At 35.5% G+C, this 72,089-nt stretch overlaps 2 protein-coding genes and 1 long non-coding RNA gene across 7 annotated transcripts; 2 read left to right on the top strand and 1 right to left on the bottom strand.

Annotated features, from left to right (window-relative positions):
• The first annotated feature begins 19,228 nt into the window (after window positions 1-19,228).
• Window positions 19,229-23,306, top strand: LOC127120781 (cation/H(+) antiporter 18). Of its 4 annotated transcripts, none has more exons than XM_051051323.1 (4): window positions 19,229-19,386; window positions 19,630-19,845; window positions 20,752-21,753; window positions 21,864-23,306. In XM_051051323.1, the coding sequence occupies exons 2-4, from the start codon at window positions 19,645-19,647 to the stop codon at window positions 23,064-23,066; spliced, it is 2,406 nt and encodes an 801-aa protein (XP_050907280.1). In that variant the 5' UTR covers window positions 19,229-19,386; window positions 19,630-19,644; the 3' UTR covers window positions 23,067-23,306. The 4 variants fall into 4 exon arrangements, with proteins under 4 accessions (XP_050907280.1, XP_050907281.1, XP_050907279.1 ...); XM_051051324.1 differs by having other exon boundaries at window positions 19,255-19,416; XM_051051322.1 differs by having other exon boundaries at window positions 19,268-19,489.
• Window positions 23,307-41,276: 17,970 nt separating this feature from the next.
• Window positions 41,277-46,453, bottom strand: LOC127120780 (protein PAM71, chloroplastic). Its single transcript, XM_051051320.1, has 11 exons — window positions 46,125-46,453; window positions 45,818-46,063; window positions 44,965-45,018; window positions 44,701-44,762; window positions 44,224-44,292; window positions 43,693-43,744; window positions 43,405-43,479; window positions 43,147-43,276; window positions 42,730-42,800; window positions 42,075-42,122; window positions 41,277-41,571 (listed from the first exon to the last, which is right to left on the bottom strand). Exons 1-11 carry the CDS (start codon window positions 46,311-46,313, stop codon window positions 41,500-41,502), a joined length of 1,068 nt encoding a protein of 355 aa, XP_050907277.1. The 5' UTR covers window positions 46,314-46,453; the 3' UTR covers window positions 41,277-41,499.
• An 8,058-nt stretch (window positions 46,454-54,511) lies between these two features.
• On the top strand, window positions 54,512-56,476 carry LOC127120779 (uncharacterized). 2 transcript variants are annotated; one of them, XR_007803255.1, is made up of 4 exons: window positions 54,512-54,962; window positions 55,674-55,717; window positions 55,800-56,001; window positions 56,111-56,476. It is a non-coding gene; the product is annotated as an uncharacterized LOC127120779 (long non-coding RNA). The 2 variants fall into 2 exon arrangements; XR_007803254.1 differs by having other exon boundaries at window positions 54,515-54,962; window positions 55,800-56,476.
• Window positions 56,477-72,089: the final 15,613 nt, after the last annotated feature.

Genomic DNA, 72,089 nt, shown 5'->3' with positions numbered 1-72,089 from the left:
TGGAGTCGAAGGGAACAAAGTAAAAATAAATACATTACTTTATTGTTTGCTGTTGTTTCTTTTCTTTGACTAATTTTATCTTAATCTTTGGCTTTCAGGATGGTGCAAACGCTGCCATCCAAATAGCAGGCAAATCTTCCTCTATACCAGATGTCCTCAATAGTGTCGGTGAACCCACCTATCGGCCATCATCAGAGAAAAGCTCAATGAGCGAAATCAACCAACCCATTGTTGGAGGGCTTGAAACTTCGCCATAAAAAACCACCATTCAACACTCTCACACAAGTGGTTCTGGTCGCGAAGTTGACTTAGGTCAAGAAACCCAAGTCGAAGAGGACAGAGAGGCCAAGGTAGTGGACGAAGAAGTCCAAGATGGTAATGTTTCTGAAGGTAATTCACTTGATGTCAAAGGTGTAGATGATGACCCTCAAGGAGGAAATGACGACCAAGCTGAGGAGGTAGGAGAGGAAGAAAAAGAAGAAGTCGAAGAGCCGCCGGTATTCAAGGATGTTCCTAATGATGATGAGGAGCCTAAGGATCAAGATGACAATGGTGAGGGGGACCAAAACAAAGGACAACCCCAAGGTCAAACTCCTATAACCCCTATGACGGAAGCTATTCCTGAGGGTATCAAAGCTTAGATAAGAACAACTAGGGGTCCTCCCTTAGAGGAATTAGTAGCTCTAAAACAAAGCCAACCCCTTGAATATTTGAAGGCTATGCTAAGTCGAAGAGATAACTCATCTAAAAGAAGTCTTAGCACTTCTACAGCCTATGGGGATCAATCTTTGAGTAGACCCGTGAATGAGGCACTCTCAAAAACTAAAGAGAAAATCTTTAAGGGTGACTTATTCTTACTTTTACTGGTTGATCCTTCTACCCCCTTATCTTTGAAATCTATTCTCAGCCAAGTTAACTTGTTACATGTTTCTCCTAAAGTTGCCAATACCATCTTGGAGTTAGGCACCATGATAGAACAGGTTGTCGAAGACAATAAACTGCTTCCCCAAATTACTAGAGAAAACGAGCAAAAAATAGGTGCTAAGGATGCTACTTGGGATGCAGCTAGTGAACCGACCAACGAGGCGTCATAACTAGAGGATACAAAAAAGAAAAACTAGTCAAAGATCGAAAACCATGATCGTGACATTGCCTCTTGGGAGGCGTAAATAAGGGAACTTCAGGCCAAGATCACTGAAACAAAAATATGCAAAGATGAACTCTTAAAGTTCGATGATGCTTCCATGGCTAAGGAACTAGACTTTGGCTTGGAGTTTATCGAAAAAGCGCACAATCTAGAGGCAGAGCTCACGATTCTTCGGTCGAAATGATCTTTGTGTGAGAAAAGTCTGGAGCTTCATAAGACAAAATACCTCCACATGAAGAATCATCTCCCATTTTAATCTTGGTCTCCTTACCATCATTTATTTTAATGACTTTTGGTTTTACTTGTATTGATTATTATCCCTTTGGGCCCTTGTAACGAATTTCAGCCATATTGGCAATATTTACATCACCATGTTGGCTTTAACTTACTTTAATGCAATTACTCGTTTATTATTCTTATTTCTTGAAGCGTTGGCTTATATTTTTTCAAATATTTTCCATTTACTCTTAATATTCTTTTGTTTTCACTAAGTTCTTCGATCTCATAAGCATCGCTAGAGAAAACTTGCAAAATTTGAAAAGGGCCTTCCCACTTGGGAGACCATTTCCCTAGGGTCATATCCTTTCGATCCATTGGAAGGATAACTTTCCAAACCAAATATTCAGACGAAAATGTCTTAACTTTAACCTTCTTATTATAAGAGCTATTTATTCTCTTCTTCTGCCTTTTCAATAATTCCAAGGCATTTAGTCTCTCTTCATCTAGATCGACTAACTCATCTAGCATCATTGTTTCAATATGGTTCTGATGGAATTTCATGATCCCTCTGAATCCTTGTTGATTGTAGGTAAACTTCTACCAGTAAAACTGCATCATGACCAAAGGTCAGTCGAAATGGGGTCGAATTAGTGGCTTCTTTGGGCGAGGTCCGGCATGCCCACAAAATATGATCCGAAGTTCTGTGCCAATTTCTAGGTTTCTTCCCTACATGTTTCTTGATCAAACCAATTACCACTTTATTTTCTGCTTCGACTTGACCATTAGCTTGAGCGTAATATGGCGTAGATGTTAACAATTTGAAACCCATCTCCTTAGCAAATTCTTGCATCTTTCCACCAGTAAACACTGATCCTTGATCCGTTGTAATGGTCTCTGGGATCCCAAATCTGTAGATGATGTGTTTCTGGATAGATTCAATCACATCTTCTTGGCCTACATTTGGCAAAGGTATAACTTCGATCCATTTTGTAAAATAATCAATGCCAACCAAGATACACCTCTGATTTTTAGATGATGGTGGCCGAATTTCCCCAATCAAATCTAAAACCCTATCTCTAAAAGGCCAAGGTTTAACTATAGAGTGTAGTTCACTCGCAGGGATATGTTGTATGCCTGCATGTACCTGACACTCTTGGCATTCTTTGGCAAATTCGATGCAGTCTTTTAACATGGGGGGCCAATACATCCCTTGGCGAAATAATAATCATTTTATCTTATGGCCAACTTTGTGCGCCCCACATTCCCCACTATGAACGTCGAATGGGCTAAATATGCCTCTGACTCACCAAGACATTTAAGCAAAACTCCCTCAGGAGTCTTTTTGAATAATTCCATCCCCAAAAGAAAATAACTTAAAGCTCGATACCTGGTTTTTCGATTGGTAGACGCCATTGGATTCTGTAAATACTCCACTATTGATTTCCTCCAATCTCCATCTGTCAAGCTATCTATTGCCAATATTTCGGAGCTTTCTTCATCAGTGTATCTCAACTTTGTCTTTTCCAAGTGTGATGGGGCTAATCTAGTGGACACAACTCTTCCTCTGACTTTGATGACTTTTTAAAATTTTTCTTTTGAAATTTTATACCCGGGTGCAATTTGAGTCAAGTCATTAGCCACTTGATTTTCCAATCGAGGTATGTGTCGAATATTAGCCATCTCGAATCTTTTCAGCAATCGATTGGCTATTATGAAGTACATCATGAGATTTTCTTTAACACATATGTACTCTTTTGTGATCTGTTTTATAACTAACTATGAGTCACCCATTATTTCGACTCGAGTTGCCCCCAATTCCAACAATATCTCAAGTTCGGCTATGAGAGCTTCATATTCAGCCTCATTGTTCGAGCAAAGGCCATCCACTTTGTACTTGAGTTTTGTTGGAATTTTATTAGGAGAAATAATTAGAACTCCTATGCCTGTTCCATTTTTATGACTAGACCCGTTGAAGTACAACTTCCAGGGTTCTAATTTAAGGTAGTCCAGTGCATTCTCAGTTATGGAGCGGTTGACTATAAAGTCTGCCACCACTTGTCCCTTAACAGCTTTTAATGACATATATGTTAAGGAATATTCAGTTAAAGCTAGTGCCTATTTCCCAATTCGATTGTGCAAATTTGGCTTAGACAACATATGTTTAATAACATCGAAGTGAGACGAAACATAAACATCAACATGCTTTATATAATGCTTCGACTTCGTACAAGAAAAATACAAGCATAAACATAATTTTTCAACTATGTTATACCTAGTTTCTGCATCATTTAAGACCCTACTGAGGTAGTAAATGGCTCTTTTGACGACATTATCATCCTCCTGTGCCAACATGCTCCCCAAAGTCTTGTCAGATGCAGATATGTACAATCTCATACTCCTATTCCTACAGGGTGGTGTTAAAATTGGTGGGTGACTCAGGCATTCTTTGATTTTGTCAAAATCTTTTTACTAAGCCCACCCCCATTTTCGAATCCTTCCTTGCTAAGTCGAAGCAAAGGCGGGAAAGCTTGGGTTTTTCCGCTAAGGTTCAAAATGAATCTCCTCGGGAAATTTATCTTGCCCAGTAGTGACTGTAATTCCTTCTTCGTTGATAGCGCTTTCGCCTCCATTATGGCCTTGGTCTTATTCTGGTTTATTTCAATTCCTTTTTTGTGGACCACAAAGCCTAATAAATCCCTTCTTGCACACCAAAAAGCACATTTGAGATGGTTCAATTTCAAACCATGTTTCCTCATCCTTTCAAAAGATAGTCGAAGATGGCCTATATGTGTCTTCCCTGAAATATATTTAACAATAATATCATCGATATAAATCTGCATAAAATTTTCTATGAAATCATGAAAGATCGAATTCATTGCTCTTTGGTATGTTGCCTCAACATTCTTTAAGCCAAAAGGCATCACCACCCATTCATAGGTGCCTAAGGCTCCAGGACATCGAAATGATGTTATTGGGACATCCTCTTCAGCAATGAATATCTGATTATATCCAGAATACCCATCGAGCATGCTAAGATACTCATGGCCTGCGGCAGAATCAACCAGCATTTCCGCCACGGGCATTGAATATTCATCTTTTGGGGTTGTAGTGTTTAAATCTCTAAAACCTATACACACCCTAAAAGTACCATTTTTCTTAATGACAGGTACAATATTGGCTATCCATTATGTAGCGGGAAATTCATGATCATCAAGCTATTGACAAGCTAGAGTTCAATTAACAAGAGTCATCACCGCTCTTTTATTATTTCCAAGGGAAAAGGGAAAAAGTACGAACAAAACCCAAATACTAAGAAGTTTTCAAATAAAAACTAATAAAAGTCAGAGATCACAGGTAAGGGGGTTGGTTACACAGAGGGAAGATGTTAGCACACAAAATGTCCTAGGTACTCCTAGGGAGCCCTTTTTGTGTGCATATGTATTTTGTACAAAGTGAGGTTTACAAACAAATAGAATGGGGGGATGAGAAAAGATTTCATTAATTATATTTTTGTGTTTGACAAGACCTTTGGTCTTGTGCCTACGTACCAACATATAAATGAAGGATCAAAACCTCGTAGTTCGTGCTATAAATTTCAAAATAAGTGTGTTGGTTTTAACAAAATTTAAGTTTGAAAGGCACAAGGGCCTAAAAATGATTTGAGTGAGTTAGTTCTTTTTTGGCTTTTTGAAAGTTTAAGTCAAGTATAGTTAAGTCTATTTACAAGTTTGATTTAAGAAATAAAATTGAAAATGCAATGGCATAAGGCCAAGGTTTCTATCTTTTTGCAAAAAAGTGGTCAAAGTTTAGAACAAAAGTAGTTCACACAAAGAAGGTTTTGAAAATGGAGGGAGAGATTTTGAAATTAAAGAATAGGGAGAAGATGAAGAGACTACCCTATGCACAAAAATTTAAAAGTTTAAAGTTGAAAAGATCTGACCAAATGGGAGCAATCCAATAGACAAATATGTCAATAGAAACCCAGAATTCCCTTGGACTTTTAGAATCAAGCAAAACACAAATGCACAATTATATCAATCTTAAAGAGCAAAGGCATCAAAGAAAGATGGCCTCATCCAAGCTTATCCACTTCATGATCTTCTTCAAAATAGCCTATGTAGCAGATGAATCCCACAAGTTACAGGTTCAACATAACATCTTAACAATGATCAATGTTGCAGATGAACTAGAGGGATCTTGAATGATGCATCAGATGAATTTCACATTGCAAGTACTTGGTTCTTCAACAAATTTGCATTGGCCAAGTCCATTAGCAAAGTAATGTTGCCTAAATTCTAAGTCCAATTGGTCCACAAATCAAACCAACAGTCCACTCAAAAGTCTTTTAGGGTTTTTGTTATTATTATGTACATTAATGGTCAAAGACCACACAAACAAACAAAGCAACACAAAAACCAAGTATATCATACAGTATAAACAGTTAGAATGATATGTATAATGTCAAATGAAATAAAGTGCTAACAGTAAATTGCATTAAAGTAAAGACTTGAAGTTAAAAGTTAATAGTTAGTAAGTTAGTAGTTAGTTTTGTTTTGCTTTTTGATTTCAAGACATTCTTTGGAGAACACTCGACCCACTTGCCACAAGCATGAATCCTTGAACCAAAACATCTTCCAAAGGAAGGAAAAAATGCCAAGTTTCCACACAATACCATGGAAGAGGGGAGACTTACAATCTCACTAACTAGAATGCTTATGCCTTTTGTGTCACAAATTTAGCGCTATGTTAAGCAATCGTAATTGGACTTATATAGAAGTCACAACTATTTGAGACTGGGCAATAGACTTTTGGTGTTAATGCATGTTGGAGACATGGTATTATGAACTATGTTCATTAAACATACCACACATAAAAAAATATGCAAAAGGTGTTGCCTAATCTCATCCATACTCATGGTAATCTTTCAATCAACTAGTATTAGGACTTTGAGATGTCATTGGCCAATTGAAAATGAATGGATGAAGAAGGGGAATTAGATGAAGAGGGAAGAGGATGAATGAGATCACAAATTGGTCAAAGGAGGACTTTTACCAAATTAATATCATTCATTCATTTTGGGAGATGGAATGTACATTCCATCAATCCCCTAAATCCAATGATATTAACTTGACAAACTCAAGTCAACCTTGACCAAAGCCCAACAACAAATAAGAAACTCAATTAAGTCAATACAAATGATCAACACAATTAAAATGTCATTTATTCAATTAAAAATAATAAAATAATACATTAAATTCAAATATGTTTTGTCCAAATCCTAAAATCTCATCAAAACACCAAATAAATAGCCATGAGATTTATCATAGGTCAAACAAGGTCAAAGGACCTTGGAGAAAAAATTTCATAATTTTTGGACACTTAAAAATATTTTTAAACAATTAAAAACAAATGAAAAATTAATTAATTCATGAAAAATATTAATAATGATCCAAAAAATAGTTTTAATTCAGAATATGAAAGAGAAAAATATTTGAAATTTTTTGGTGAAAGTCCCATATTTTTTTGGATCAATATTAAATTTATTATGAATTATTGAAGAAAATGGAATTAAAATGAAATTCAGAAATTGCTAAAATACGTGGACCATCAGATCTCCCTCATTAATTGAGGTGGCAGATCTGATGATCCAGAACGCGTGTTCCACATATGTCCAAGTCAACAGCGTTATACACATGGTATTCACAAGGAACAGTTAAGATTAAAACGTGGAAGATGGATCCCATGGTTCAGACTCAAGACACATCATCACCGGAGCCAGAGCTCCGGTTTTCTTCTTCGGAGGAACAAGTTTGATGTTGAACACTTTTTCATTTGGAGCTCGGAACTTGGAGAAATTTGAGGTGGAAGTTTGTAAAAATTTGACATATCAAAATTTTTCTAAGTGTCAAGCCATATGTCTCAATATTCCATCTTGCTTAACTTTTTATGGGAGCTTCAAATGAGAAAAGTGTATTCATCAAAGTTGTAGCTCTCTCAAATACCTTAAAAATGGTAACCAATGTCATATCATTTGGATTTGAAATGATAGAGTTATGCATTTTTGAAGTTTGGAAAAATCACTTGATCAATGGTATAGGTCAAAAGTGACCTATAATGTAGCCTCATATCACATGTTCAAAGAAGTTGAATTAGCTCCCACTCCAAACATAAAAGTTGAAGTAGACACATTGAATTTGATTTTTCAACTTGGAAATCTTTCATCTCATAAAAATTGAGCAAGTTATGGCCTTGGGAACTTGACTTTCAAATTAGGGTTTAGACAAAATGACCTATAATGTTTCAACATAGAAAATGACTTTCCAAGCAAAACTAGCTATAGGTCTCAACATGAAAGTTGTTTATAATATCATTTAGAGTAAGTTTTTTCTTGGAATCATTTTCATATGGTGAAAGTTGTAGGAGATAGGGTCTAGGGAGACCCAATTTTGATCAGATGAATCCATCTGGCCAACCACCATCAACCAACTTACTTATTTCCAATTCTATTGACTTTCTTGGCTCATGGTAGATCATATATGCATAATATGATGAAATTTGAATTTCCCCTTGATAAATTTGATCAATTTGTGAGATAGCTTGTTGGAGAAGTTACTCAAGATACCCAGTCAAACTAGGGTTTCCAAGGCAAATCACCCTCAAACTCTTGAAGCAAACTTGATCATTATAACATGTAGAGAACATTGGGACTCATATATGATGTTTATAACCATTCTTGAATCAATTCTTGGTTATGCTCTTTGTTCATGAGGGTCTCCAACCCTAGATGTGATCTTGATGAATCAATGAGATCATGCCCTACCTACAAAAGAGTTAGATAGATACAAAGACATATTTTTGATATTTTGGTTAGTAAAATGATAATATAAAAGTATGATATAATTACAAAGTGCTTGGTGATCTCTCCCAAAACAAACCCAATGAAAAGGGGTAAGGAGGATGCCAAGGTATGATCCCAATGCTACTGCTTATGATGAAATTGCATGAGGGATCTTAGGGTCAAAATTGGGGTCTTACAGACGTCTCGTGTCAACCATAATCGTGGAATAACTCCATGGAGGTCAAATATGACTCTAGTCACGTTACTATCTTGTGTATGTGCTCAAGCTCGGGTATAGAGCTTCTTTCTCATGTAATCAATAACCCACCCCAATAGAGAGCATGACAAATAATATCCATATAAAGCAACTGAATATAATGATAAAGTGAGTAAAGCGCGAAGATAAACACCTGAACAAGCTAAGAAAGCAAACAAAACTAGGCTCGTCTCCTTTTAGCGACTAGGAAGTAATCCAAGTAGCAAAGTCTCCCCAGCAGAGTCACCAGCTGAAGTTGGCGGAAATATACCTGAACGTATCACACGCTCGAACATACAACAAAGTCGCCATCGAACTTTATTTATCCCCAAAGGGAAGGGAAAACATCGATAAAACCCTGGGGAAAGAGATATGATGGGTAAGGAAGTCGGTTATGGAAGGGGAAGGTATTAGCACCCCAAACATCCATGGTACTCCATGGGAACCATTTTGATTGTTCTCGCTCGAATGGGTGTGATATCTAAAGATTACTCACAAAAGAATGGGAAAAGGAAAAGAAATAGATAAAGTGCTTGGTGAGGATTATGGCCCTCATGCCTATCTATCCTCATAGTGCAATGAGGAATTCAGAGCTTCGGAGTTCAAGGAACTAGAGGCAGGAGGTGGAAAGGAATTGTGATAATGGTATGGTCTGAACCAAAGAATAATGTTTTGAACTCCAACAAGGGTGAAAAGATGAACCCAAGAGTAAGGTGGCTATCACAAGCACATGGGCGAGTAAGACCACCACTGTAGGGTAAAGCCGAAAAGAAATACTGAATTAAGTGTTTGGGCATAGTCCCAAACAACTCTTGGTTCACAAGGTGACGCAAGAAGGAGCACAAAGAGGTAATGCATTTGGCTTAAAGGTAATTGGTATATCACATGGAGTGAAGGAAGGTAGGATATGAATGTATCATGGAAATGAACAAAATGAAGTGACTAAAGTCACATAATTGAGTATTTGGTGATAAGTGACTGAATAAGTATTGTTGAAATCGAAAGGTGAAAGTGTATTGGAATCCATAAGAGAAATGAAATTCATACCATAGAGGGAAATAACTTTAACCGATACGTGGACTAGCAGGCCACCACTATAGGGTGTTTAGCCAAAAAAAGGAAGGAATTAAATGTTTGAGGTTGTAGCCCAAACAACTCTAGGTAGAAAGCGCACTACATTAGGTGTCCTAAAAAGATGTATATGGATATCCAAAGAAAGTGTATTTAGATGTCAAAGGAATAATATGTCACTGGGTGGATGATTTATGATCGAAGGTAGATAATGAATAGTGGAAGATATGAGCGGTGCCCTATGGAGGAAGAAGGAATAATTAGAAGTATGCTCGCCAAGGATTCGCATCCTCGTGCCTACGTATTCTCATTGTGCAATGAGAAAGTCAGAGCAATCATAGTTCGGAACCACGAGAAATAGAGAGAGAGACATACATCGATGAAGAGTGTGACTTGTACCAACAGAATGGTAACAAAAAGGTATTTGTCTAAGCGACAGGGGACTCACAAGACAAACTCAATTTCAGAGATTAACTACCATGAAACAAGGAGAGAGATATTTTTCTAAGCAACATGGGCTCACAAGACAAACATCAATTCGAGGAATGATTGCAATACCGGATGGTACAAGGAATAATATATCACTTGTTGGGGAAACCAATAGTTCGAAATCAAATAAGGACAATATCTTGGATCCAAGAAGAAGATAGACTCTGAATCGGAGAGCAAGGTAGGAATTTACCAATACGTGGACTAGCAGGCCGCCACTATAAGGTAAAGCCAAAAAGAAAGATTGAATTAAGTGTTTGAGGTTGTAGCCCAAACAACTCTCAATTGATAAGGTGGACTGTCGCGAAGACAACCCAAAAGGATAGACAAGGAGTCCAAGGAGAAATATGTCTGATCTTAAAAAGATGGTATATACTGAATGGATGAAGAATGATTGATTGATGAATAGATGAGGTTGATTGATAAATAAGATAGGAATCGATAAGATAGCTCGCGAAGAATCTGAATTCTCCTGCATACGTACCCTTATAGTGCAATAAGGAAATCAGAGCTTTCGTAGTTCAGCCTACTAGGGCTGAAAAGAAGAGGATTTGATAGGATTGCCCAGAGGCAAGATAGATTGCTTAACAAGCAAGGAGGTGGTACTAACCAAAGGTGGTGATCACCCATAAGGACAAACGAGATATAGCCAGAGTTCGAACTCCATGAGGCAAGAATGCCAAGATCTGTATCTTATGGGCAAAGGATAAAGCCAGAGTCTGAACTCCATGGGTTGAAGGGATTTGCCATGATCTGCACCTTGAGGCAAAGGATCAAGCCGAAATTTGTATTCCATGGGCTAGAAGGTTGCCAAGGTCTGCACCTTGAGGTAAAGAAACAAAGTAAGCCATAGTATGAACTGATAGGTAATGCCTGAAGCTATTGATTGAGAAATGGGTATGTGACCCTTGCATACAATCCTAAGAGATGCATGAACTAAATGGGGATTGAATGATTGATCTTTCAAGTAGAATGGAGAGAGAAGAATTGAAATACTTGGCAGCCGATTGTTAAGAATCACATGAGAGTCTAGGAATAAGGGCGAACGCTTTGAATATTTGGGGCATACGCCCCATACACAAAGTCGCTCTAGACGAGGATAGCAGAGACTCTGTCTCATCATTCCTCACTACTTAAGGCTCGTTTCATACAATTTGAATCGTGTTAACCAAGTGTTGGCCTTTGATTTGTCTTGTATAATCCGTTGCTTGGTGTGACTGAGGATGCCTTGATTTGAAGATCTTGATTTGAGGCTTGGAGCTCCGCAACTTAGAATGAAAGTCTTATTAAGTGACCAAGGGTCTTTTGGTCACTCAATTTAGACTGTGGGATTATACAAGTTCAAAGGACTTAATTGATCAAAATTGCTTTTGATCAATTTAATCATGGGTTTGAAGTGATTTGGAATTTTGGTCAAAACCTAATCTAATGGTTAGAATAAATCAAACTAGCATAAGGGAGCATGTTATGGTGGATTACAGTTGATTAAAAACCTATGATAAAATCCTAGGGGAGCATGTACATGTTAATAAAAGTTTTGATCAAAAAGTCTATGTTAATTCTATTTATAAGGGAACATGTTAATATTGAGACTTGGGATTAAGATTCTAGGTTAAATTCTAATCCTAAAGGAGCATGTGATTATATGAGTGAAATGTCCAAAATTACCCCTAAAGGGTAAAATGGTCTCCCAGAAGTATCAAATCATGAACACAAGCTTAATCAAAATCTAATTAGAAAACTATACAAAACTCCAATTAATTATGATTAAAGTCCAAAGCCTAATTAGACCTAATTAAAATGTCAACAAGACAATTAGTAAAATTACCTACACAAAGCAAAACTAGAATTGAAGGTAATTTACATGTTGGGCCAAGGGGAGTGCAAGCCTTGAACAAAGAGTGCAGAATTCAACAATGGAGGCTTTGGGCCTACCAGGATAAGCCCAAATGTAGTTGGATTCAACAATAATGCTTCCAAGCAAAACAGGGGTGCAGAAAGCAGAGTATTAGGCTTAATGGCTAAGCCCAACAGAAATTGCAAAGAGACATGTGGAAAAATCAGTACTCCCTCTCTCATCTCTACACATCGTCTTCCAATTCATGTCAAAACAGAACCACCACCGGAGCTCCGACACCACCGCAGCGGAGGGGGCCAGAAATAAGAAAAAGCATCATTTTCTTACTCCTCTCAACCTCCTCTATCCTAATCACTCATCCGATCTAGCTACAAATTAACTAATTCTGGAAATTGAGCCAATAAGGTCAAGAATCCTAAGTATGAAAATTCAGCCTTGGGGTTTTGATTCTCCCCTACACCAGCTACAATATGGTATGAAAATTCAGCAAACAAGCACAAATGAAAGATGAACATTCACCAACCTACAAGACAAAGGATTGTCTTGGATTTTGTTGCAATTTGGAAGAGATGAATATGAAGAAGAGAAACCCATAGATATGCTACTTTAATCTTCCCCTTCTACTACGAACTCCTCCTCTTCAAGAATCAACTCTGAAAATTCTAAACTGAATTGTTATTGACGTTGATCATATGAATGTAGGGATGATTATTGAATGCGAGAGGTTTAGCTCAATTGATAACAAACTTCAATGCGAAGCTTGCTCCAATGGTGGTTTGAGCTTTGGTGTAGGGTGAAGAAATGGAGAAGATGAATGCAGAAAGTTGAAGATGATGTTTGCAGAAAAAATGGTGAAGTAGTGAAAGTTGAAGTGAATAGGGAGACTTCAAATGATGGTGAAGATGAGAATTTATAGGGATTAGGCTTGGGATTCCTAAGGCTTGGAGTTAGGCTTGGAGTTAGTTAAAAGAGGTTTGGAGTTAGTTGGGATGAACTCAATGAGTTTAGATAGTTAACTCACTAAGTTGGAAGTTAGTTAATTAGTTAATTTAGTGGAAACGTGTTCAAGTGATTGTTTGTGACTGGTTATTGTAGGTGACAATTTGAATGAGATTAGCTTATCATGACTTGCAATTGTAGGTTAACAGTGGTTATGTTGTGTTATGTGATTTTGGATTTAGTTATGATTGTACAAGTTGAAGTGTTTGTAGATTTTACTGCACTTGTTTTGCTGCAGGTTTGATGTGTTCACAATGCATATGGTTTAAGGGTGATGAAGTACCACACGCTGAAGTGTCGTCAGATGCTCACGATTTTTCCGGTGTTCATGCAGGTGTTTACTTGCCTTGGATTGTAAGCCTTAATGATGGAGGATCACGTTTCATCCCAAAAGTCCCCTTCTCATAACAGTGGTGCAAAATCCTGCAGAACAAGCCATGAGTCGACTCAAGCAGGGAGTGAGTCGACTCAAATAGTGATTTCCAGGGTTGAGTCGACCTGGGAGTCGACCTGCGACGAAATGATTGAAAGAAGAAATGGATATGAGTCGATGCAAGTGATGGGTTAGTCGACTCAATCATGAATTTCCAACATTGAGTCGACCGGTAGGTCGACCTGTTCCGACCCGAGGGAACCATGTTAAAAGGAAAGAGGAGCATGAGTCGACACAAAGGGTGAGTGAGTCGACTCACTAATGCTGCCCAGAATTGAGTCGACTGGTGGGTCAACCTGTTCGGACCCGGGGGTTTTGCGTCGAGTCATGAGTCGACTCATAGAGCTAAAAACCTCCAAAAATGAGTTTTTTTGCAATGTTACACCTTTTTTGCACCTTGTTTGTATGTAGTGAATATTTTCGGGATAAAAATGAAAGAAATTGGCCAATTGAATGAAAACGACTTGACTCAATACATGAACACGACCAAAAGACTTGAGCACCAAACACAGGAGGTTAAGTGCGACACACTGGGATCACACGAGATTAGGGTTTTGGAGGCCTCGGTGTTTCGGGGCAAGTCCAAACCAAGCATTTCTAGTTGTTGCACAAACAAACCAAAGCCCTGCAATTCAAGCATTTGAAATCCATGGTACTGGATGGTGCTTATGCATGAGTTAATAATGTATGCAATTGAAACCCTAGTCACACGGTTAGATGGAAATATGAAGAAGAGGGGAGGGAGAATTTTGGGGTACTACACTAGTATATGGAATTCTATTGATATATGCTATGTTGACTTCAGTACTAGGACTTTGAGTCGAACTCGGCTTGAACTAAGGATTAGTTGGTGTTATAATAGGCTTTGAATTTGACATACCAAACTTGTCGAGAATTTTCTTCAGGTATGTCTCTTGAGATAAGAATAATCTCAACTGCTTTTTATCTCTCTGGATGTTAATTCTAAGAATACTATAGGCAACTCTTAGATCCTTCACGTCAAACTCTTTATCAAGTTTAGCCTCCACATTCGTAACATCTTTGACACTGTTGCTTGCTATGAGGATGTCATCCACATAAAGCAATAAAATAACAAGTGAATTTCCAGGACGAAATATGAAGTAAATGTAATGGTCAAGCTGGCTCCTAGTGAAACCTATATGTGCCATGAATTTGTCGAATATCCTATTCCATTGTCGAGGAGATTATTTCAGGCCATATAGTGACCTACTCAACTTGCACACATAATATTCCTTTCCTTTTTCTGCGTACCCTTAAAGTTGCCTCATTAGGATTGTTTCATCTAGATTACCATACAAGAAGGCAATCTTCACATCCATCAGTTCAAGTTCTAGGTCGAACTTCGCCACCATAGAAAGTAACATTCAAATGGATATATGTTTTACAATATGTGAGAACACATCATTGAAGTTTATACCTTCTTTCTGAGTGAACCCCTAGCAACCAACCTTACCTTGAATCGATTCGACATCACTCATTTGTTTCCTTCCTTAACCTTGAAAATCCACTTACAACTGACTAACCTAGCCCATGCAAATTTCTTGATCATCTTCCAAGTGTTGTTATCATGAAGATATTTCATCTCATCATCCATGGCTTTGATCCATTTAGTCTTAGTTCGACTCCTCATAACTTCCTTGTAATCTCTAGGTTCTTCATCAAGGACCTCCCTTGCAAAGATTAAGGCAAATGTTATGAGATCTGCATAACCAAGTCTCTGAGGTGGCTTGATGAATCTTCTCGATCTGTCTCTTTCTAGCATGTAGTCATTGTTAGTCACCTCATCTTCATCAACAACTTGTTCTTCTTCTTCAACTTCATATGAGCTATACAATTCAACATCATTATGTTCCACCTCAACAATAATCTCTTCACGTTCCATCTCCTCTCCATTGATCTTGGTATTTCGACCAACATCATCAACTTTCTTGAAATCCATCTCAACTTTATTGAAGACTACATCTTTACTTGTGATACACCTTCTATGATATGGCTCTAGGCACCACAACTTATAAGCTTTGACTCCTTCAGGGTATCCAAGAAACATACATCTCAAAGCTCTAGGTTCGACATTGTCTTGCCTAATGTGAGCATAGGATAAACAACCAAATACTCTAAGTTTGTAGAGATTAGATGGATGTTTCGACCAGACTTCTTCAGGTGATTTCATCCCCAAGGAAGTCGAGGGACATCTATTTATCAGGTATGTTGCAATCACGGTAGCTTCTGCCCAAAACACCTTCTTTAATCCCACACTAACCAACATGCACCTCACTCTTTCCAGAATGGTTTGATTAAACATTCCAGCCAAGTCGTTTTGTTAGGGAGTTCCCGTCGTAGTTCTGTGTCTTACAATACCAAACATAATATAATAGTTGTTGAAAGCCTTATTGCAAAATTCAAGACCATTTTCAGTCATCAACCTCGTTACCTTCCCGCTAGTTTGATTTTTGACCAGGTCTTTCAACTTTTGAAATTTTCAAAAGTTTCATCTTAGCTTTCTAAATGAATACCCATAACTTTCTAGAATAATCATCAATTATGGATATGAAATACTTTGCACTCGAGTGTGAAGGATTCCTTGTAGGCCTTTAAATATCAACATGAATGTAGTCAAAGGATTCATGTGTTCTTTGTTTACCTTTGTTAAACTTCATTCTACATGATTTACTAAATACACAAAGTTCACAAAACTTCAGTTTTTCGACCTTGTCTCCACATAACAGATTTTATTTTGACAATTCGGCCAGGCCTATTTCACTAACATGGCCAAGTCTCTTGTGCCATAGCTCAGTCTTCGACACAGGTTTTGTGGATGCCACATCTACTGAGCCACTTATAACCTTAGACTCAAGGGTATATAAGCCTTGTTTCTTCACGCCTCTCAAGACTTCCTTCAACCCCTTTATCACCCTTAGGATACTTTGCTCTCCTTTAAAAATATATCCTTTCTTATTGAATTCCCCAAGAGAAATCAAATTTCTCTTAAGATCAGCTACATACTTGACATCGGTCAATAGCCTTATTGACTCATCATGGAGTTTGAATCTTACAAATCCAATACCTGCAATTTTGTAAGCTTTGTTGTTTCCCAGCAACACTGATCAACCATCTTGATCACATAATTCATCAAACACATCTTTGTTTGAAGTCATGTTCCAAGTGCAACTTGAATCCATAATCCACTTTGTTGGTTCTAAGTGTTGGCAACAATTTTGGTAAAACAAAGAGTGTTCACAAGATGTTGCATGTGATGTCTTAACATAAGATATCTTGTACCTGCTGGAGTTTAAAAACATAATTATGCAGGATTGTTTTAGGATGTCATACACGATGTCATGACATCTGATATTATGTACCTGCTGGATATTTAAAATAGAATTATGCAGGATTGTTCCAGGATGTCAGACCCGATGTCATGACATATGTACACAGAACATTCAGTGTGAATGTTATGTGTTATGTGATTGCACTTTTAATGGAAATCTATGTATGATTGAAGATCTGATTTAAAAACGCATTTAATCATTAATTACAACCTGATTTACTTATTTTCCAAAGAGATCTAATCAGCTGTCATGAGAATATTTGAATGGAAAATAGTTTTAGGGTTTCAAGATGTCCAAGCCCAGCTGAAAGCTTCTATAAATAGAACATGGAAAACCTGATTTGATACACAAACAATACAAAGCGAAATATTGAGAGAAAATAAGGGTTTGTGTCTTGTATGGTCGTGTGACTTGTAAGCCATTCAATTCATCCGTAGATGATTGAATTGGTCTGATTTGTGAGTTGTAATTTGTCACTCTAAGCTTTTAAGCACGAGTGTGTGTCTACTTGATTGAAGTTGTTAAGTAAAATCAAGTGTGTGTCTACTTGATTGAACCTGCTAAGTAAGATCAAGTGTGTGTCTTTGAAGAGTGTCTTCTTTTCATAAGTAATTGTTGTTTAAAATCACAGGTGTGATTGAGGGGGAGTGAGTGGGTTCTCATATCTAAGAGTTCTTAGGTAGAAATCATACGGGTAGAGAATAGGTGAAAAAGACTGTAACTTGTGGAGTGTACTGAGAGTCTTTAAACTGATTCTATTTAGTGGATTTCCTTCCTGGCTTGGTAGCCCCCAGACGTAGGTGAGTTGCACCGAACTGTGTTAACAATTGCTTGGGTCTCTTGCATTACTATTCTTTATCTTTATCCTGTTTGCATTATTCAGATATTAGTGTCGTGACATTACCTTCGACATCTCATATCTGATACCAGAATTTCACACTCCTTGCTAGAGTCGTTGCTTGAAACCACCAGGACATCAGATAATTCATAACTATTTTTGACAATGGCTGCATTACCATTACCCTTTCTACCATGATTATTCAGTCGATCAGGGCACATCTTTCTTGTATGACCATCATTCTTACAATAATAACACTTAATAACAGGAGCATTACCATCATAAGAATTCTGTAGAACTTTATCCTTATTCTTCTCAAACCTACCATATTTCTTCAAGAATTTCCCCTTAACAGACAAGCCTTCACCAATTGTCGATGACTTATGCTCCTTTCATTCGTTCAAATCCTTATAGTACAAGGCTAATTGAACATCTTCGAAGATCAAGAAAACTATTACATACAAGAGAGTTTCTTTGAAATGAGCATGAGACTTAGGTAAAGCACACAACAATAACAACACTTGATCTTCATCATCAATCTTGACCCTGATATTCTCAAGATCAAGAATCAACTTGTTAAACGTACCCAACTGCTCAACCAAGACTTTGTCTTCACTAATCTTGAATGAATACAAAACTTGCTTCATGTAGAGACGATTTATCAACGATTTCGTCATTTACATAACTTCGAGTTTCGTCCACACACCAGCTGCAGTTTTCTCTTTCGAAACCTGTCGGAGAACCTTATCACCAAGGCTCAATACAATGGCGATGTGGGCTTTCTCGATCATCGTCACCTTCTCCTTTTCCGATAGGGCAACATCCATCTTCTCCGATCCTTTCAACGCTTCTAACAAACCATGCTGAACCAGTAGGGCTTGCATCTTCAAGCGCCACAAACCAAAATCATTCACACTAGTGAATCTCTCAATCTTATACTTTGTTGACGACATCTTCTCCTCCATGCTCACCGCACCAATTTGTTGTAAATTGATGTCGTCAAGAACAAATCAAAAATATAAGAAAGATTGAGTTTCTTGAACAAACACAAAACCCTATTAGATTTTACGAAAGAGAGAGAAGATAAGAAGGAGAAAAATAAAGATTGGTTATAATTGTTTTACTATTCACTTACTCAATAGAGTTCAAAGATTACAAGTGAATAACAACAACCAAAATTTCTATCAACAACATGAGAGAGTTAATCTATTTATAGACTACCAGACTAACTTAAACAATTGAACTTAAACAAAAGACTCAATTCAACATATTAACAAGTCTATCAATTTCGACTACTACATATTTAAACATATTTTGACTACAGTATGCAGAATCAACATTTTAATAGACTTTGACTACATGTTAAACCTTTATCAAACTAAAAAAACTACCCTTATCGTGACCAAAATTCAATCTAAATTCTCCCATATTTCGTATAAATTTATTGCTAAAACCATTTTATTTAATATATGTATGGAGTTTGTAGGTGATTTTATATAATAAAAGACAAATGAAGTTACTACTTGCGTCACTCTAAACTCCAAAGTCAATATACTATACTCCCTATGTGAAACTATGCATTGACTTTTTAAAAATTCATTAATTCTTTTAATATAAATACAGTATATATTTCCGTTTTCTTAACTTTTACTCTAAGGATACAATTTGAAAAACACGGCCTCCAAGAGTGAGTTATGCCACCTCATCATCTCCAGTGTTATAAGATAGTACAGTACTATCTAGGATACCTAACTCTCCCACTTGAGTTTATTGTGTAGGGTCTTTGTTTTCAATAAAAATAAGTTTTGTCCTTACTAAGGCTTTCTTTCCGGCGTGTGGCCCTCAAACCGACTTAAACAAGTATAACTACCTATCCCTCCCTTCTGTGGTACGAAACATTTCTCTCCTTCCTGCACTGGTATAAATTGAATACAATTCCTCTTCTTTCACCATATACATACTCATTAACAGTAACAGACTAACAAAAATCAGTTAAGTTAGTTTTACTCTATTCCAGATCACTCTTACCTCACCATAATTTGATTTTTTCTCTCGAACTTTTGCAGGTTGAGATTGAGTATTTTATTTTCAGGTCTTGATTTTATCGTTTCTGATGTTGCTATTTCTGCAGAAAAAGTTAGGTGAAATGGTTTCCAATACTACATCTGGAAATGTTTGCTCGGCGCCGATGAAATCTACATCTAACGGTGTATTTCAGGGAGATAATCCTCTTGATTATGCACTTCCGTTGGCTATTTTACAGATATGCATTGTTCTTCTCGTTACAAGGGGACTGGCTTATCTTCTTAAGCCTTTAAGGCAACCGCGAGTTATTGCAGAGATTATTGTAAGTTCTTTTCTTCTTTTTCTTTACATATTTCCACAAATTAATGAAAGTATTGATTATTCGATATTATTAGTAAGAGGTTTTATTGGTACCCCTAATATTAATTTAATATTTTCCATTAGGTTACTAGGCAAGGCAATTGGCATAGAATGCTACAATAAGAGTCTTTAGTTTTCAATTTTTATATAAATTCACAGTTTGCAGTGTTGTTCACTGTGTTTCACTGTCCAAACTCAAAACAAGTCAACTATGAAACATGTCATCAACATGTTAACACTAGTAATAACTTCAAAAAATTAATAAATGTCAGACGCAAGTCACGGCTTTGTTCTGTGCTGTAGTGTCAAGGTTTTAAATATCGGTCACGTAAAGGCTTTCGCGATTTTGGTCGATATAGGTGTTGAACCACTGATTGCAGTCGTTGCGGTGTGAATTAATCATAATTTTCTTTTTATCACAAAAACCCTAAATAACGGTATCGGCATCTTCAGATACCGTTTTGTCGCGGCTGTTTTTGTGGTAATTGACCGTTTTTTAAAACCTTGGTCTGTGCTAGGAACAAGTCAATTATTTAGTCAATTTTTAATGTACAATGGAATATGACAATTCAATGCTCTTAAGTCAGCAATAGATGTTACTTGTTAGAGAAATATACATTAAAAAATTATGCACATGTGCAAGAGAAATTAGAATTGTAGTGTTTGCAAAACCATTTTCTATGCCACAGAATTTAAATACATTTTGCACTTCATTAAATTCACATTTGATTTTACAATCTGCCTTCTAAAAAAGCAGTTTTTTTTTGGCTTTGCAGCTTCTATTAGATTCAATCTTGAATAGGAAAAGGAAGTGTTAGTAGTTATTAAAGCATATATTATGTGTGTTAACATTCCTTATTGATGACAGGGAGGGATACTACTTGGGCCATCAGCACTTGGACGGAATAAAAGCTATCTGCATGCGGTTTTCCCACCAAAGAGTCTTCCAGTATTAGATACTCTAGCAAACCTTGGCCTTATATTTTTTCTATTTTTAGCAGGCATAGAGTTAGATCCTAAATCTCTCCGGAAAACTGGAGGTCGAGTCCTTGCAATTGCTGTGGCCGGAATAAGCTTACCCTTTGCACTAGGAGTTGGTTCATCATTTGTTCTGCGAGCAACAGTTGCCAAAGGTGTAAATACTTCCGCATTTCTCGTATTTATGGGTGTTGCTCTCTCTATAACTGCATTTCCTGTACTAGCTCGTATTTTGGCCGAGTTAAAACTTCTAACCACTAGTGTCGGCAGAATGGCTATGTCGGCTGCAGCAATTAATGACGTAGCAGCCTGGATTCTTCTTGCTCTGGCTGTTGCCTTATCAGGCAGTAGCCAATCTCCATTTGTACCGTTGTGGGTGTTCTTATGTGGGTTTGGTTTTGTTGTCTGTTCCGTCCTCATTGTCCTTCCAATTTTCAAATGGATGGCCCAACAATGCCATGAAGGTGAGCCGGTTGATGAGTTATACATATGTGCTACATTAGCCGCTGTTCTGGCTGCTGGGTTTGTCACAGATGCTATTGGAATTCATGCCATGTTTGGCGCATTTGTTTTTGGAATTTTGGTTCCAAAAGATGGACCATTTGCCGGTGCTCTTGTGGAGAAAATAGAGGATCTTGTGTCTGGTCTATTACTCCCACTCTATTTTGTGTCAAGTGGATTGAAGACTAACATAGCCACCATTCAGGGGCTGCAATCATGGGGTCTTCTAGTTTTCGTTACATTTACGGCTTGTTTTGGGAAGATTGTTGGGACTATTATTGCTTCTCTTTTATGTAAAGTACCTTTTAACGAGGCTTTAGTTCTTGGATTCTTGATGAACAGTAAAGGCTTGGTTGAATTAATCGTCCTCAACATTGGTAAAGATAGAAAGGTATTTCAATTTTATTTTCTTGCATTCACTATTCCTATAATAAGTTTAATATGGTGCATACTCACGTCCAACCAATAATCGCGATGGATATTTGATGTATGAATTTGCAGGTTTTGAATGATCAGACCTTTGCGATTATGGTTCTCATGGCTCTCATCACTACCTTCATGACCACTCCTCTTGTGATGGCTGCGTATAAGAGGAAGGAAAGAAAGTCTGATTACAAATACAGAACAATTGAAAGGAAAAATGCAGAAAGCCAACTGAGGATTCTTGCCTGTTTCCATGGCTCAAGAAATATTCCGTCCGTGATAAACTTGATCGAGACTTCAAGAGGAATCAAGAAGCATGACGCACTTTGTGTGTATGCAATGCACCTTAAAGAATTTTCCGAGAGGTCCTCATCGATACTAATGGTACAAAAGGCAAGAGAAAATGGGTTGCCGTTTTGGAATGATGGTCAACATGGAGATTCTGTCCATGTAACTGTGGCGTTCGAGGCTTACCATAAACTAAGCCAAGTGCGTGTCCGGCCAATGGTAGCAATTTCATCGATGGCAAACATTCATGAAGACATTTGTGCTACTGCTGATAGAAAGAGAGCAGCGGTCATCATTCTCCCATTTCACAAGCAACTAAGCTTAGACGGTTCCCTTGACATCATAAGAAATGATTTTCGATATGTTAACAAAAGGGTAATCGAGCATGCACCGTGCTCAGTTGGAATCTTTGTTGATCGCGGGCTTGGTGGTTCATGTCATGTTTCTGCGAGTAGCGTTTCATATTGCATTACTGTGCTTTTCTTTGGCGGTGGTGATGACCGCGAAGCTCTTGCTTATGGAGTCCGTATGGCTGAGCATCCTGGCATAAGATTAGTGGTTATTCGCTTCTTAGTGGAACCTAATATTGTGGGAGAGATTACGAGAGTTGATGTTGGAGAATCTTCGAGCACTAATTCAAACTCAGCTGACCAGGAGTTCCTTGAGGAATTTAAGCTGAAAACAACCAGTGATGACTCCGTTACCTATGAAGAAAAAACAGTAAAAGATGCTGCAGAAACAGTTGCTACTATCCGTGAGGTTAATTGCTGCAACCTATTTCTTGTTGGTATAAAGCCAGCCGGTGAATTGGCCTGTGCTCTGGAAAGAAGTGAGTGCCTGGAACTAGGACCTGTTGGGGGCTTGTTGGCATCACAAGATTTCCCCACAACAGCATCAGTTTTGGTGATGCAACAGTATCACAATGGGGTGCCAACAAATTTTGGCCCAGAAATGGAAGAACATTCACCTGATGGAGGCACAGAATCTGCTTAGCTGTTTGCATGGGGTGGATGGTGCTATAGCAGGGATTAGGAATAAGTACTCTAGACCTGATTCTACATGAATAAAAAAGTTTATTTGACTATTTTAGGTGTCCATCATGTTATTCTAATGAATTGCATATAAATAATCTATGTTTTTGCTGCTGTTATGATTATTTTTTTAATTTTTATCATTTATCAAATGTCTTGAAATTTTGTATTTTCAATTTAAATGCTAAGTTTTGTTGGTTTATGTTGGTGATACATTTAGAGGTATCTTTGTGATTGTGATATGCCTTTAAACAAGTTTCTAGTTCAGAAAAACAATATTTGGGATTTGAGAATTGTAGTTCGGGTTTATACGGGACTTAATATGATATATTGGTCAAACTTGAAGTTGTTATGTCTTATAGGGGTTGATTGTTTATGTTTCGTTACTTGTCAATTTAATATTTTTGGTTTATTTGTCGTAACTGAGTCTTCTCACATAGTTGCATATTCTAGGGTTAAGTGCTAAATCGTTTTACAAATGTATATATCGAATTATTTGTTTAAAGTCAATGCAATAGAGTTCTAGTCAATTAATTGGAGTTTTGGATCAAGAAACACATGAAAGAATAGAATGATTGAAATCGTACCAAGTCTCGATTCAAATAAACACTTTATTTTTATTTTGTAAAAATTGAATCTGAAAAACAGAATTTTACTTATGTATATTTGATTCGAATTAAAATGCTTGATTCAAATCAAAGAAATGTCTTATTCGAATCATAGAGATCTTGATTCAAATTACAAAAAGGCTTGACTCGAATAATAACATGGATGTAGATTTTGAATTTTGGATATGTATTTTTGTATCGAATCATGAATTTTTCTAATTCAAATCAATGACTCGAATCATGAAAAATATTGATTCAAATCGAATAAACAATTTTTGTTTGCTTTTAGTTCTTTATTAAAATCATTCGCTTTCTTGACTCGATCTATACCCCTATTTGCACTTTACTCGAATCAAATGAGTATTTTCTCTCATTTTTGTGTCTTATCTCCAAGATATATAAATCATTTTTCAAAATTTTGTTAGACGATAGACTTAGATCTATTCACTCTCCTTTCAGATCTAGGCATATCGTCTAACAAGTGGTATCAGGAGCTCAAGTTAATTTCGTGCTTAAGATTTGCTTATTAGATAATGACTACCAGATCTAAATGGGCATACAATGGAGCATCAATTTTTGACGACGAAGGTTATTGAAAAGCTTGTATGCGTATCCATATCAACTCAGTTGATAAGGGTGTATGAGACGTCATCATCAATGGTCCTCATGAAATTATTATGACCAATGGTGAATGTGTCGTCGTACCAAAACCAAAAAATCAATGAAATGATAATGATAAGAAATTGTGGACTTACGATTGAAAAGCACAAAACATTCTCATATTCTCACTCGGTGTTGATGAATTTTATTGTGTTTTCCATTGTGAAACTGTCAAGGCTATGTGAGACGCATTACAAGTTACCCATGAGGGAACTAATGAGGTCAAACAAGCTTGGATCAACATATTGAATCAAGAGTTTGAACTCTTTCGTATGAAGCACGAAATTAATCAGACTTTGATATCACTTGTTAGACAATACGCTTAAATCTAGAAGGGCGTGAATATATCCCGAGTTAAAAAAAACTTGACAAAACTTAGTTTGAAAAATTTATGACGCAGAAGCAAGTTACAAATATCTTGGATCAAAAATCGTCTAACCGAATTCGCTATCAAAAAGCTCGGATATACGTATTAAAGGCAACAATATGATAATGATTCACAAATCGATCAACTACAACTAATCACAACTAGTTGAATGCAAAGTAATATGAATAAGTCTATCTCCAATGATAATTCACATAAAAATACAAGTGTGACAATTTGTCGAACATTTAGCGTACGATCAATAATGTTTGGAATTCTATGTGGTTTTATTGTTTTAGAAATTCAATCACAACCAAATGGTTTGTGATCTACACAACAACACCAATTTCAAAATATGTTCAAAATTATGATTAAACAATATTGATCAAATGATCAATGCAATTGATAATTTACGAACCAAAAATAAAAGAGAGATAAAGAAAAAGAGAGAGTACACAATGATTTGTTTAGGAAGTTCCCCAATCGACCTCGATATGTGTACGTCTGCCCTCAATTCAAATTCGAATTGAGATATTATATTATATCTTACTTTGAAAATGTGTGAATACAAGAGATGAAGAAATCTAACCTTACAAACCCTATGTTTGATGTTGATTCTACCACCTCCAAAACCCGTGATCAAAGATTGATCAAGTAACCAACAATGATGTTTCAATTCACCGTTCTCGTGCCACTTCTTTGAAAGAAATCCATTGTTCTTCAAAACTTTCAATAGGTCGAATTAATTCCAAGTGCACACTTGTTGAAACCCGAGATTTACAAATGTGATCCACCGTTCAACTTTTCTCCTTTGCTAAGAACCTCCTGTTCTTCAAAGACTTCACTAGATCGGATCCAGACTGCATAATCTTGTCCAAACCCTAACGACCTTGAAGGAAAACCCCATCTTGATTTTATAATTTGAAATCCTCAAAGTTCTCAACCCAATATCAATGGTACAAACAACCTAATTGAACGTTACCAACCCTAATCTAGATGACACCCAATCAAAAAATGATTATGTGTAGTTTGATTGTGCGTATGCATAGAAGAGAGATTGAAGATGATGAGAATGCTTTAAAATCCCAATTTCATATAGGTTTTACTCAATATAAACCTTACTAGACAATGATGCATGTACGAAGTATTTATATGCATGCATGTTTGGAGGAAAAAAGAATGCACAAAACTTGGAAAAACTATGAATTTTTGAAAATTTTCGTCGCATAGGTCGATCTATGAAAGTCATGCGTCGACATGTTCGACGCGTAGGCCGACCTGTATAAGATCACACGTCGATATGCGTATACCATGTGATGCCTATGTGTCGACCTGAAGAGGCGACACATGAGTCAGAACTTACATGCTTCAATACTGTAGCATGGGTGTTGACTTATGGAATGAATGTGTCGACCTATAGTATAATTTTTTTCCTATAGGTCAACTTATAAACGTATGTGTCGACCTATAATGCAAGTTTTCACAAAAAATCATTTTTCATGCAAATTTTGATACTTGAGACCTTTTCCAAGTTGTTTCCAAGTGCTTATATGCTTCATAATGCAAAGATGCGCATAGAGAATAAGAGGATATTGTCCAATATATATTAACGCTAAAGTATCCCAGTTTTGACATCATGCAAAATAAATCTAACGGAAGTTGCACTCACATACTCACCATTTTTTATGATGGAAAAACTTGAGACGATGCCTTTCGTGTTTTCAATGAAAGGCTCCCTCTGAATATGTGCATCCTAACTTCATCTTGCTTCTACCCCACATAAAAAAGAAACGAAACAATCCATGAGAAGTATCTTAAATAACGCATAAGCCAATGTAACACACAAATGCGGTTTGCAAAGATAAGAACATAAATACAATAGCACTCACATAGATTGATTTTCATATTGAAAAAGAATGTCTAAACATAAATACAAGCATATAAAGCAATAATAGAACATGATTGCCACAACTTATGCCAAATAACATAACACAAACATGAAAGATGAAAGATACAATGAAATAAAAAACTATTGAGTTGCTATAAAAGCGACACGATCATATGTCATATGCCTTTGATGCTCCCGAAATGCTACACACGCATGTGCTCTAGCAAAACGATATAAAGATTTACCACCACACAAACCAAAAACATAGATGTTACCATAACAATGACACACAACAAGAATTTTGATAACATTATAACATGTTCACCCATATTTTATGCAATAATAGATAACAAGCCAATGCACCAAAAGCAACTTTCAAGCATATGGAGAGAATAGCACAAATTCACTATAAGCATATAATTGACATACATCAATATATATATATATATATATATATATATATATATATATATATATATATATATATATATATATATATTTGGAAGTGAACATTCATGAACTATTTCATACATCGAATATCAATTATTTGGAACACAAATAACATGCAAAAGGAAAAACTTACTTATAAAAGGGGGAAAAGGAAAATGGAAAAATACTACCTTTCTTATGAATTGATGAAGAATGATCTTTGAAGTGTTTGAACTTCCAAGGAAAGTTAGAGCAAAAATATATAAAGTGCATGCAATAAATCATACTTAGGCAAGATTTGAGATATCAAGTATCCCCAGTTCCTTTCGAATGTTGAAAAACGGTTCGGTCGTAAGAGGTTTTGTAACGATATCCGCAATTTGATTTTTACTATCAACATGACGTCTCCTTTCTCAACATGGTCATGTAGGAAGTGGTGACAGATGTGTCGACCTATAATGCCAGTTTTCATAAAAAAATATTTTTCATGCATTTTTTTGATGCATGGGACCTTTTGCAAGTTGTTTACAAATGTTTTTATGTTTCATAATGCAAAGATGCACATAGAGGATCAGAGGATACCGTCCAATATATATTAATGCTAAAATATCATGGTTTTGACATCATACAAAATACATCCAACGAAAGTTGCACTCATAAATATCTCTCACAATATTTTATGATTTAGAACATGCAACACTTTTCTCTCAAATTTCCGAAAGCGTTTTGTATTTTTCTTTGAGTTTGCAACCAAAATTTCTCTTCATCTTAAACCTCTAGCTTCTACCATTGTTGTTTAGTTTTCCTTCTTAACCTATGGTGTGAGATCTATTTAGGGAGGTTTGTTTGTTATTAACATTTTGCGATAGTTTGAAGATTTTAGGTTGACATCTTTGTGTGGTTGAGGTTGGTATTGACAATCCAGCAGAAAAAAGAAGGGTTTTCTTTTCTCTAAGATTGCTTTGGTAAAGACTATGTGAAAGTTGCTACAGACAGAGCTCTAGTTTCTATTACTTTTAGAAAAATCAAGTCCCAGACGAGGAACCAATAGAATTTAGGAGAAGTTGTTGTGGAACAATCACTTAGAGTAGAATATTTGAATTTGGAAGGTGGTGGTTGAGATCGAGTGAAGATCTTGCAGAGATCAGTTTCAGACTCTGTATACATTTGAAGAGAAGATTTAGATCAAAGATTATTTAATTTTAGCATTATCTTGAATTTTGTGATTGTATTAAAAGATTGTATAAATCATCGAATCATTGGAAAATGGAGTAGGCACAAAGCAAGGACGAATATGTTGAAACACTATAAATTTGACGTTTTATCTCTCTTTTCCTATCTCTTTTATATTTCGTTTAGACTCAAATGTTTATGTTTTAATGTTTTCTTAAAAATTGCATGTTGTTAGATTTATCGCATTAATAGAGATTTAATGTATAAAAATTAGGCCTGTGTTATATCAAGATTCTAAACATTCTTACTTTTGATTGAATATGATAATGTAATAATACTTTTCTCATTCAATTGAATAACTTTGATTTTCACATCTAACCGAATTTAGGTCAAATGAAGTGTTGATTGATTCAGTATCTTCATTTATTATTCATTTTGTTTATGGTTTAATTGTATACTACGATCAATTCAATATCATATATTTTGCACGAAAATTCCGCTAGCGATTTTTATCAAATTCTAATTTCGAAAAGATTTTTTTAAAATTGGTTTTGTTAGGAACAATCTATTCAAGCCCTACTTTAAACCATTTGAATTCCTATTCTCCTCCAATAACTGGCTTCAGAGTTGTTCTTTTGATTAGGTCTAATGAGTCTAAAAATTAAGATTGTGGGTAACGATGATCCGAAGAGAGCATACAATAGAGCCCCGATTTTTAAAGGCGAAAACTATGCTTATTGGAAGGATAATATGTACATTCACTTAATGTCAATAGATACAATGTTTTTGGTAACTATCGCGAACGTACCATTTATCCCCAAAAGTGATGTTAATGGTTGTAAAATTCCCAAAGGATTGGAAAGATGACGAAAAAATGCATCTTATGACTTTAAGACGAGAAACATACTCAATTCTGTGTTAAGGGCAGAAGTGTATTACTACATTTCACATCATAAAACTGCACAGACAATGTGAAATGCTCTTCAAGTGCTCTATGAGGGTACTGAAGATGTAAAGGAATCTAAAATTAACATGTTAACAGAGGAATATGAACTATTATATATATAACCCAGTGAAACTGTGGAATTCATGCAGATTCATTTTCTCCACTTCATCAATAACTTCAAAAACTTGGATAAATCTTTTTTCTAACCAGGATTATACTAACAAAATTTGAGATCAATGTGCAGCGGAATGACAACCTAAGGTAACCGCCATTAAGAAATCACACGATCTAAAATCTTTGGACATATCAACCTTATTAAGAAAAACTTAATCAACATGAAAATGACTTGAAAAGACTTGCTGCAAGTGAAGTCAATGCAAAAAAGAAAGAGAAAGCAAAAGAAGAGAAACAAAAAATATCCTTGAAAGCATCCTCTTCCAAAGCAAGAAAGTAAAGGAAGATGATGCAAGTTTTGACGAACATTCTTCCAAAGAGTAAGAAATGAGTTTATTCGTCAAACAATAGATTAAATATATAAAGAAACACCGGTTCAAGGAAACATAATTGATTTGAACCAATGAATATAAATAGGTACAACCTCCTCCCATTGTTTGTCATCCCTCTCTTGCAATTTTATTCTTCCTTATTCTTGTGTTTTTTTCCTATTATAATTATCATCAAGGCTCCAAATATAATGAGAACCTCAAGAAGTGCTTTAAATGCCATCTGCTTGTCAGGATTATTTTCATCTCAAGATCAAGAGATTCGGTTCAACTTAGAGTTTTCAAAAAAAAATGATTCTCAAATCTTGTAACATGATAGAAACATTTTTCTAGGATTGTGAACTTCTGAAGTTGTTTGAAGATGCATCCCTGAAGAGTTTCATCTATGATGTCCTAGAGGAGATGTGCTCAACTTTAGTGAATATGTTTTACTCTAACCTCAAGTAAGTTGGAGGGATTATCACAAGCGGAGTAAAGCAACACCAAATCAAGCTGACCCTTCAAGAACTCCCTGAGATCTGCAATCTTCCTTACTCATAACCAGAAACTAAAAGTATCAAACATTCTCATTTAAATGTTGCTACTTCCTTTCTTCTTGATTCAAATTATGGTATTCCTACTCATTCAATATGAGGGAAATATTCCCTAATACTCATATCACTTATTATGCGGTTTTAAATATTCTTACTCAAAGAAACATATAACATAGGTTGTCACAGTTTGGAAAATTTATAACATAGGGGAAACAAATTTAGAAAGCGTTATTGCTCACATGGTTGAAAGCAAGGCAAAGGATATGTCGTTACCATACGATGGGTTGGTTATGCAAATTTAAAATATGCCAATTTCAACTTTGAGGGTAAGGAAGCCAAATATAAATACATTGGGATAAGAGGTAGCATACTGAATCAAATGGGAATAGACATCGAAGCAGGAGTATTATCCTACATAATTAGCAGCAAAGAAAAAGAAATCTCATTTAATGAATTCTCTCCTCCTCAACAAGTAAAAGTGTATCTCTTGGAGGAATTTGACTTTAAAATTCTAGAAACAACTCCAACCAAAGCTTTCCTAAAGAAAATTATGAGGCAGAAGAGGGTTAATAAGAAAATGAATGCTCTAGCCGATATGCTTGCTAAATTTGGATCTCACAAGACCTCTGGGGTAATCAACAATGAAAACCATGTGCTTTAGAGTAGCTTTCCTAGTTATATTTATGTATTTATTTGTATTTTTAATATCTTTTAGTTATTTCATTTGTACTTGAAATATGTTATCTAAATTAATGAAGTATGTTTTTCCCTTAAATGTTTATGCATATACCCAAACTTTCACAATACTCGCTCGAGTAGATGTGGTACATATATTGATACCCACAAGCCAACCATCCAGGATACCAACATATCACCTCCAAAGGTCGTGCATAATGATTCACCATATGGTTTGAAACAACTATCATCTACCATAATATGGTTGAGAGCAAGTTTGTGCGAATCATTTGTCAGACTCCCTATGATTGGGATAGTCGAGCATACACGTGGAAACTCTTCGGTATAATGGGAAACATACTCCCACCTGATGATACTTAGAAAATTCTAAAGGATCCATGCCTGAATATGTTTAAGATGAAAATCAATAAGAGTGTAGTACAAGTATTATGAAATTAATAATAAACATGTAAATAAATTGCTTGAAATAGACAATTATTTCTTGTAATCTCTCGTCTTTCTTTGAATAACTTTATCTAACTTAGAGTACAGGTAAACCAAACAATATACTGTAAATACAAGCTTCTATCATTATCTTATGTTTTTATGAATATAAAGGATCAAGTTCAAATACATTATCAAAGAAGGCAAAAGCCTAAAGTTTCAAGAAATTGGTTATGTTAAAACTTGGTACTCAAGTAATCTTTAAAGCATTGGACAAAGATGATTTGATCATTGAGCTAAAAGGTATCAATTGCAATTATATTTTGTATATCACTTAATGAGCTCAGAACAAATCATGCATTTTACTTCCAACATTCATTGAACATTTTAAAGCCATTTGGAAATGATCTCCACTATTGTAAGTTGTATTTAAATAATTTCAAACAGCTGTAACTGGTTACATAAAACCTGTAACCGGTTACATGCATGAAAACTTAGTTTTATTTTTAAAATGTCACAGTTGTAACAGGATACAACATTATGGTAACTGATTACCACTTAAGCATCATCATGTTTTCATATTCAGTGTTGAATCCAATGATTTCCAAACTTTGGTCATGAATCATGGGAATGCTTCATGTCATTGTACTCCTTCCAAGAGGTAAGTTTTGAATATAAATAACTTTGATTTATAAATTTCAAATTCATCTCTTCCGGTGTATTCAAAATTTTAAATCTTTCTCACTTTCATCATTAAGTGTTTTTGTGACTAAACTTTGTGAAACTTATTACATAATTTTAAAGTATCATTGAAAGTTTCATATTAAGTTATGTTCGCTTAAAGTCTTATACATTGCGAACTGTAACATTTAGAAGGGAAAATCAATTTCTACATAATTGATTCAAGTGCAAAAACTTCTACATCTATTATCTAAATTTTGTTATTGATCACTAAGTGTTTAGTGATCATTGTGTTGTATTAGAAAGTAGTGTGCTTTTTACTCAAGTGTAAAAGAAAGTGGTGTATTTTCTTGTTTATGTTAGAAAAGTTTATGAGTGACCTTGGTGTGAGGATCATATATATTCTAACATAGTGAAATCTCTCACAGGATGCGAGGGAACTAGACGTGCCCTTGTTTGGAAAGAAGAACTAGTATATATCCTGGTGTTCTTTATTTTTCTGCATTAATTTTATGCACTTTACTTCATATATTCATCATTATAAAAATAAGAACATAAGTATCATCACTAAAAAACTAGATTTTTTCTTAAAATACCGGATAATCTAATTCACCCCTTCTTAGATTACTTTAAATACTTACATTTGGTATCAGAGCGGGTTATAGGTAACTTGTTCCTAAGATCCAGAAAATGACTTCCATTAATCCGGTTTTTAGAGACAATGGTAGTAACACCAAGCCTCCTTGCTTTGTTGGAGAATACTATAATTTTTAGAAGATCCGCATGAGAGCATATATTGAGGCATCAGACGATGATATTTGAGATGTTGTAGAAAATGGTTTGTTCATTCCCACAAGTGTTGTCAATGGCGTTGGTACATCCAAGATCAAAAGTGATTAGGATGAAGATGATAAGAAAAAAATTATCTATGACAAGAAGATGAAGAACATGCTTCAATCAACACTTGAAATGGATGAGTTTTTTCGTGTTTCTTAATGCACAACAAGGAAATAAATGTGAGATACGTTAGAAGTTACTCATGAAGGAACCACGAAAGTGAAAAGATCAAAATTGAACATATTATCTGAAGAATATGAATTGTTCAGAATGCAGCATGAAGAATCAATTATTATCTTGGAGAAAAGATTCTCAAACTTGACAAATCACCTGACAACGTTTGATAATTTTTTTCTAATGATGAACTTAATCTTAAAATTCTTAGATCTTTAATCAGGGTATGACAACCGAAAGTGACGAAGATATAGGAAACTAAGAGCCTATCAAATATGACGTCCGTAACATTATTAAGAAAATTTTAAAAGCATGAGATTTAACTTGGAAGACTAGGTAAGCATGAGGTTCAAGAAAAGAAATCCAAAAGTATTGCTTTAAAAGACGATTCAAGGGAAGAATTGGAAGAAGACTTACCAGATGAAGATGAAAACTTCATTCTTCTTGTAAAAAGGGAGAAAGGAATCAAAATCCAAAAATGAATATATTGCATGAGATGATAATGAAGTAAGTTCATCATTCGATTCAGAAAGTGAAGAATCTGCAAATCTTGCATTAATGGCATCACATTATTCTGATTATGAAGAAAATGAGGTTTGTTATGAAAAAATTTCTTATGATAATGATGCACAAGAAGCAATAAATGAATTACTTAATGAATGTAAAATTCTATACAAAATGGTGTCAACATAAAAGAAACAAATTTCATCTCTTGAAGATAAAACTCACACTATGCAAAAAGATTTTGACAAAGAAAAACAGAACTCTACATGCAATGATTGTAATTCGTTTTCTTTTCACATAGTCCAATTAAAAAGAGTTATTGAAAGATATGAAAATGGACAAATTAGATTGGAACGTGTCCTTAGTAGACAAATATATTCCAATGATAAAAGTGAACTTGGTTATTCAAAATTTGACAAGTCAAGTACTAGTAAAACTATCTTTGTCAAGGAAAGTGACCAATCCAATAAAGATAAAGTTAATAAAGTGAAAAATGTTTATCGACATCCTAAGAAAAGGTTTTTTAAAACAAAGTCTTATGTTCTTAGATATATAAGTAACTTTGTTCCTGCATGTTTCTATTGTGGTTTAAAAGGTCACACACTTAATGTTTGCTATGTAAGAAGTTTTAGTGTTTATAATGGTCATTATGTGTGGATTAAGAAAAGAAATAATTATCAAGGACCGAAGACACATCGAGTACCTAACAAATCCTAATTTATTTTTGTAGGTATGCTTGAATACAACTACAAATGTGTGGTATCTTTATAGTGGTTGTTCTAAACACATGATTGGAGACGAGGACAAATTTTCATCTCTAGTATTAAAGATCGATATGTCACATATAGAGACAATAACAAAGGAAATATTCTTGGCATGAGAAAAGTTAGATCACTAACTCTCATAACAATTGATGATGTACTATGTGTAGAAGGATTAAAGCACAATCTTTTAAGCATAAGTCAACTTTGTGACAAAAAATCAATTTCACCAAAGATGAGTGCATAATTGAGATGAAGCCACTCATGAGATAAAGATTGTGGGTAAGAGAATAAATAACATTTTTTTATGATTTATTTAGATGATTTATATTTGAAAATAAAATGTCTTGTGGTAAGAAATAATGATGCATAGCTTTGGCATAATAGAATTTCCCATATTCATATGGAACATTTCAACAAATTAGTCAAACATGATCTTGTTATTTGTTTACCAAAGATAAAGTTTATCAAAGATAAATTATGTGATGCATGTAAAAAAGAAAAAAAAATCGACTTTCAAGCCAAATAATATGGTAACAACCACAAGGCCACTTCAATTGTTGTACATGGACTTATTTGGTCCATCAAAGACAAGAAGTTTGGGATGTAATGTATATGATTTAGTTATTGTAGATGATATTTCTAGATATTATTGGACACTATTTTTAGTGCAGAAAAACAACGCATTCAAGGCATTCAATAAGTATGCAAAGCAAGTGCAAAACAAAAAAATCTACGAAGATTGCATCAATTAGAAGTAACCATGGTGGAGAATTCCATAATGCATCATTTGATGAATTTTGTGTGGAAAGTGGCATCTTTCATAATTTTTCAGAACCAAGGACTCCTCAACAAAATGGAGTAGTTGAAAGAAAGAATCGATCCATAATTAAACTTGCAAGAACCATGCTAAGTGACTAGAGTTTACCAAAGTACTTTTAGGCGGATGCGATAAGCATGTCATGTTATGTAAGCAATATGGTAATCATTAGGCCAATCTTGAAAAATACTCCATATGAAATCTTCAATGGAAGAAAGCCACATATTGCTCACTTTCATGTTTTTGGATGTAAGTGCTTTGTCCTCACCAATGACAAAGACAATCTTGATAAGTATGATGAGAAATCCAACGAAGATATTTTTCTTTGTTACTCTATCTTAAGTAAGGCATATAGAATTTATAATAATTTTTTTTATCTATTGAAGAATCTATGTGTGCATATTTTGATGAATATAACTCCTCCAAGGAGGACATAGTTGTTTGTGATGATGATGATATTTTAGAAGTACCTACGGAAGACATTGCCAAAAATGATGATAATGAACAATCAGGACACAGAGGAAATCATTAAACAAGATCAAAATCAAAGTGATCTTCCTAAAGAATGGAGAATCCAACATGATCACCCAATATACAACATCATTGGTGACATTAGCAAATGAGTATCAACAAGACTAAATCTCAAGGATGTTTGCTTTAATATGACATTTATTTCTCAAATAGAACCTTCAAAAATTAATGAAGCTTTAGAGGATGACCAATGAATACTTTCCATGCAAGAAGAATTAAATCAATTTGAAAGAAACCAAGTTTGGGAACTTGTTCCTAGACCAAATGGTAAACACGTCAAAGGTACAAAATGGGTGTTTAAAAGTAAACTTGATGAGAATGGTATAATTGTTAGAAAAAAAGGCAAAATTGGTGGCCCAAGGATACAATCAAGAAAAAAGAATTGACTTTGAAGAAACACTCACTCTGGTTGCAAGGTTATAAGCTATTAGATTATTACTTGCTTATGCTTGTTCATTAAAATTTCAGTTATTCCAAATGGATGTCAAAAGTGACTTCTTGAATGGATACATCACCTATGTTAAACAGCCTCGTGGGTTTGAAGACTTCAATAATCTTTCACATATCTATAAGTTAAGAAAGGCTCTTGATGGCTTGAAGCAAGCACCAAAGGTTTGGTATGATAGACTTAGAAATTTTCTTTGTGAAAAGGATTTGAAAAAGGTAAGGTTGTATTGCATTATTCATTAAGAAAATCAAAAATCATACCTTATTAGTTCAAATCTACGTTGACCACATCATATTCAGATTAAAAAATAAAGACATAGGTGAAGAATTCTCAATGATGATGAAAGGAGAATTCAAGATTTCCATGATGGGTATGCTGAATTGTTTTCTTGGACTTCAAATTTAGAAATTAAAGAATGACATCTTCATCAACCAATCCAAGTATTGCAATGAATTGTTAAAGAAATTTGATATGGACAATTACAAAGAAATGACTACTCCAATGGGTTCCAGAATATATGTTGATCAAGACGAATATAGTGTTCCTATTATTATAACAAAGTATCAAGGTATGATTGAATCTTTACTTTATATGATGGCAAGTCGTCCTAACATTATAGATAATAGATATAAGAGAATGTGAAGATAAAGAGCGGTCACATCATTTAAAAGGGTGCACATGGATTCCAATCTTCAAAGGATGCATCTGAAGATTGTAATCCAAATATATATTTCTTAGCTATTAGTGTTTGCATTTTTGATGAATTTAGGTTGTTGTAGTGTGTACTGCATCAGGATTTCAAACTCCAAATAATGCGAGAGGAACATTTTTAATTTTTCACCAGGATGCAATATAATTCATATGCGTGCAATGAGCAACCTTTTTTACAAATAGGAGAAATTTTTGTGAGCTAAAGGGAGCCGATCAAAAAAATGTGTTATCAAAAGAAATAGATTTTGTCCTGCCACCCCCACTCATACCCAACACCCCCACAATTTTCCATAATACCCAAAAATCTCTCTTAAAATTTTACCAAAAAAGAGCACACGAAAAAATTCAGTAATGGAAGTTTAAAATTCGATAGGATTAGAAAAATCCGGTAGTGTACTTTAAAAATCTGATATGCATTTTTACCGTTTTTTCAAAAACACCGGTGCGTGGAAAAACAAACAGGATTTTTTAAAAAACAACATATATTACCGGATGTTTTTCCAAATTGTTGAAATATTCGGTAGTGTTTAAATCGTCATTTTATTAAAAAGCTCATGCATTTACCAAACTTTTAGATGAGCTACAAAAAATATGATTGTGTAATTTTCAACGATTGAGATTTTGTCGACAATTTTGTACGACTGTGATTGCACCGACAGTTATGTGTGGTCCATAACGAGTCCAAACTTATATAAATAGAGATCGTGTGTTGTTAAAAAAACATCTTAGAATATCTCAATATTTTTTTGTGGCAATTGTGTACTTCAACGGTCTGAGACCTCCTGTTGGTTTTCGGCTACCAGAGGACACCACCGGTCTCGCTGTTATGAGATCCTTATTGGATAATCAGCTACCCCACAACGAGAACATAAAAGGGATAAGACCATGTTTCGTGCACCATAGATTGATACTAAAGAAAATGTGAAATACAACAACATTGAATTGAAGACTGATGAAGATTTAAAGGTTACGTGGAAAATATATTACTGTAGGCAAACAAATGGATCGATTGAGTTTGATGTGGAAATTTCTAGATCTATCAGTGATATAATTATGATGTTGAAATCTCCAAAGTCATCTAGTAGTGTTTATGTTTTGTTATTTATTATTGTTTTGTTAAGTTATATAATCGTCTGCGTTAAGTTATGTTAACACTCTTGTGTTAAGTTATGTTAATTGTCATGTGTTAAATTATATTAATCCCGCAATAATGAAAACAATAATATATTATCTAATAAACTGTACATATCATAAGTCCGAGTAATAATTATAAATAATATATATGAATAATAAAAAAACATAAAAGAATCTACACATGACCACACATGTTATGTGTGAATTGTCTGCGATGAAAAAGTATAAACCTCACCATCTGAGTTTACCAAACTCATGAGGTTATTCATAATGACTCCTATCATCTCTAGACGATGCTAGTCATCCACAATAGTTGGAGGGGTGACACGTCATTAGAAAGTCCCCTAACATCAGAAGGTCCAACATCATGTGCATGCTCAACTAGTGGGATGACACGAGGGTGTGATACAATAAAGTACCACTCTAAGTAACCATCCACACAATATGCATGGAACTGAACCTCCACTGCATGATTTGTAATGGCACGAGCAGAGCTAACAACGTTACCCACAAATCATCTATCAATGCCCTCAACTGGAACAACAAGGATTTGTCGTGGGATGTTCTGAGCATACCCAAACTGGAGTAGACACTTGTCAAGGAAGTGTCTAACGACTAAGGTCTCCCATCGTAGATAACCAAAAAAAGGAAAGTGTCATCAAACTCTCGATGCACTCTATGGTATACGTAGGGTGTCCAAATGACATTGTATATAGTCAACACATCAATCCTCCCCATGTATTCCAAAAGACCACCTGAGTGTGCATGTCTAACCTTCCATCTCTTTGCTCGTGTGGATCCAGTAGTGGTATGACTGACCCTCCTCTCATAAATGGACGGGAGATGCTCGTATATCAACCTTATGAGTCACCTCCATGTCATCCAAAGCCTCTGTTTTAGTATGATGGACCATCTCTATCTCGACCATCATCTGCCTGTCATCTTGGCCTCCACATCCCCAACTGTTATCTGGACATAATCAATAACCGCATCATCGGGCTCATCAATAAGATCTCTGACTCATCCATCAACTCTAACTCCTTTATGTCGGATACTACAGAGTGCGCCAACCTGCTCAGCCATCTTCCTCTTGTGAGAACCAGTCGGAGATACTCTCCCCACTCGAATATGCGAATTCTCTACGACATCTGCCCTTGCACGACCCTTGTTGCAACTCTGTCATGCTGCCTAGAAGCAATTATCCCGTCCAGTCATCTCGTTCTTACTGCAAAAAAACGAAGAACTATGAAATTCAAGATCTTTTTAAAATCTGGAAATCAGCATGGCTTTCTCGATTTTTTCAAAAAATTCGGTTAACCATCTCAAGATTGTCTTGTACCATTTTTTTTTTGAAAAATTCGGTATGCTTGTATGCAATTTTACAATACTTTTCAAGGAACAAATAGAAATGCATGCATTTTTACCGAATTTTTCAATATATCCGATAAAAATGCATGAGAAACATGAGTTTTTACCAGATTTTTAAAAATATAATGCATGAAAAACATGAGTTTTTATCCGACATTTCAAAAAATTCAGTAAAAATGCATATCTTTTATGAAAATTCCGATAAAAAACTTAAATTTCTGGTCAAATTGTATACTTACTTGGAAAATTTTGGTAGTTGGCTTGAAAATCCAGTAAGACACACAACTTTTTAAAAAATTTAAAACGGTACAAATGAATAATCAAATGAAATTTTAATATGTGCAATATTTGAAATGGTGTCATATATGAGGAGATGGCAGAACAAAATCTTAATTAATGTAGTTGAGCCTAACTCAATCCTACAAAACCGGTTGGTAGAGCGAGAATTGTCTCCACTTATAAACACATGTTCAGGTCATATATTATCCGATGTGAGACTCTTAACACGCCTCATGCTCATGACTAGACAACTGGAGCGTGAAAATAAATGATGGGTGACCCGATAGCGGAAACCATAGTAGGTGGCCCACCGGATCTTAAACAAGACTCTGATACCATGTTGAAATACAAGAGACTAAGAGACATTTGAATAAACTATAATAACATCATGTCCGATAAAAATAAGCATAATTAAAATATCTTTTATCAAATCACAGTACATAACTTCAAAAGCAAACCAAAATTACCAAAATTGATAAGAACTTCACCATACAGAAATTGGGAATTAGTTTCAACATAGATGATAAAATCTCTATACTACAAGTGTGTGTCCCTAATTGGCACGACTCTCAATATAAATTAGATACCTTCGATAAATTTGACACCAACTTATGTAGTTTGAAAAGACTGAGATGACTTAACTGAGCATGAATAGTGAGTGAAGAATCGTTGGCTGAGCATGTCTGAGATGACACTGAGAGATAATATTGACCTTGAGACTCACATCCGACATCAATCGTCTGTCCCGAACTTTGATCCTGCAGGGTAACATTATTGTTAGTAAAAGTGACACTACAATCAAGAGCACGAGTTAAACGATTGACTGGAAGTAAATTAAATGAACAATTAGGTACATAGAGGACAAAAGTAAGAGAGAGAGAGAAGGTAGAATTTGAACAGTATCAATTCCTTCGGATCAAGTTTGAGAACCATTGGTAGAAGTTATAGCAGGTAAGAAACCAGATGTAGAGAGGGAAGAGAATTTTTTTTATTACCGGTAACATGATCAGACAAACCAGAATCAAGGACCCAAGGTCCAAGAGAAGATAATTGAGGGACACAAGTAGATGAATTAACCAGAATCAAAGACCCAATGTCCAAGAGAAGATAATTGAGGGAGACAAGCAGATGAATTACCAGTGTGTGCTAACGAAGCAGTAGAATCTAAGTTCTGATAATTCTGATACCACCCAAGAAAATCATTGTAAAGTTACGAGGAGTAGCCATGAGTATCTAAATGTCACCGGAAACAATAGTGACGACGACAGTATAGTGGTGATTGGAGAATTTTGAAAACTGATGCTAGAATGAGTTACAACAGTGTATGGAAGACAACCCGGAAAGAGTCACGACATTTCTTAACATAATATCAGAGTCATATATTATCCAATGTGAGACTCTTAACAACTACAATCCCTGATTTATTAGAAAAAAATTGACTTTTATTATGGTCACGTATAAAGTAACACAAAGGGTAATAGATTGGATAGTGTATAAATTTTTATTTTTTTTAATAATATCATTACATATTTCATATGTCAAGTGTTATGTAAAAATATACTAATTTAAATTTAAATGAGAATTTTCAGTCTACAGTTAGTTCTATAATATAGATATCTAACTTAACATTATTGAACTATATAACATTATATAAGTGTTAGTAGTGTAATGTGATTGCTCATCTAGCTAAAATTGAAAATGTCACAGTTAAAAATTTCTCTATTATATTATTTTAATAACTATCGGGACATAATTTATAAGGATTACAATGAAAGGTAGATGCACTGTTGCTACAAATGATGGTATAAGTTTTTTTCTTTACAGACGCCATTAACAAATTTTTGTAAAGAGGGTGCAGATAAAATTGTGGAAGTCAGTACATTCTCGCTGCCTTTGAACAGAACATATACTGCACTTCAAACATCTATTGTACAATTTCAAACACGGTTACTGCAGCAAAAACGAGAAAGAGAACACCTCCAATGTAGGCAATAACCTTCAAAAGAAATGAAAATACTGTTTTTAGTTCATAGCTCCATGAGGTAATATTCCAAACAGATACACAAAATACTTCAAACACAAAGCACTATCAAGTATTATCTACAGAATGTAAAGTGTGGTCACTGGTCAGCAGAACGTTAAAACATGCATGTGGTTATGATAAATTGCTCTTAATAACCGCCTAAACATGTTGCTGCGATTCATAGATGCCACACATATTTTATACAGCAATTCCGATGCTGAAAATTTCCATGACCTATAATCTATAGGCAGCTCCAATTCAAGAAAATAATTTTGTAGATCACATTTCAACTTCTACTACATGGTCTAAAATCTCACATTAGGTTCCATTAGTCAACGAATCTAATTGATATGAAAACAAGCATCTATAGTTCCCAATTTATGAACTCTGGTTCATTTTTTAAATGGAGAAAATCAGGAAGTTGGAACTAACAGACTACAGCATATCAGCAACGAAGGCTACAAGTCAGAAGTTACCTTCTCCGACAAAAATGTCCCAAGTAAAGTACCACCAAGTACGGCTACCTGTATAAAAAAAAGATAGGAGAATATAAAAAATCCCAAAGTTATTTACAGATATGCAATAAGAAATGGTGGGAGGGGTATCTCAACTAGCTTGAAACAATTGAGCTAAAGGTTTAAAGGAGTTGGAGGTCCAGGATTCAAGTCCTCTTAAAAGTGTAAATATATACTAACAATTCGTCATTAAAAAAAAAGGTATGCAATAAGAAAAATAGGCCAGTTGATTCAAGGAATATAAATTATATGTATCAAATTTTCCATGATAGTTAAGGTTTTTCACATATAGATTTCTTTTCATCTTAGTTTTGTTTTTGATCTGGTGGGGGCACCAAATATAGGTCATTGGGAAAAAAAAATAGCTCACCAGAACTCTTAAAGCAGTTACAAAACTAAAATGTTTATAAAGCACTTGGAATTTTTTTTTTTGCACTTTAGCTGGTCATTTTGGAAATTGTTCCAGAAGCGTCAAAGCCAGGACCTCTGGTTAGGCTGGAAGAGACCCCTACCATCTCAACCAAATGCTCTTGGGTACCACTATGTTAATTTTAAAGAATGCATTTACTGTAACTTTCAAAGAGCTGCATCAATTCATTGCTGAAAAGGGAGTTACCAAAGTTGCAACACCATGACCGGCCAGTGATCCAGCTATGACTCCCAGGGGTGAAGAAGCTGCTGCAAGGGCTAAACAGTTGGAGAAAAAAATAGTTCAGAATCATTGAAGGAGTTAAAGTGCAGGACAAAAATCAGCATAGCATGTCTTGCAATTTGAGACAAATTAAAAATTCAACAAGTTAATGATAAACTAATACTGTACTATTCCAAATTTACTGACATCACAACCAGGCATACAAGTAAGGTTTTGTTAATAACAATATATTTAACTTAATTATTTATATATTAGTTGGTTTAATGGGGATTTCGGTGCAAGATGTTTTTATGGTTGAGAAAAATTACTTATGTTCATTAAGAGTGGTCCATATATAATAGAGTTTTATGGACCTACAATTCGAACTTTAGTAGCACTCACCAATTGTAGAGAAAAATGATTTATCACCCCACTCAGCAACAAATACTAAGAGAAAAGTGCTGGCAATTGTGCTAGCAGCAGCTACTATCCCAGCACCATTTCCAGAAAATTCAGAAACTGCCAACTCTGCCTGGTTAAGATAGGAACCATTGCATAGGAAACATCGTGAACTATTTCAAAGTGAAGGAAATTAAAAAATCAGGCTTAAAAATGTACTAGTAAAATCAGGCACATTATGCAGCTAATGCCAAATATTACCTCCTTCTGTTCGTCATCTGATTTTTGGCTATCACTAGACGAGGCATCCAGCAGGGTAGAGACCCCAAAGTACACCTGAAGTCAACTGAAATCTTAACCAAGCGTTTCATTTAAAAATATAGGATAAATTTGTGTACCATAGAAAACACTAATGCAATTTTTTGGGCTAATGATAGTAATGAGATTTGAACCTATGACCTCACAAAAACTATCCTAATCCTTCACCACTATCTCATTCCTAATGACTTATACACTAATGCATTTACATAAACATGGAGGTGAATTTACCAATAGGCAAACAGCAGCAATATCATCAATAGGTAAATCAGTTTGTCCAAACCTGTGCAAAGTAACCTATTAGATGAGTTCTGGAGAAGACATCCTTAATAAACAGTAATTGTTTCTCCTAAAAATATTAGTCTGATCAGATATCAGATTATGCTTTCAAGTTACATGGTTTCAAACACTAAAATATAAATCCAAAGAAGGCATTGAAAAAACTGATAATATTCCTGGAAAACACGGAACTTGGTCAAACTAAAGACCCCCTTGCACCACAAAGAAACTGTTTTTTTTTGCAAATGATTAAAATTTTGTTCCAAAAAAATAAGATTGATAATGTATTATTATAAAACTGTGTTATGGTTGGTCAAAAGGCATTGAAAAACAATATTGGGATCGTGAGTCTTTTCAAACATGTATGTTATACAGTGTTTATTATATTGCTCCGTGTTCACTTTTCCTGTTGTATCATACAACTTGTATGAGTATAACCAATTCATACCAGAGGTAAATAAATCAAGGAAATAAAGAAAAAACCTGAAAGGAAGGAGTTCATCAACATAATGAAAAGTCCGTCCAAGAGCGACAGATATGACAGTCATTGCCCTGCCATAAACAAATAAATTAATAAATATCAATGGTTTGAAGATTATTATTGCATAGCACAAATAAATACGTTGTACACAATGATTAGCATTCATAAAAGTGGTACTGAATGTAAATGTTGACTTCCAGACACAACATAAGCCTGAAGAATATTGTTCAAATGCATCACTTGTCTAAGTTTCAGTAAATATGAGAAGAAAACCATTGAAATCTAGTGATATTGTCCACTAGCTTACACTGAAGAACTTTTATTAGCCAGTTTCACTGTTCTAAATTGTGAAAATATTTTAACCATAATGGCTTGCATTGCATCAACTTATAGAGCGTTGTGAGTAATCATGAAAAACACCTTCAAAACAAAGAACTAAATGCAAGGGCATCTAAATCTCATGAAACATTAAAACATACGCAAGTGCGCCAAATGTCCCAACGAAAACAACACCGGCTGAATTCCTAGCTGCTAACAATGCCTGTATAAAACATCAAACAACCAGATCAAACTTATTTCCAGAGCTTTGCCTCTTCATTTCATTTCACCAGTAAACACACTCTTTGAATAAATCTTAACAGAAAGGAGGTTATCATTTTTTAATATCACAAACTCCTTTCTTCATTTTTTTTGTATTTGGTTTGAAAAGAATGAAAATGAACTAGTGATATATGAGCACTCACTGCAATGAAAAAGGTCTTGTCTCCCAATTCAGAGAAAAATATCAGCAGAAACGCCTGTAATAGCGCACAAAACAAGAAGAACCAGATTAGTCTTTGAATAGCAAGGTAATTTATGTCAAATTACATATAATAGTAAAAGCACAATATAGTCCATGTTAAGACTTTTTTTAATGTTCAGACTCTCTTTAAACAAACAACTTAATAAAGTGTGTATACTTAGGTTTGCAGCTTATAGCACAAGTGCTTCTGTATAAGCCTACTTAAGCTATTTTTATAACAAGATAAAATTAAGTTAAATTGCTTTGGTATATGCTATAAGCAGTTTCCATGAGCTATCTTGAAGAGCTTATGAAAAAAAGCTAAAAAAATATATGAAAAAGGTCATAAGTTATTTTTACAAATTCTCCCAAACAGTCCCAAAACTTATGTTATTAGATAAACTCAAATAAGTTGATCCAAACAGGCTCATATAACATAAACATTTATTAAATAAGTGCCTATAAATAAATTATTTCTATGATAAAAATAACAGAAATTTTAACTATTTTTATATAAGATGTTTTCCTTGCCTATTCGGAAGAGCTTGTGAAAATAAGCTAAAAACAACTTATGGACATGTCATAAGCTCTTTTAATAAGCTCTTCGAAACAGTCTCACAAGTGTTAATGTTAGTAGATAAACTAAAATAAGTCAATTCATACTACTCCTACAATTGTGACCGTAACTACTCCCGGACAACTAGTAGAGTCCACATTATCGTTTGTAGTATAATGATGCTATTCATATTTATTACACAGTTAAAATAAAAAGTAAGTAATTATGATTACAAAAGTAACAGGGAGATTTTCCTAACTGAAGCAAAACCTGTGCTTAAGTCACCGACATCTCCAAATATAGGAATTGAATTCAAACCAGTAGCAAAATCAGAAGCAGCAGCAGCGGGATAAGAATCTCGAAGTGTGAGGAACGCGAAGAACAGCATAAACTTCACAATTCCAATAGATCCACTATCAGCATCGGAAGAAACAATCGGTGTTGCCAATTGACATCCACAATCGGAGTTTTCGGCAGTGGAGTCATCGGAAGAAGTCGCGAATCCCTATGCATGCGAATATGAGTAACGGAATGAAATGAAGAAAGAGATAGGTGGTGGAAATTACCTTGGTGTCCCTTAGAATGCGTGGTGGTAGATTGAGATTGCAGCGAAGAGGAGGAGAAGAGAGAAGTGAGGTGGAGAAAGATGAAGATTGGAGAGTGAAGATGGTGTTAGAACGAAAGATATAAGAAGAGGATGATGCGATTGGGAATGGTTTCGGAAACGAATGGGGTGAATAGTAATGTGATTGCATTTCTAATTCTTCTTCTGAGTTGAGTTTCTACTCTGCTATGCTATCATATGCTTAGCAGTTCGCTATGATTCTCTCTCTGGATAAGTCCCGCGCCACAATTAACCAACCACCTCACCCCTTGTTATCTCAAATATGAATTTTCTCATGGTTTTTCTTTTTATTTTATAAAAAAAATATACTCTGCATGCAACTGCATAAATTAAATTATTAAATCGAGAATGATAACCACAAACAACAAAGTTCTCTATAGATTTCTGGTTAACATAGAAAAATCTTTTGCTATTTAAGTCAAATTCTATTGGCGTTTGTTAGGTAAAAAGTTACCAGTACAAATATTATTTATGGAATATACATGTGAATGGTACTAATAAAATGTGATTTAAATGTTTATCCAATTTATGATTAGCTTCAAGAGAGCATATGTTTATCCAATTTATGATTAGCTTCAAGAGAGCATTTTTTATGCTTAGCTTATGATCGGGAAACATTTTTAAACAGTTTTTTTTTTGAGTTTTATAGTTACTATATTTTGAATAAATAATTGTAAATTTTCAATTTTTATGAATGTTTGCAATAATTTATTTAGTGATCAATTTGAGAGGTTTTAACATTACTAAATAAATGTGATATTTAAATCATTGATAGATTACTTTAAATATAAAAAAATTACATACCCTTCCGTCTAATATTTAGCATTACATTATCAAATTAAACCTGGTATCAAACTATTTATTATATAAAAAATAAAAAATAAAACCAAAATTATATAAGAGATTTTTTATATTATTTTTATAATATATTGATCATTTAAATATTTTTTTTTAACAATTTGATTTTTTTATGTGAAAATGATAAAGTACAACCGTCACAAATTTTTAAATATTTAAAATATGAGAAAAAAGATTTAAAAAAATCTAAAAGACTAAATTATTAAAAAAAAAACTTAAATGATCAGAAAAACATTTATTGTATGTCTTATTGCCTAATGCAGGTTTAAATCATACTTTACCTTAAAAAAATACAAAAACATAACATGAAAGTTTAGTATTCGTTTTGAAATATATTATTAATAAGAACTGGCAAAGAAAAATGGTATTTGCATTATTTCAAGGTGTTAATATATACACCAAAAATGTAACTGTAAAAAATCAACTATGCCTTATTTTAGAATATTGATTTAGGCTAATTACAAGATCGTAGAATATAAATTATAGCTAATTACAATATATTATTGATATTGAATTAATTATATCTATCATTTCTTCATTGAGAGAAATTATTGATACTGAAATAACTATAGCTATGATTTTCTCACGGGGATTATGAATGTCTTGTCCATCAAAGAGAAAAATTGAGATTGTCCAAATATTTTAAATATACTATTTCAAATATTGGTAGACACATATGTGGTATGAGTATGGGCTTTAAATATACTATTTCAAATGATAATCAATTATAATATGTTTTGTGGTTCATGGAATATATATATATATATATATATATATATATATATATATATATATATATATATATATATATATATATATATATATATAATGCAACCTGATTATCATAGGAAATTCATATTGGTTGAGTATCAGAGATTCTAAAATTGTAGAGAAGACATTTGCGTCATTTTAACTTGCAAGTGATAATAATCATAAACTTATACTCAACTTCAATAGAAAATCGTGAAATAACATGTTGCTTACGGATTTTCAAAGAGATGGATGAATGACCAAGAAGAATAAACTAACGTGCGAGTGACTGTTGTGGTAAAGGACAACTAACCAATCGAAATCACATCATCCATTTTGTTGTAAGAGGTTGTCATGTTGCAGCATAATGCATTGTCTAGGGTTGCCTTTTGGATAATGACCTACCCGCAATACAACTTCATAATGATCTTGTTTTGGTTTATGCATACATTTGGATAAGATGTGAACATAATATGAAGTCTCGGCCTCGTAAAACATAAATAAATTAGACTATCAACTAAGTGGTGATATTTGTCGAGTTAAGCAAAGATTCTTCCATTAGGAAAAGCTAAGCAATGGTTTTGATTAAGAGGAATAGTGAAGGTTTACAACCAAGAAGTCTTGCTTCAGAAACTATATCTAGTGCATACTTTCGTTGGGAAAGAAATTTTTTTGTGGGTGATCTTGAAACTTTTACACCGAGGAAATATTCTAGAGTCCCTAAATCCTTCATATGAAAACACGTGTGAAAATATGTTTTGAATGTTGAAATGACAACATGATCATTCCAAGAAATAATAAGATCATCAACATAAATCAATACCATAACAATAAAACCTTGTTTATGCAACATGAATAGTGAGAAGATAGTGATTATTTGAATCCATACGCTTTGAGAGTAGTGGAAAACTAGGCAAATCGACATCGTGGAACTTTTTTGAGCCCATATAAGAAATTATGAATCCTACGTACCATGCTAGGACGCTTGGTGTGAACAACAAGAGGTGGTTTCATAAACAATTCCTCTTTAAGGTCCCTTGAAGGAAAGAATTATGCACATCGATTTCATGTAACTCTCAATTCTTCACCACAACTACTGTCAATACAGTTTGTACAATCACCATTTTAACAATGTGTGCAAATGTCCCATCATAGTCTACCCATTTAATTTGATGATTTCTAAGTGTCACCAAACGAGCTTTATACCTCTCCCATGTCCCATCAGTGTTGTGTCTAACTTTGTAAACCCATTTACACCCAAGTGTCTTCTTTCTTGGAGGTAAATGGGTTATGGTCCACATTTCACTATTTTCAAGTGCTTGAATATCACTTTTCGTGGTTTCCCTTCATTTGGGGTCCTTCACCACTTCAATGTAAGTGGTAGCTTTATTATCATGATAAAGATCCTGAAAGATAAGCTCGATGTATAAGATAAAAAATTTCAACGTTAGCATAGTATGATATTGGATGCGTTGTACCATATGATGCTGGTGGAGTAGGCGAGTGAAAGATAAGCAAACATGTCATATATGTACTATGTTTATTTTTGTCACTATTTTGGTTATGTCAAATGAGGAGAAGTATACTCTCAAGGGGTGTAGAATATACTCTCTACTCATGTGAGAGGGAGTTTAACCATTCAAAACCTTATCTATATGTTTTCTTCTTTATCACCTCTTTGAGAGATGTGTTATCATCATCAAAAGGGGGGATAATATCGATATATATATATGCTTGTAGGTATGAAACATATGATCTTGGTGTTGGTGACCTACTTGGTGTTTTGATGATTACAATGCTTATGCTTGCTGAAGGCTGTGGTAATATATTTCTGCAACTCTTTGATAATGGTGATTGAATTAATATATATATATATATATATATATATATATATATATATATATATATATATATATATATATATATATATATATATATATATATATATATATATATATATATATATATATATATATATATATATATATATATATATATATATATCAAGCTTTGCCATTTAGGAGACTCGAGGTTTAATTGAAGTTCTTATATGATCACGTGTATAATAAAAAGGAACTTAAAAGCCTCATAGTTGTGAAAGAGAGGAAGTGTGAAAGTTAGATTAATCGTGTTTGTCTGAGTGACCAGAGTCTTGTGAAAGTAGGAGAGTAACTCCTAAAATACTAAGGCAACTCACACACAGAGTTAAAACCTTTCTTAAAGCCTCTCTTTACATAACAAAACTCCTAAAAATTATTTTAAGACCTAGCCAGTGTATTAGGAGACTATCGACTTTATAGAAGAAAATTTTGAATTACCTAATGATTAGATCATAAGGCTAATCAGTTAGATGAAGAAAAGTCGGTTATATAACTGATTATAATAGTTTTTAATGGTTTATAACGACTCTATATCCAAACTTTCCTTTTTAAGCATAAATAGTCGATTATTTTAGGTATCTAATTAATGACTTTTTTAGCAAGCGAACTAATCCAGTCAAAGTAATAAAATAAAGTGTCTTCACAGGGATTGCAAATTTCAACAAGATTGTAATTATGCTTTTGAAAGTAAATACAGGGGGTTTTCAGATTGGTTTGTGAAAATAAATTGCACAAATAAAATTATTAAAAGATATGATAATGAGAAAACGACTATATCTTATTTTAATCCCTTAATTCTCCCTTGCGGATGATTGTGCATTATTTGAATCAACTTGACTCTATAATTTTATGGCGAATTAACAATATCAATGTACCCAATTTTTGGTGTACAACTCACTAATTTAGACTACAATTCCCTAATTCATTAGACGAGATGGATTATAAAATTAGGCGATCTAAGTGTGTTAATTCCCTAGTTACAACTTATAATTATTATTCATAATTAATTACTAAGTTGAACAATTGATATATCCGATCAGTAGAGTTATGATCAATAATCCATACTTATATAAATTCACTATACACATTCGTCAACACCCAAAGAGAAGTAAACATGAAAGCAATTGAATACAAATTATATAATCAAAACAAGCAAATAACATCAAACAATCATATGATCCAACAGAGTAAAATCAAGTTCATCTACTAAGACCTAATCAAGAGAAATATATCTACTCATAGTGATATTAAGCATTACCATGAGTTTAGATGATGAGTACATGGAAATCAATGAAGAATAATGTCTCCAGTGTCTCTAAAACTCTAAAAGTCCTTGATGTAGAACTCCTTGCCGTCACATTATATTATCCAATTCGGAACCCTTAAAAAGTGGCCTCTTTTTCTATTTAAATAGCCAAAATCGTGCCTAAACAGTGACCCATTGTGACCACTATCAAAAGTATCACAATCGCGACATCTCTTCATCGCAACCATGATAGTGGCATTGCGATCACGAGAAACCCATGGGCCAAAAAAAAATTCTTGCTTTTTCTTCTTCTTTTTTCTAAGCCCACAATTTATTTCTCTTCTTCTATTCTTCTCATTTCTTCGTCACTTTAGCTTACCTTTTGCTTGAAATTTCATAAATTTTATAAACAATGCTCGTAAATATTATGTAATGACCGAGTATCTTTCTAAGTAACCAAAGTCTTAGGAGAGTAGGATAGTAACTCCCAAAATACTTAGGCAACTCACACACACACTTAAAACCTTTTTTTAAACTCTTTACCTAACAAAACTCCTAAAACAAATTTTAAGACCTATCCAATTGATTATGAGACTATGAATTTTATTAGAAGAAATTTTTGATCTACCTGATTTATTAGATCCTAAGACTAATCGATTAGATGAATAAAATTTGATTAAATAATCGATTATAATATTTTTTTAATGATTCAAACAACTCTATATCCAAACCTTCCTTTGTGGGTATAAATAATCGATTATTTGTGGTACCTAATCAATTAGACTTAGAACCCAATCGATTAGATGAGTTAATTGACCCATAGATCATTTCCTTTTATTGCCAATTATCTTCCTATATAAAGAAGGCACCTTATCTCTTCATTTCACATCAGAATTCCGAGTTTTCCTAATTGTTTACAATCTATCTCTCTCTCTCTCTCTCTATCTATCTATCTATCTATCTATCTATCTATCTATATATATATATATATATATATATATATATATATATATATATATATATATATATATATATATATATATATATATATTATATATATATATATATATATATATATATATATATATATATATATATTTTCTTTTCACTAAAGTCACCTCGGTCCCTTGTGAATGAAAACTACTTGTGAGGAAAAATCGTACTGATGTCGTGCCAACAAACCAATAACACTTATTTATTGTAAAAAAACATTTTTTTTATTGAATAATAATAAAAATTATTGCAAAAAACTTAACTTTTTTATTGAATAATGTCGTGCCGCGAAAAATACAGATTCGCCACTGGATTTTATTTATTCCAAATAAAAGGGAAAATAGCGATAAAATCCAAAATGAGAATGGTCTCGCAACCAATAGCGGATTCGGAAGTCGGTTATGCAAGGGGAAGGTATTAGAACCCCTTACATCCATCGTACTCGATGGGAACCACTTGCTTGTATTGATGCATATGGATGTTGTTCATATGTATGTTGCTTGAATTGGTGAAATGGGATGAAAGAATAAGATGGAGGAGAAAATAAGTTTTAAATTAGTGTGTCCGCCAAGGATTTGAGCCCTTGTGCCTACGTACCCTCATACATGCAATGAGGAAGTCAGAGCTTCGTAGTTTCGCTCACAAACGGAGCATTTGTTTGGTTGTTTTTACTAAGCAGTGTTGATGTTCGTGTGTTACTTCACTTGCTTGTATGCTCGGGCATGAGAGCGAGAAGTATTTGCTTGTTTGCTGTAAAGTGGATGCGCTTGGATCACACTTTAGCAGTTAAACATTACTTGCTCACACATGGAGGCTTAAGCGTCATTCACGGTAGAACAGAAGTAACACGTCATTTTTGAAAGATTTGAAGAGATGCACTAAGGCAAAAGATGATTTGATTTGTTGGGGTTGATTTTAGTATGGAGACAAGCATCAGACCATTGACTAGATACAATCAACAGTCAAAAAACTCGGGAGTTGAGAGGACAATGTTATCCTAACCACTCTTTTGCATCCAAAAGAGATTTGAATTGTGAAAAAGTTTGATAAGTCTAATCATTGGAACTTAGAGGGAGACAAGTATCTTCTCCTTGACTAAGTACGACCAACAATCAGAATACTTGGGAGTCAAGAAGACAATGGTATCCTAACTATCATTTTTCTCCCTCATAGCACCTAGATCTAACTTGTTTGAATCATTAGATATTTTAAGGGGGAAGTCAAGTGTTGGGTCCTCAAACTAGGTACGGTCGACAACCCAAGTACTTGAATATTGTGTACAAGTACGTACCGTTTGTTATGAAAATGTTTTGAAAAAGACACTTGACGTTGGATCAAATGTTGTAGTTTATTATGAAAAAATGTGTGAAGAATGGAAGTAGAGAGATAAAATGAGATTGAGAAGAGAAAAGAATGGAGAAGAGATGGATAATGGATCATGGAATGGATGGGAGATACTTGACGTTGGATCAAGTACTTGCATTGCTATGATGTGAGTTTGATTTGGAAAACACTTGACATTGGATCAAGTATGTCTTTTGTATTTTGAAATACTTTATTTTATCGTTTGTTTTTATCTTTTTAGTTAGCATGCATGATGTACTAATGGAAGAAATAAACCTAAGTTATTACACTTTCATGGGGTGAGGGGACATGTGACCCACAATGGAGGGATGAAACCATACAATACAAATGAGAAATGAAAAGAGATTAGACAAGTTACAAACCAAGTATCATGCCTAAAGCATACAAGTGGCATGGTATCCTCACATAATACAAGGTTATTGAAATGGATTAAAAGGTCATGAGTAACTTGTATCCAACTTGAATCTCAAAGGCACATGTGGATACAAATATGAATCAAATGAATTAGTATGCATTAACAAGTGAATTAGAATGGACATTAAATGATTTAAATGCTAAAACAATAAAATGAAATGAATCATGACATGATAAAATGATAAGATGACCATGGTAAACAAAATATACACCAAATTAAATTGAAATAGCATTTTCAGTTTAACCATTAATCACAATAAAAAATGAAAACAATTAAAATTGAATTAATCATGACATATGGAATTAGATTGAAAGTAAATCAATTTGAATCCTAAACATGACATGTTAATTAAAACAACAAAGCAATATGGATCAACACAAATCAAAATTAATATGGAAATCTAATATTTTTTGGGATTTTCCACGGTTAAAAGATGAATTAACATCTAAACAAGTCTAATTAAAATCCTAAATGAACATGTATTTTTATCATCATTTTCTAATCAATCCACAATTAAAAACAAGAACTAATAAAACCAAGAATTAAATTGCATGAAAGATATCAAAACAATAAATAAAAATAATTGGGTATGGGGTTGTATTGCTGGAATCATGTGCAAGAAGCAAATGGGGCGCATGAGCCTGATGGTAAGGTCCATTGGAATTTGCCTTCAGGAAAGGGGGTACAGGAGCAAAAAGCATGGTGATGACACTGATTTCGTGTTGGGCCAGTACAATGAGCCCAATCAGAAAACTAAGGCAATGTGAATTATGAACACATGGAGAAATTGTGAGTCAACATCATCATCCAAAGTCAATGGCACATAGGGAATTATGATTGGAGACTGAAATTGAATTTAAAATGGGTTGAAAACATGTGCGCCAATTGAAATGAAACTCAGGTCAAAGCTTCATCTGAACCACCGTGGACCATCGCGCCGGAAATCGCTTATGGCGGCGGTGGCCACCAAAAGTGGCAAATCTAACCACCATCCTCACAGTCTTAACCTCCTTTCCATGAATATCACACTATCTTTTCCAGATTCTTTCCCTAACACCAAAACTGAATCAAAAACTCCAAGAACCCTAAAAATCCAATCCTAAATTAAATCCTACACATAAGGATTCAAAGCCCTCGAGGTTAGGGCTTTGAACCTCCTCTCCGTCCTCTACATCTCAGTAACTAGAATTGAAGAAATGGAAGACTTTGGAACTCACCGTGGCCGGAGAAGGATGAAGAAGATGATGAACACCGGTGAACTCCTATTTCCAGGTAATGATTCTGACTCTTCCTCGGAATCCTCTTTTTTTCTCTTCTTCTTTCTTCCCTTTTTGCTTATCTGAGTTATTGATGTTGAGGAGTATTGTTGATGAATGTTTAATTCTGATGATGGTGAGAGGGTGATTGAGATGATGTGATTCAATGTTCTGTGATGGAGGTTGAAGGTTGATGAAGTTTTTAGGTTCAGAATGATTGAGATTGGAGAGAGAAGTTCTGATGAATGTGTATGGGTGAAAAACTGGTTGGAGTGTGATTGAGAATGATTCCAGAGAGGATTACAATGATTGGGGTGTGATTGTGTAGAAAATGAATGGAGAGAATGCAATGATTGGAGTTGAGGAGTATTTATTGGTGATTAGAACTTTTAGGATTCTGAAATGCAGTTAGAGAAGTTTGTTGGGAATTGTGGAATTCGAGGCAATGCAGTTAGATATTCGGTTGGGATTTTGTGGATCCCTAGGCTATGTTCAGTTAGGTAGTTAAATTGAGTTCAGTTATGTTAGTTGTGAATGATGCATGGATGTGAATGTTAGTTATGTTTTTAGGTTTCATTCAGTTGAGTTTGTGATGTGGTGCTTTGTTCATTTTTTAACTGTTATGTTGTGAATTGATCCATTTAAACCTCAATGTTACTGACGTGTAATTGGCATGGTCTGAATTCTGCATCATGACATTATGTATTGTGTGCTCATGTTGATGCAGGAAGGTTCATTGGCTTGTGGTTGATGGGGTTCAGACTGTGATAGGTTTGGTTTGGCAGTCTTGTGTTCATGGTTATGTTTTTGTTCAAGTCTTGTTTGTACTGATATGAGAAATTACAATGTGTAGGTCTTGGCTTGGTGTGTTATTGAATTGCTTGCAGGATTCACTTGGACTGCCTTATGGTTATTGCTGCTTATGTTTTTGTTGCAGAATGACTTGGTTAAGTTATTTTTGATAGCAGGACTGTATTGTATGCTTTGAGGTTTGGTCTGACCTTGGGTTTATGTTGCAGCTTGTAGTCTGCATTGTTTACTCATGGTGATAGCAGGTCTGCAAGCTCATTGCCTTGATGTTGACTGCAGTATGATTGTAGATTGTTCATTGGCTTTGAGTTTCTTCATATTTCATAGCCGGTTTTGGTTTGACTTATGTAGCAGGAATTAAAATGGACTGCATTGTGGTTTGTGGCTTGCATGTGACCTGGTACATGTTGCAGCTTGTAATCTTGTGAAGTGGTTCTGACTTGTTACAGGTAGCATCACCTCTAAGTTCATGACATGTTTTCCTCCATTGGCTCTGATGTGCAGTAGGGTGGTTTGCAACATATGGCCTCATGGTCCTTTGGCTTGCCTTGCACTTCATTATGACCTGGTTTCGCTTCTTGTTGCATAATTCTTTTGGCTTAGTCATGTATATGCTAAGTTGCTTATGGTTCATGGCATGATGGTTGAACAATCAAGATTACAGATAGAGATGTCAAAAAAGCCCTAATGAGAAAGCCCAATAATTAGGCTCTTTACTTATCCCCATTTTTTTAAGGCCCTTTACTAAATCAACAATATTTTGGCCCCTTATTTTAAAGCACCCTCATATTTTTATTTTTTTAAGTCAAAATATAATTTGTTTAAAATAAAATATTTTATTTTTTTTAAATATATTTTCAAAAAAATAAATATTTTTGAAAAATAAAAAAATATTTAAAATTTAAAAAAAATGTTGATTTTTTTCGAAAATGAAAAAAAAACACTATTTTTTTTAAAAAACATATTTTTCTGAAAAATAAAATAAAAATCATTTTTTTTTCTGAAAATAAAAAATCAAGTTTTTTTAAAAATAAAAATAGCCATTTTTTTTTAAATATTAAAAAGTGAGAAAAAAGAATATGCACTGACAGTGTAAAATATTTTTACACTATCAACCAATGAGATCCGTGTAAAATATTTTAAAATACTATTATGATTTGGTAATATAAAATGTTTTGATTGGATGTCAGCGTAATATTTCTTTACGTTGACAGTACACTACCTTTAACCTCTTGAAAAGTTTGATTTTTTTTATAAAAAGTGTTTTTATTAAAAGTTGATTTTTTCAAAAAAAAATGATTTTCCCAAAAATATAAAAGTCGGTTTTTTTTCGAAGATAAAAAGATGATTTTCCAAAAAAAAGTTAAAAAACTCAATTTTTCTAAATAAAAAGTCGATTTTTTTTTAAAATACAAAAACAAAATTTGATTTTTTAAAAAAATGAGAGAGACGGTTTTTTTCAAAAAAAAAAATAATTTAAAATAAAATAAAAAAAGTAGACTTTTCCAAAAAAAAAAAAAAAAAAATTTGAAAATAAAGAAAAGTTGACTTTTTTCGTAAATAAAAAAAAGTCAAATATATCTGAAAGTAAAAAAAGTCAAAAATTTTCAAAAAATAAAATCGATTTTTTAAAATAAAATCAATTTTTTCCAAAAAAAAAAATCAAATTTTTTCAAAAAATAAGTAAATTATATTGATATTTTTGAAAAAAAATAATTTTTTTTAATAATAGAAAAAATCTATTTTAAAAAATGATAGGACTTTAAGGTTTTATTTGAATTTTTATAGGTTTTAGGTTATGAGAGTTACATATTTAGGGCTAATTTATTTTTAAAACTTTGATCTCATATTTTTAGGATTTTAAAAATTAAGTTCTAATCTGATATTTTTATAGTCACATTTTGTGCATTTTTCGATTTATTCCAGCGGCTTCTATCATTGAAGAAGTAAAACATTAAAACTAAATTATGTAGAATGTAGTTGGTAGAGCTTCCACCATGACTTATCACATAAAAAATTTATTGGATGACCATTATATTCATCAATAGAATAAATGTTTTAAACCTACTATACTGATAAGATTTGAAAGTTCAATGAAAAAAACAAATATTTATGTTGGTGAATAACTTGAGATAGGATGTTTAGTTTAAAATATTTTTTCACGTAAATGCTTGATAAATATTTGTCTACCTGTCTTGCAATAATATATTTAATTCTTTTTAAATGTATATGTTCTAATTAGAAATATTGAAAAAGTCTATATTATTTAGAGAATATCACCAGCATTGAAGGAACCTCGATAGTATGTGGTTAGAAGTTTTTCGCATTTTCTGTTGGATAAAGTGTCAATGAAACCAATGAGTATTCCAAAAATAACTTATCCTTTTAGAGAGGATCTTGACTCAATTATCTTTTCTTTATAAATCTAAAAATGGTTGCATTTAGATTTACGTAGATCTTTTGTTCCATGCACTATAAGATGGAACCATGTTCTCCATTTAATGAGCCAAACCAGTTCGTGAGAATTTTTTTTAAATAATTAATTTTTTTAAAAAATATCCATATTTTCAAAAAAATTACATATATGGGCAATTTTTGCCCTAATATGGCCATGGGCACCACCCTAGATGGCGCCTACCCTTAAATTTAGAGCAAGTCGCCACTAGGAGTGGCGCCTACTCCTATTTCCATTTTTTTTGTTTTTTATTTTTATTTTTTTTAATATGTTTTTAATTTTTTTTTAATTTTTTAAAATTTTTTTTAACTTATTTTAAATTTATTAATTTATATTAATTTATATTAATACATATATATAAATAATACTATTTACAAGATATATATATATATATATATATATATATATATATATATATATATATATATATATATATATATATATATATATATATATATATATATATATATATATATATATATATATATATATTAATTTATATATATCAATTTATATATATTAATTTAATTTATAACAAAATAATATTATTTACAAATTTTTGGGAGAATTAGGGTTAATCATGTTAGGGTTAATTAATCAATTATAATTAGGGTTTATTGATCGGTTATAATTAGAGTTTGGTAGTTATGACCTAATTCAAACCCTAATTCTCCCTAAGACTAATTAAACAAGTGCGACACTAATTAGGGTTAAGTACATTGATGTACAACCTAGATTTTTTCCTATAAATAAAGTGTTATTTCCTTGCATTTTCTTCACCACTATTTTCTATCACTTTCTCTATCAAGTTGAGTTCATGGCATCCCCCAGACCGTCATCATGGCAGCGAACATCATCAAGGCTGCCGGATCCTGAACCAGTAATCTTAAAAAGGGATGGGCATGTTATTTTCTCGCCTGTGAAACCCCCAATGGAGATGAAATTTTGGAACATCTGTTCGTTGGACCAACTAAAAAGGTCCTTGATGTCTTAGTTAGAGGGAGATTACCAACCTGGTGAAGTCATCAGAAGGATTCAGAGGCTTAGAAGAAGGTTCTCATTTGAAACTGGAGAAACGGAATGTTGGTGGGTTGAAGTTGAAAGCGACATTGATTGCATCCAAATGATGCATGGATCAGATGACATAGTGTTAACTGTTGTAATTTCCTAGATTTTAATGGTTGTTTGTGTTGTTGTTCTTGTATTTGTTATTGTTCTATTACTTGTTCTTGTTTTAGTACTTGTTCTTGTTCCAGTATTTGTTTTTGTTTTAGTAATTGTTGTTGTAATGTTAGATGTTTGTGTTTGTTGTTCCAGTGTCATCTTCTATTTTGAATAAAAAGTAAACTTTATTGATAAATAGCATTGGTACACAGAGTTATGAATATGAAAACTATGTTGTGGAACTAGATCCACGATATGGACATTTGTTCTTATTATGCCCCAGTTGTCGACATATGCTACACTTCCTCTGCATTTTCTCTGCGACGTCCATTTCAGTTCTAATGCGCCTGCTGTTTGGGCGACCACTTTTATTCCGCCGCATCGATTCGTTGTGCCAAACAATTTCCCCGTCATACTCTGGCCAATATGCCTCCAATGCTACCACCGGAAAGGGATTGTCGTATACATTTAGCAATGTTGCAACTTTGTAGATGGGAGACACTAGCGACAATGCATTGAAGTGGCTGTGTGAACACGCTGCAATGGCATGGGAACAAGGCATACGATAGGCCTGAAATTGACCACAGTCGCACCAACAGTCTGGTATTAGGACCCTATACTCTTGTCTGGGCAGCCCCTGGTTGTGGTCAATTGTTTCCTTGACACAAAAAGTGTGGCCATGGCGGTCGAATTCCGTAACCCGATGGCTGCTGGCTTTGGCAGATTCCTGCCTCATAAACTTCATGCAGGCATCACTATATACTTGACTCGTCTGTAACACTTCATGTCAGCGCTTCCCTCTTGTTACGAACAACGTTGTCATCCGAAAATAGGTCGCACTCACCAAAGCGGTTACCGGGAGGTTACGTATGCCCTTAAAGACGTCGTTCATTGATTCCACAAGATTTGTTGTCATGTGGCCCCACCTCACCCCATCGTCGTATGACCTAGTCCACTTTGCTCTGTCAATATTATCGATCCACCTCCCTGCATCAGAATTTGCCAACACTATTTCCCGGCGGTAGTATTGAAATCCAGGTTGGTTTAATGCATACCCCGCGTTTATCAAATTTTGCTTCAAGAAATTATCTTTGAACTCCCGCACAAAATTTTGAGCAATATGCCTGATGCAGTAGACATGCGTAGACGGGGGGTCATGCCAACCATTTGCTGGATTATTGTATGCACTGTCTATAGAAGCGTGCCTGTCAGAAATCACACAGATGCCAACTTGTGGAGTCACATGCGTTCGGAGATTCTTAAGGAAGAAACTCCAAGCAGCAGTTGTTTCTCCTTCTACCAATGCAAAGGCTATTGGGAAAATATTAGAATTTCCATCTTGTGCGACCGCCATCAGTAACGATCCTTTGTATTTCCCATACAACCAAGTTCCATCGACTTGAATAAGCGGCTTGCAGAATGTGAAACCGATGATGCAGGGACGGAATGCCCAGAAAAGTCTATGGAATATTCCATTACCTTCTAGACGAGTTCCGTCAGGGGATTGTGCCGGAAAGGTCTCCATTATAGAAACCGTCCCAGGTGAATACAAATGTAGTGCAGCCAGGTAGCGCGGAAGTTGTTTGTATGATTCCTCCCAATTACCGTATACCAGTTCAATTGCCTTGGTTTTCGCTAACCAAGCCTTTCTGTACGACGGTGTATATTTGAAAATAGCAACACAATGGGAGATAATAGTTTTGACCTTGAGTGACGGGTCAGCTTCAACAAGAGGTATTATGGAATGGCAGATCATATCATGGCTAAGTTTGCGATGATCCTGTGCCATGTTTGTGTTGACGCAAGTGTGAGCTTGAGAAATGGACCCTATCACCCACGCATTATGTTTCTTCTTGTACGATGCCATCAACCTATACCCACACTCCGGGTTTTTGCATAAAATAACGTATCTTTCCGGGTTTGATTTGTTAACATCATAGTCAACACAGTTTTTCAAGTGTCAGTTTTTTATTGCTAACAGACACTCTTCCTTGGTCCGAAATTGGTCACCCTTCTTTAACTCCTCATCAGACCTCATATATGGGTTGTAGAATATATCTGATGAGGGCTCGTCCTCGCCCAAGTTAAGGGTTGTGAAGTGCGCAGGCGGTGAGTAGCGTTGCGCTATAGGTATTCGTACTTGGTCTTCGTCTTCGGAATCACGGTTCACCAAGTCATCAACCACGTCTTCTGCATCATCAACCACATCGTCTTCAACGGGGTGTTCAACATCTTGTTTGTCATCAACCACAGGATCAATAACCTGTGACTGAATATTCTGAGTTGGTTGAAATTGTTCCAACACAATGTACAACACTATATATTCGTAACCAGAATACTCATGGTTACGAAACATGTATTGTGCCTCCATGTCATTTTGAATCAATGACTTATAAAACCTGACTGAGTTATTTTCAGAAGAAAAAAAGGTTGTTGATAAAAAAATTGGGACACAGGTTGTCTAAGTTTGGACTCAATCTTTTTTTTCAGATAAGAGAAGTCAACTCCTCTATTTAGACAAAAACGAGTGCAATCGGTGTTTCTAAATAGGAAGCCAGACATATCACATTCATAAGTCTCACCATTCACGTGAGCTTTGATTTTGTATTATGATGAAGATGCCATGATATGTGAAGATATGTGTGAAATATGTGAAGATATTGTGAAGATTTTGTGAAGATATTGTGAAGATTTTGTGAAGATTTTGTGAAGATATTGTGAAGATATATGTGAAGATATTGTGAAGATTTTGTGAATACCTTTGTGAAAATTTGTATGAATACTTATACTCACACATCCACCAAGCCTTCCCCTAGACAAGATAAGTGCAACCTAATCTGTACCAATGCATGCTAACCTATTCACCTAGTCTGCACCTGGCCTGCAAGATTCTCACGCATGCCTATCCATCAAATGTCTTCACCACCTAGTCTGCAAGATTCCCACGCATGCCTATCCATCAAATGTCTTCACCACCTAGTCTGCAAGATTCCCACGCATGCCTATCCATCAAATGTCTTCACCACCTAGTCTGCAAGATTCCCACGCATGCCTATCCATCAAATGTCTTCACCACCTAGTCTGCAAGATTCCCACGCATGCCTAATATTTTGAACTATTTTAATTTTGGTCAAATAGCTTATTAACTATAATTCATTAAGATTCCCAGACAAGACAAGACTTCAATGTATTCGCCACCTAGAGTGGCGAGTTCATGTCTTATCCTGACCTATTGATGCATGCAGTAGACGTGTCTTATGTGAAGACATGCATGCAGCTCCACCTAGCCTGCAAGATTCCCAGCCAACTTTGCATGCGTTACTCCTTCCCAGATTTTTGCATGCGTTACACGTGTCCATTTTTTTTACATATTCATACTATTTGAATACGGTTATAAATAGCAGGTCATTCTTGAAAATTTTCATCAGCCACTAACACTTTTATTCAGAGAACTCCGGCGAAACTTTTCATCAACAAACCTACGTTCTACATTGCAATCATGTCTCTTCTTACCATGGGCCAAGAACACAGAGGCACTAGGACAAACATTGCCTCATTCGTAAGTTTTTCTTGAACATTGCCTCTTTCGTATATTTACAATTTATTTTTTAAAACTCCAATCTAATGATTGTTTATATTGTTTGTTTCTAAAGGATCCCAAGAAATTTCGTCAACGTTCACACCCTATGCCTTATCCAGACCCATGGTGCGTACCTTACATAGAGCGTGCGTGTCATACCCCAAAAATTACCCATCATTTTTCCTAAAAAAAAAAAAAAAAAAAAAAAAACGAAAAAAAAAACTGAAAAAAAAAAACGAAAAAAAAAAAAAAAAAGAAAAAGAAAAAAAAATTTAATTAATTAATTAATTAATTAATTAATTAATTAAATAATTAAAATAAATAAATAAATAAAATATAACAAATTATTTTGGACTTGGGTCTCCCTCATTCCAAGCCCATTACCCACGAAATTATTCTATAAATACTGAAGTTTCAGTAGGGGAGTTAGACTTGGAGTTTACACTGGGAGATTCACTGGAGAAAGAAGGAAGAGAAGCAAAACACTCTGAGGTTTCCTTGGAACAAAACCTTGAGGAAAAAGAAAGAGAGAGAACAGAGAAGGACGGATAGAAACTTTGGCATAGGAACCCTGCCTACCCGGAGAATTCAGAGAAAAGAAACCCTGAAGGCAGCCCATCTGCACCGAAGCCATCGCCGTCCAATTCCCGCTGCCTAACTTATTCCGATACTACAAGTGGTCAATCCCTTCAACCTTGAATTGGCAAACAGGTTTGCGTATCTCTATTGTTTATACTTTCAATTGGCCATATCTACATATATAATGTGCCCCTGTTCAATATTCTTGAGCCGAGAGAGTAGAATGGTATGTGCCGCTCGTGGTCTAGAGGTGAAAGATTATTGAACACTAGAATGCCCCAAAATTTTGCACTTGCCAATTAGTCTTGGTGGAGATGGGCTTAAAGATACCATCCAAGAAACTTGCTGAGGAGATTTCCAGATTGTGTCGTACATTAGACGATATCTAGAGACCTGGGTGTCACACCGGGTCATACATCAGACCGTATAGTGAACCCTCCATTATGCTGTTGACTTCGTCGGGGAGTCAGAGTATGCTATACTGCTGGGGATAAGGGATCAGAATGGATCATACATTAGACCGTGTCTGAAGACCAGAGTGGGCTATCCATTAGGCAGATGACTTTGCTGAGGATGAAAAATCAGAACGGATCGTACGCTAGATTGTATCTGAGTTGAAGATCCAAATGGGTCTTATGAGAGACTGTATTGGAGTTGCAGGATGAGCCGTCCATTAGGTTGAATCTGATGATAAAAGGGGGTAGTCGTACACTAGACTACGCTTCAGAAATGTACCGTACACTAGGTAGCATCTGAGGAGACAAAGGTCTTAATTGGGTCGTACATTAGACCGTATCAGAGCAGAATGAGCCGTCCATTAGGCCGAATCTGATGATAAAAAGGGGGTAGTCGTACACTAGACTATACTTCAGAAATGTACCGTACACTAGGTAGCATCTGAGGAGACAAAGGTCTTAATTGGGTCGTACATTAGACCGTATCAGAGCAGAATGAGCCGTCCATTAGGCCGAATCTGATGATAAAAAGGGGGTAGTCGTACACTAGACTATACTTCAGAAATGTACCGTACACTAGGTAGCATCTGAGGAGACAAAGGTCTTAATTGGGTCGTACATTAGACCGTATCAGAGCAGAATGAGCCGTCCATTAGGCCGAATCTGATGATAAAAAGGGGGTAGTCGTACACTAGACTACGCTTCAGAAATGTACCGTACACTAGGTAGCATCTGAGGAGACAAAGGTCTTAATTGGGTCGTACATTAGACCGTATCAGAGCAGAATGAGCCGTCCATTAGGCCGAATCTGATGATAAAAAGGGGGTAGTCGTACACTAGACTACGCTTCAGAAATGTACCGTACACTAGGTAGCATCTGAGGAGACAAAGGTCTTAATTGGGTCGTACATTAGACCGTCTTGAAATAGTTGAAGGAATCATATGTTGGGCTGAATCAGAATGAACCGTATGTTAGGCTGTATCTGATAATATCTGTACATGTTGTACTTGCAATAAATGTCTGGGACGGGCTTAAAGATGCCATCGTTAGGAAGATACTGAACTGTAGTCAGAATGAATGTCCCGGGAATTGTATCTGAGATACATATCTGGATCTTGTACATAATTGATAGAGGTGTCTGTCTGAATGAATGTTCCCGTGAATTGCATCTGGAATATGTATCTGAATCTTGTCTGTGATTGATAAAGGCGTCTGCCTGGATGAGCCTTTTACTTTGACTATATCAGGAGGATAATTAACCTGCAAAGAAAGGTTAGCTTTATGCCATGTCATGATGCATGAGATGTTTTATGCTTTCGAAAATAAATGCGAATGTTGTATGCATGCGTATGATGTGAAATGATGTAAGGAATGAGTTATGCGTATGAGAAGTTCTGCTTGGAGACTCTACTGGGGAAAATAAACCCCCATCTACTGATTGGAGATACTTGTAATGATGACCCTTTCGCGGCAGGGGGTTGTTGATTTGGTCTGATGGCGGAAATATTCAACAGAGCCTGGCTGGGGATGGAAGAGAGGATCAATCTGTCTGATGGTGCCAACCTCTGTTGGGGGATAGCTGGCTGTGCCGGGGAATACTGCCCACTTCTTCTGGGGAAGAACAGGCTTGCTGGGGGAAGAGAATTGGTAGTGGACTCATCGGGAGCATGATTAGACCTTATCCTCGATCCCAAAGTCTTGTAGTAACTGCTATTGCTATTCTATGTACATATTTTTGATAAACATTGATCATATTCAAATGCACATATTAATTCGAATTAAATCAATGGACGTTTACGCAAACAAGACGGAAAAAGTAAAAAACAAAAATATCTTTTTTGCAAGAAGGTTGTATTGATTTTGAAAGGAGGCCTATAAACAGGCAATTTGTGTACAAGGAGACAGAAATCCTGGTAAGAGGAAATTGTCGAAACAAAGAGAAAACTATGCAGAAAAAGTCCTATTGATTTTAAGTCTACTACGGCCATTATGTCTTCAAGCATCTCATCCTCTGCTGTCGGATAGAAGTGATTGGCTTGGTCAGTCCCTTGAACTTGGATGAAAGTTGACTGAAAACGGGACATAGTCATACGCTTTAATCCCTAACTTTTGCCTGGACCGCCTTTTCAGGTTTTCAGTCCAACAGGATACCCTTTTTTGCCCAAGCCGCCTTTTCAGGTTTTCGACTTGCCGGGTGTACATCTTTTATATATATATCCCTAATTTTTGCCCGAACCCTTTTGGTTCGCCGGGATGCCCTTACTTTTGCCTAGATACGTCGATCTAGCGGGTCTTTTTTATGCGTAGTATTTTTTAACTATGTCCGCGTTCACGGGATGTGGGAAGTCTTCACCATCCATTGTAGCAAGTATCATGGCTCCACCAGAGAATACCTTCTTAACTACAAATGGCCCTTCGTATGTGGGAGTCCATTTGCCTCTGGGATCACCTTGGGGTAGAATGATACGCTTGATCACCAAGTCGCCAATTTGATACACCTGTCTCTTGACTTTTTTGTTAAATGCCTGGGTCATGCGCTTCTGATATATCTGTCCATGACAAACAGCCGCAAGTCTCTTCTCATCGATCAAGTTTATCTGATCGAGTCGTGTCTGAATCCATTCATCTTCATCTAAGCCCGCCTCTTTCATGATCCTTAGGGAGGGAATCTGAACTTCCACTGGTAAAACGGCTTCCATTCCATAGACTAAAGAGAAAGGAGTTGCCCCTGTCGAAGTGCGTACTGAAGTGCGATAACCGTGAAGGGCAAACGGTAACATCTCATGCCAGTCTTTGTATGTTACCGTCATCTTTTGTATGATCTTCTTGATATTCTTATTAGCAGCTTCTACGGCGCCATTCATCTTTGGCCGGTACGGAGAAGAGTTGTGATGCTTAATTTTGAACTGCGTGCAGAGTTCAGTAATCATCTTGTTGTTCAAATTAGTACCATTATCAGTGATAATTCTTTCAGGGATGCCATATCGACAAATAAGACTATTCTTGATGAACCGTGTCACCACATTCTTGGTGACAGAAGCGAATGAGGCCGCCTCTACCCACTTTGTGAAGTAATCAATAGCGACGAGAATGAAGCGATGTCCATTAGAAGCCGTGGGTTTAATCTCTCCAATCATATCGATGCCCCACATTGCAAAGGGCCAAGGAGCTGTTAACACGTTCAATGGAGCAGGAGGCACATGTACTTTGTCCGCATAGATCTGACACTTGTGACAGGTTCTGGAGTGATGGTGGCAATCCGCTTCCCTGGTAGACCAATAATACCCTGATCTCAGGATCTTCTTGGCCATTGTATGTCCACTAGAATGAGTCCCAAAAATACCATCATGCATGTCTTCCATAATCCTTTCTGCTTCCTTTCTATCCACACAGCGAAGCAGAGTCGAATCATGATTACGTTTGTATAACACTCCGTTACTCAGAAAGAATTTAGCGGAGAACTTCCTCAGGAATCTTCTGTCCTTGATGGATGCCCCTTCAGGGTATTCCTGAGCTTCTAAATATCTTCTTACGTCGTGGAACCAAGGTTTCTCCTGTACCTTCTCAGTGTTAAGTCCATAACAGTAAGCTGGTTCATCTGACCGTCCGATGATAATCATGGGAGCTTCGCTGCCCCATCTGACTCTGAACATAGATGACATGGTAGCTAATGCGTCTGCCAACTGGTTTTCCTCTCGTGGAATATGTTCAAATGTTACCTCTTCAAAGTATGGGATTAATGTCATCACCTGCTCTCGATAAGGGATGAGATTTGGATGTTTAGTATCCCATTCCCCGTTGATCTGACTGATTACCAAGGCCGAATCTCCGTACACACTCAAAAACTTGATTCGCCAATCTATAGCAGCTTTGAGTCCAAAAATACATGCTTCATACTCAGCCATATTATTGGTACAATGGAAACATAGTCTAGCCGTGAGAGGTGTATGGTAACCTCCGGGAGAAATGAGCACAACCCCAACACCATGGCCCAATGCATTAGAAGATCCATCAAAGACCATAGTCCATCGGGATCCCCATTCGGGTCCTTCATCTGGTTTAGGTTTTCCATTATCAGTAACAAGCATGACATCCTCATCTGGGAACTCAAAATTCATAGATTGGTAATCGTCCACCGCTTGATGAGCCAAATGATCAGCCAGCACGCTTCCTTTGATGGCTTTCTGGGTAGTGTACTGGATATCATACTCTGTTAAGATCATCTGCCATCTCGCTATTCTTCCGGAGAGGGCAGGCTTCTCGAACATGTATTTGATGGGATCCATCCTAGAAATCAACAAAGTGGTATGATTCAACATATACTGTCTTAGTCGGCGAGCAGCCCAGGCCAAAGCACAGCAAGTTCTCTCGAGCAGTGAGTATCTTGTTTCACAGTCGGTAAACTTTTTGCTCAGGTAGTATATGGCATGCTCTTTTCGACCAGACTCGTCATGTTGCCCCAATACGCACCCCATTGAATTTTCTAACACGGTCAAATACATGATTAGAGGTCTTCCTTCAACTGGTGGTATCAGAATCGGAGGTTCCTGGAGGTAGTTCTTGATTTTGTCAAAAGCTTCTTGGCATTCGTCATTCCATATCATCTCCTGATTCTTCCTCAGCAATTTGAAGATGGGTTTGCAGGTAGCGGTCAAGTGGGAGATAAATCGAGCAATGTAGTTTAAACGTCCCAAGAAACCTCTGACCTCTTTCTCCGTACGGGGGACTGGCATTTCCTGAATAGCTCTCACTTTAGCTGGGTCCACCTCAATTCCTTTACCACTGACAATAAAGCCCAAGAGTTTACCGGATCTTACTCCAAAGGTGCATTTGTTCGGATTCAATCTCAACTTGTACTTCTTCAACCTCTCGAACAGTTTGTATAAATGATCGAGATGTTCTTCTTCAGTATGAGATCTAGCTATCATGTCATCCACATATACTTCTATCTCATGATGAATCATATCATGGAACAAAACCACCATAGCACGCTGGTACGTTGCCCCGGCGTTCTTTAGACCAAATGGCATTACTTTATAACAGAACGTGCCCCATTGCGTCACAAACGTAGTCTTCTCCATGTCCTCAGGCGCCATCTTAATCTGGTTGTAACCCGAGAACCCATCCATGAATGAGAATACTTTGTGTTGAGCGGTGTTATCTACCAGAACATCAATGTGCGGGAGCGGAAAGTCGTCTTTGGGACTTGCTTTATTCAGGTCTCGGTAATCTACGCACATTCGCACCTTACCATCCTTCTTTGGCACAGGCACCACATTAGCAACCCATTGAGGATAAGAAGTAACGGCTAGGAAACCGGCATTGAATTGTTTCATAACCTCGGCTTTGATTTTCTCAAACATTTCGGGACGCATGCGGCGAACCTTTTGCTTGACAGGACGGCAGTCTTCCTTCGTAGGCAGCCGATGCACCACTATATTAGTATCCAACCCGGGCATGTCTTCATAAGACCAAGCAAAAACCTCCACATAGTCGTGCAACATCTGGATCAACCTTACTTTCACACTACTTTCCAAATCTGCTCCTATTTTGACTTCTTTTCTGTCTACCTCAGTACCCAGGTTTATGATTTCGAGGGACTCTTCATGCGGCTGTATAGTCCTTTCCTCTTGCAGTAACAATCTGGCAAGCTCTCCAGGGACTTCACAATCTTCCTCACTTCCATCTTCGGCTTGGTAGATCGGATTTTCAAAGTCATAATGAACAGTAGCGGAATTATTATCAATAGGATCCAGAGTGGATACGGATCTGCAATTTGTTACGTGAGTGTGTGTAAGAAAGCATAGCTTGTTCGAAAGACGGCAGGAAAAAATAAAGAGCGCAATATTTGAATGCGAAAAAGTCCATTGATTTATTGAATATGAATATGCTTATGAAATGACAAAACCCTTAACAAATTAGCTATTGTGCCCCGGGCGTAGACACAATGCTTTAAGAGGTTCAATTGAAAAATAAAGATTTGCAATACTAAATGGACAATAACAATTACTCCTGCCTAAAGGAAATCGGGATAGTGTCTTCTGCCTTCCAATTATTGAGTCCGTCGCCAATTGTTGGGTAGATCCAATTATCCAGGTCGCCATCACTGTCAGCATCTTCTACAGCATTGATTTGATCTTTGACCATCCTTTCAGAGTTGAATCCCAGACCAGCTTTGTCAGACTTGTACGGTACGTTGATCAGTTGACCCCAGCCAGTACAGCCACCATCTTCGACCACAGCTTGAGCATCTTTCAGAGAAATCATAGCAGGAGGAGCACGGATAAACTTGGGCACACAGGGAGTTGGCTTAAGGACAGGATCGGGCGGAGAAACCACTTCAAATGACTGAGTTGGAGTTTCGAAGAATTCACCATCCATCTCAACGTATCTGAAGGTATGCACACTACTGACAATGTATTCTTCTTCCCCACACACAGTGACAATCTTACCCTCTATCGGATATCTCAACTTTTGATGGAGAGACGAAGCTACAGCACCTGCCCCATGAATCCAAGGGCGTCCCAGTAAGCAGGAATAGGCAGGACGAATGTTCATTACATGGAAGGTAGTATTGAAGACTTGAGGTCCTATCTTGATAGGGAGGACTACTTCGCCATGGACAACACTCTTCGCACCATCGTAAGCACGTACCACAATATCACTAGGCTTCAATTCAATGCCTTTACAGTCAAGTTTATCGAGCACGACTTGCGGTAGCACATTCAAGGAAGAGCCATTATCAATCAACACATGAGCCAAAGTGATTCCCTTACACTCAATAGAAATATGCAGGGCCTTGTTGTGGTCTTTTCCTGCTGGTGTCAGGTCAGCATTGGAAAAACCTAGGCCGTCGTCAACAGTCAGGTTAGCAACATAGTTTTCGAACTGATCGGCGGAGGTCTCTTGAGGTACATGGGCAGTCTTCAGGAATTTCATCAAAGCATGGGCATGAGATTCAGAGGATAACAACAAGGACAACATCGAGATTTTGGAAGGAGTATGCCCCAACTGTTCTACCACATCGAAATCACTCTTGCGGATGATTTTCAGCATTTCTTCCATTTCTCGTTTGGCAACATCTTCAGTAGTAGCTTCGATCGGTGTCTCTGACTGAGAAGGGTTGACTGGTTCTTTTCCTCGGTTTTCGGGAACCGGAGGTGAGATCTCTGGAGAGAAGATCCTTCCGCTTCGAGTAACTTTACTAGTCCCAACAATGTCATTAGGATTAGCAGAATTGCCAACTTGCTTTACACCATGGATGTAAACATCACCTCCATAATTCCACGGAATAGCTTTGCTTGAGGAATACGGGATCGGGCCAGGTGCAGTAATGATCAGGGGAGCTACTCTGGGCTCAGCAATAATCTTTACAGGTATTCTGGGAGCAGTAATCTTCACTGGAATTTTGGACCTCGCAATCACAGATACCTCTTCAATAGGGTTTTCTGCCTTAGAAACCCTTTCAAAGAGGATTGTACGATCGTCCATCAGTCGTTGGATACCATTCTTCAACTTCAGACAGTCCTTGGGCCGGAGTATGCAGAGATTGCAATCTTCAGTACAACCTGGAAATAAACCAGCTTGCAATAAATTCCTCTTTATGATCGGGAGAGGAGATGTTAAGTCCGCTACAGTAGTGATGAGAGAACCGTCATCGAGAGCATTAACAGCTTTGTCATGATTAGGCATAGGAGCAGTGATGACATTAGGAGTCTCCGGAGGCTCGAACTCAATTTCTCCAGCTTCGATCATATCCTGAATCTTATTCTTCAATGGCCAGCAATCGTTTGTATCGTGCCCGGGGCTATCGGAGTGATACGCACACCTGGCATTGGGATTATAACGAGAAGAGGAAGTGTTGGGATTTGTAGGAGGATCTCTGAGGGTGATCAAATTTGCCTTTAGCATTCCCTGCAGTGCCTGTGCCAAGGTCATATTGATCCTGGTGAACTGCCTTCTTGGTCTGTCTTGTCTTTGTTGGAAGTTCTGAGATGGCGGTGCTGCGATCGTCACTGCTCCAACGGCGTGGTCACCATTTTTCTTATTATGATTCTTCTGACCATACACCGCATTCGATTCATTCTTCCCATGGTAGG

Source organism: Lathyrus oleraceus, chromosome 2, assembly GCF_024323335.1.
Source record: "Lathyrus oleraceus cultivar Zhongwan6 chromosome 2, CAAS_Psat_ZW6_1.0, whole genome shotgun sequence".
Taxonomy (NCBI): Eukaryota; Viridiplantae; Streptophyta; class Magnoliopsida; order Fabales; family Fabaceae; genus Lathyrus; species Lathyrus oleraceus.
The sequence above is the reverse complement of the archived record's forward strand: the minus strand, read 5'-3'. Positions and strand labels throughout refer to the sequence as shown.

Bases quoted from the DNA above. Each gene is read 5' to 3' on its own strand.
- LOC127120781 (XM_051051321.1), top strand. From the start codon at position 19,612: ATGTTGCTATTTCTGCAGAAAAAGTTAGGTGAAATGGTTTCCAATACT. The intron at 19,846-20,751 runs GTAAGTTCTTTT...TATTGATGACAG, and splicing joins GAGTTATTGCAGAGATTATT to GGAGGGATACTACTTGGGCC. The intron at 21,754-21,863 runs GTATTTCAATTT...ATGAATTTGCAG, and splicing joins ACATTGGTAAAGATAGAAAG to GTTTTGAATGATCAGACCTT.
- LOC127120780 (XM_051051320.1), bottom strand. From the start codon at position 46,313: ATGCAATCACATTACTATTCACCCCATTCGTTTCCGAAACCATTCCCA. The intron at 45,019-45,817 runs GTTAGGAAAATC...GCGCTATTACAG, and splicing joins TAAGCACAGGTTTTGCTTCA to GCGTTTCTGCTGATATTTTT. The intron at 44,293-44,700 runs GTATGTTTTAAT...TGTTTATGGCAG, and splicing joins GGGACATTTGGCGCACTTGC to GGCAATGACTGTCATATCTG.